General features: G+C 41.5%; 1 pseudogene; it reads left to right on the plus strand.

Moving 5' to 3' along the window:
* The first annotated feature begins 53,244 nt into the window (after nt 1-53,244).
* Nucleotides 53,245-56,988, plus strand: LOC134345968 (alpha-1,4-N-acetylglucosaminyltransferase-like; annotated as a pseudogene).
* Nucleotides 56,989-72,089: the final 15,101 nt, after the last annotated feature.

Here is a 72,089-nt window from a genome sequence, read left to right on the forward strand (position 1 = left end):
TTCTGTTAATGCCCCTCCTCCCCTTCTTACCCCATCCCCAATTTTTTTATTTATTTACCTAACTCTCTTTCCCTTTCACAATTACTGCTTGCCTGTTCTCCATCTTCCTCTGGTGCTCCTCTCTCCCTTTCTTTCTTCCAAGGCCTTCCATCCCATGATACTCTTCCTTCTCCAGCCTTGTATCCCTTTTGCTAATCAACTTCCCAGCTCTTGGCTTCATCCTTCTCCCTCCTGTCTTCTCCTATCATTTCAGTTCTCCCCCTCCCCCTCCCACTTTCAAATCTCTTACTATCTCTTTTTCCTGTTAGTCCTGACGAAGGGTCTTGACCCAAAACGTCGACTGTACTTCTTCCTATAGATGCTGCCTGGCCTGCTGCATTCCACGAGCATTTTGTTTGTGTTGCTTGAATTTCCAGCATCTGCAAATTTTCTCGTGTTTGCATGGACATATGAATGCCCTCTTCTGTTTGTCAGCCTCACTCAAGGGGATCTGGTAATACCCACTCCTCAAGTTCAGCACTCTGAACCACTTTGCACCACTCAAGCTAGCCAGCGCATCTTCGATCTTTGGGACCATTTACTGGTTGAGGACGGTACACCTGTTCAGAGTCCTATAGTTCACACACATCCGTATCTTTTCATTCTTCTTCCTGGACACTACTATTGGGGATGCATAGGGGCTTCTAGACTCAGTGACGATTCCACCTTCCTTCAGTTTACATAAATGCTGCCGAACATCTTCCATGTCTGCAGGGGCCAGTCACTACGACCTTTCTCTGAAAGGGGTGTCCTCGGTCACCCAGATGGTGTGGCGAGTGCTCTGAGAACAACCCACATCAAACCCATCAGTAGAAAAGACACCTTCCAGTTTCAACTACTGTATATTGATTTTAGTAAGGACTTTTCCATGGTAAGCTCATTCATAAAATTCGAAATAACGGATCCAGAGAAACCTAGCTTTGTGGATCGAAATTCACCTTGTGCACAGAATGTGAAGGGCAGTGGTTGACGGAGCACAATCTGCCCAGTGTGTTCCACAGGGATCTTGGTGATTTTTATGAATGACTTGGACAAGGAAGTGAAAATATAGCTTTGTAAGTTTGCAGATGACACCATAAGCCCATCTAGTTTGCTCCTTCATTGGATCATTGCTGATCCATTCTCCTGCCTTCTCCATGTAACATTTGATGCTCTTACTAATCAAGAACCTTTCAATCATCAATTTAAAAATTCCCAGTGACTTGGCCTACACAGCTGTCAGTGGCAATGAATTGCACACATTTACTACCCACTGACTAAAGAAATTCCTCCTCATCTCTGTTCTAAAGGGAAGTCCTTTTATTCAGAGGCTGTGCCCTCTGGTTCTTCACTCTCCCACTATTGGAAATATCCTCTTAAATTTCACTCTTTTTAGACCTTTCAATATTTGATGGATTACAATGAGATCCATTTTTGATCTTCTAAACTCCAGTGAGTGCAGGCCGAAAGCCATCAAACACACCACATTCATTAACCCTTTCATTCCTGGAATCATGCTTGTGAACATCCTCTGAAGTCTCTCCAACGCTAGCACATCCTTTCATAGATATGGGGCCAAATCTGCCCACAGTTCTCCATCTGCAGTCTGACCAATGCCTTAAAAAGACATGGCATTGCATCATTGCTTTTTTATTCTAGTCCTTACCAAATAAATGCTAACATTGCATCTGACTTCATTACAACTGAATCAAACTGCGAGTTAAACTTTGTATGAGAACTCCCAGGTCCCTTTGTACCTCTGATTTCTCGATTAGTTCCCCATTTAGAAAATAATCTATGCCTTTTACCACATACATGACTATACACTTCCCTTCACTGCATTCCATCTACTACTTCCTTGTCCATTCTCCTCAATCTATCTAACTCTTCTGCAGTCTCCCTGCTTCCTCAATACAACCTGTTCCACAAATTTGGCAACAAACCCTTCAATTTCATGAAGCAGATCATTAACATATTATGTGAAAAGTAGGAGATCCAACACAGACTCCTGGCTAATACAGCTCCAACATTATATACAAGATTGCTGATAACACAGTGTAGCCTCATAAGACCATAAGACCATAAGACAAAGGAGCAGAAGTAGGCCATTCGACCCATCGAGTCTGCTCAGCCATTTTTATCATGAGCTGATCCATTTTCTCCTAATTAGTCTCACTCCCCTGCCTTTTCACCATAACCTTTGATGCCCTGGCTACTCAGATACCTATCAATCTCTGCCCTTAAATACATCCAATGACTTGGCCTCCACTGCTGCCCGTGGCAACAAATTCCATAGATTCACCACCCTCTGACTAAAAAAATTTCTTCGCATTTCTATTCTGAAAGGGCGCCCTTCAATCCTCAAGTCATGCCCTCTCGTACTAGACTCCCCCATCATGGGAAACAACTTTGCCACATCCACTCTGTCCATGCCTTTTAACATTCGAAATATTTCTATGAGGTCTCCTCTCATTCTTCTAAACTCCAAGGAATACAGTCCAAGAGTGGACAAACGTTCCTCATATGTTAACCCTCTCATTCCCGGAATCATTCTAGTGAATCTTCTCTGTACCATCTCCAACATCAGCACATCCCTTCTTAAATAAGGAGACCAAAACTGCCCACAGTACTCCAAGTGAGGTCTCACCAGCGCCTTATAGAGCCTCAACATCACATCCCTGCTCCTATACTCTATTCCTCTAGAAATGAATGCCAACATTGCATTTGCCTTCTTAGCTCCTGACTCAACCTGGAGGTTAACTTTAAGGGAATCCTGTACGAGGACTCCCAAGTCCCTTTGCATCTCAGAACTTTGAATTCTTTCCCCATTTAAATAATAGTCTGCCCGTTTATTTTTCCGCCAAAGTTCATAACCATACACTTTCCAACATTACCCCGCTGGTAAACCTCAGGCTCGCTCAACTCGCTTTCGTCTAGGGGGAGCAGCCTTCGGCCCCGCCAAACTGGGTAATCAAGTTTGTGTGGATGCTGTGTGATGTACCCCACCCCGCCAAATAACAGACAATACACCATATGCGATTAAATGATTACAGTTTATAGATCTTACTGGAACTATGTAATTAATAGAGATAAAATATAAAAGGAAAATAAAAGGCGCCAAACTTATCAAAGTTCAACCACTTTGTGCACACAGTTGGAGCTCAATTAACGGAGTCTTCTTTCCACCATTCCATCCCCTCCGACCCCCTCGACCCGCCGCCTGGGACCAACACTGTGGTCGACCAGAGCACGTCCAGCACGTCCAGTGCTCTTCAGTTCTCCTCCCCAAAACTCCCACTCAGGGTCAGTCCCGCCACCCAGCTTACAGCATCGCGTCTCCTCTCTCTGTCCACATCCACTTTCTGCTCCAAAGCCCGCAAAACACAATAGCTTACAGACACACAAGAAAGAATAACATCTATCCCAATTGGTTCGTTCCTTCTCTTATCAATAATATAATCCAAACAAGCAGAGAGAGAGAGAACTCCTTACATCGCAGTTATTATTACAGAAAAGCCATTTTAATTATAACATAACGAAAAGCTATCTTGTTAGCCTTCGCAGTAACATAAAAGAAGAAACCCCTTACAATAAGAATATAAGAACATAGGAAATAGGAGCAGGTGTAGGCCATCTGGCCTGTTGAACCTGCTCCGCCATTCAATAAAATCATCTCTGCCTTTTCCCCATAACTCTTAATTCCCCTACTATGCAAAAATCTATTCAACCTTGTACTTACAGAGGTAGCCTCCACGGCTGCATTGGACAGACAATTCCACAGATTCACTATTCTCTGGGAAAAGCAGTTCTTCCTCATCTTCATCCTAAATCTACTCACCGGAATCTCAAGGCTATGTCCCCTAGTTCTAGTCTCACCTACCAGTGGAAACAACTTTCCTGCCTCTATCTTATCTGTCCCTTTCAAAATTATATACAATCTCCTCTCATTCTCGGGAATTCCAGCAAATTTAGTCCAGCTGACCCAATCTCTCCTCATCTCTGGAATCAACCTGGTGAACCTCCTCTGCACTGTCTCTAAAGCCAGTATATCCTTCCTCAAGTAAGGAGACCAGAACTACACACAGTACTCCAGGTACAGCCCAGATCGGTGTGTTGCACCAGCTCTGATTTTTAATATAAGATATTCACTTACATGGTTTAGAATTAATTTCTTCTGAGATTATATCATCCCTAGATGAATCCTACAATTGTTTCAACTGAGAAGGAAGCCTTTTAGTCAATGAAGCCCTTTTGGGATTCTGCTTTTTTTAAAGAAAAAACACCCTCATTCCATTTCCCCAACTGTTTTCCTATAGTCCTGCAAATCAGTTTTCACAAAAGACCTTGGCCAACTCCTTTTAGAAACAGCATTTCAGACAGTGCATTTCTGATCTTACCAACCTGTTGTCAAATTATTTTTTTTACCTCTTTCCCTTCATTGTTTGGCATATTAAACCATGTCCTCTTTGTCCTCAATCCTTTTACCGATGGAAACTGTCTTTTATTTACTCTGTCCAGAATTTTCATGACTATATTTTTTTATACTTTGCCTCTCATTCTTCATTGTAAGGAGAAATGCCTCAGCTTCTCCAAATGTAGTTACTCTTCATTGATAATACTCAGTCTCATGTTTCTATTCATCTGATAGATTTTTTTTTGCCATTGTGATGACAGACCAAATTATCAGAAGATTGATGCCGATAAGAGGACAATGGGGGAACATTCAGAAATGTTAATGAGAGACAAGAGGGATTAACGAAAAGGAGACACAGTTCCGAGTATTGTCAGAGCCCGGTGGAGACCGGTGGCTTTGAACCCTGAACTGTTTGAAGTTTGATGGACAGGCGATACCCCAGCAGGGGTATAAAAAGGGAAAGGTTCGCTAAGGCAAAAGACACACAATTCCATGAGGTAACGAGACCCTGGAAGCGGTGTGCCCCCACAAGTTGGTGCGAGTTTTGGTGGGTCTGGTCGCGGGTCCAGCCATAGACGCACAGGGTAGAAAGGTACGGGTCGGCGGGAGCCTGGTGTGTGTGTCCACCCTTGCCTGGGTGCCGGGTTCACCGCAGAAGAACGATCTTATCTGGAACGGAGGGGTCACAGTCGGTGACCTCAGAAGACATTACAAAGGGCTTGCACGAAAGCTAACTGCGAGGAATATCGAAGGTCTGTTTTGGAATCCGATTTGCATATTCATTCGTTCTCTCTCTCTCTCTCCAACGGCACGACGGCGGTTACTGTGAACTGAACTCTGTCACTTGTGACTGATCATTTTACCCCTAGACTGCCATAGAGCTTGACTGATCCTATTATCCTAGTTCTGTGTACATGTGTGTTTATTCATTGCTAACCTGTTGCATTTATATCCTTACTATTAGAGTACTGTGTTACTTATTTCTTTAATAAAACTTTCTTAGTTCCAGTAATCCAGACTCCAACTAAGTGGTCCATTTCTGCTGGTTTGGCAACCCAGTTACGGGGTACGTAACACCATCTAAGTCAAATATTCGCCACAGTATCCAGAATTAATATCGCTTCAGCTGTTGTGAATCAGTTTTCTAGTTCTCAACATAATTGTTTAAGCTCTAATTTTAGAATCCTAGATCATAAAAATAAGCCCTTCAACCCAAATGCCAATGTGATATTTATCTGCACTTGCTTATTTGTCTGCATTCAGCCCACACCCTGTACTCGTTTCCGATCAAAGTACCAGAAATTGCATCTAACTCTCTCATTTACTCTGGTAGCTTTCCTTGATCCTTGTATCATCCACTCTCAGTGTGGAGAAAAACCTTGCCCCCAGATCTCTTCTGAATTTTTCTCCTCTCATCGTAAACCTATGGCCTCTAGTTTTAGGTTCCCCAACCCAAGGGTCTAATTGTGTAAACTGCAATAAGATCACCTCCCACGTTCCAATGAGAAAGAACCCAGTCTATTTATTCAATTTCACTTGTAATTGCAGCCCTCCATTCCAGTGTATAACCTGATGAATCTCTTCTGCACTCTCTAATTCTAGAAGATTGCAACAAGAATTATTGCAAACTTCTAATTCATATGTTCATGTATTTATTTTGTCATCTTGTCTGATCATAATTTCTTGGTTTCTGTTGAACATTAAAAGCTATTTATATTTTGTGTGTACTCAGCAACCGCATCATATTTAGAGTAGAGTTTCGCAAATCTCTTAAAACAAAGACCTGTTTTAGTCCAAAATGACAAACATTTACCTTGGTTTAAGGCTCTAGCCCCTTGACATTAATATCAATTTTTCTTCGCATCTGAAACTTTTAATGAATTTAAATAAGAACTGCTTCTTTCATTCTGGTGCTTAAATAAAACGTCGTTTAACAGTTCTTACTTGGTATTTATTAAAATAGTTAACATTTTTTCATAGCCCTGACACCAATCTGAGTTGTTAATACAATGGGTTTTGTTCTGAAAATGTGTGGAATTGTATCTTCAGGAGTCAAGAATATTTGAGATTTCATAATCATTTTACTTGTTAGAAAAGCCATGTCTAATATCCCGTCTAGAAACGAGTGTTTAATTCCCAGTGGGCTGACATATTGGAGCTTGGAATGTGGAACTGGTTGGGAGTAATATTTGTGTGTTAGTAGAAGTATCAAATTTTAAAAAACCATGATGATAACAGGAAATAAGTGAAAAGAAAAAAGTGCTTTCACTGGGTTGTGTAAAAAGGAATGGGTTGGGGGGTGGAAATGAATGAATTACTCTCGGTCCTGCTTTTCCCAGAGAGTAGTGAATCCACGGAATTCTCTGCCCAGAGAAGCAGTAGAAATTGTCTCATTAAATACATTTAAGATACAAATAGATTTTTGTACAGCTGGGAAAATAATAGTTATGCGAGGGAAAAGGAAGGTCAGTGGAGCTGAGCCCGTGGCTGGATCAATCATGATCTTAATGAATGCTGGAACAGGTTCAGCAGAGCAAATGGCTGACTCCTGCTCCTATATTTTTTATGTCCTAAGCTTTGTTAAAGCCACATAGACAACACCCACTGATCACCATCATCAATCACCTTTGTCATCTCAAAAGAATACTCAAGTATGTAAGATGTGACTTCCACCCGAGGGTCATGTTGACTGTTCCTTATGAGGGAATGCATTCCCATATATGTGCCAAAATCATTCAGTACCTTCTCCAATAATTTACCCTCCTCTAATGTAAGGTTCACTAGCCTATATATTTCCTGGTTTGTCACCATCCCTGTATCTGACACTACCGCTTCCTCTGGCAGTGAGCTCCTGCTATCAATTATTCTCAGTTATTGTACCTGGATTATTTCCAAATAGAAGACCAGATAGTACTTTTAGTAGAAACCACAAAGTCATTGTGCTGTTGACTTTAAGTTTCATATGTCAAAGTTGGAAGATGTTGCAAAGAATGAGACTCTTTTTTCAATGGACATTAGCCAGCCAAATCATAAACCAGATTTATTCAAGGAAGTGTAAAGTGAATATTAAAAAAGAACGAGGCAAAGCATCCTAAATGTGGATACTAAGTTTATAGTTCGAAGGTGTTTGCAGGAACCTGGGTCCTTTGTGTATAAATAAAGTGTAGAACATGTTGATTGTGAGTAGTAGACTTTTGCAAGTCAGGAGTTCAAATATCAAGATAAGGAGTTTTTTTAAAGTTGTTATAGTTTTAGAGGAACATGAACCGTCTGGATCCAGGAACAGTAGGTTTTGGAATGATTAAGTTTGGGTTGCATTGAAGTTGGTCAAAAGGATATTTATCAGACTTGACTATTTCAAAAACCAGTCTGATAAATTTAAGGTGATGGGCAAAAGATACCAGGAAATGTAAGAGAAAGCTTTTTTTTTATTACTCATAGGATGGTTAAGGTTTGAAATATGGTTTGTAAGAGACAAAACATTGCTCTCAAGAGGGAAGTCGATAAGCATGAGAGAAAATTGGCTATGCAAACAGGAACGTGAGATAGGAATGAATGGCTTGTTGCAGTGGATGGGTTTGGTTGGTGAAACAACCTCTATCTGTACTGTTACGATTTTTGTATCCCATAAGCCGAGAAACAAAGATCTGACCTTTGTTTATTGGGTAAGTGAAATTATTACAAGATGGGAGAGGAGTGCAATGCTTTGAAAAAGCTGAAGTTTATGCCAGATGAATCCTTTAAGAATGTAATCCTTTTTTTTACTGAAACATGATAAATGGTTAACTATTTCTGGAATGTGGTCTCATTTAAATAAACCACAAGTTATAGAGATTGCCATTTTAATCTACAGTATAAAATTAGCTTTCTGTATGTAGAAAGATTGTTTAGAGTACCAAAAAATATGAAATTCTGAGGGAAAAAGCGCATGAGATATATTTCTGAAATGCAGTGCAAATCATTTACTCCATGGCTTTGCACTGATAGGAGATTAAAGAAATGGGCCATAATTTTCCCAGTTATATATAGGTGAAATGAAGTAGCCAAGCTAAAATAATTTGCTCCGGTTTATGAAGTGAAAAATTAATCCTGCATAATATGTAGAAAAAGAGCTGGATATACAACGTTGTAGATGGAATGTATGCCGGCTATGGGATCCTTCAACCTGCGCTCCTCTCCCCAACCCACCATGCTCATTCCTTCCCACTGATCTCCTTCCTGGCACTTATCCCTGCAAACATGATAAATGCGACATCTGTCCCGATACCTCCTCCCTCACCACCATTCATGGCCCTAAACAGTCCTCTTCAGTGAGGTGACACTGTACCTTTGAGTCTGTTGGGGTTGTCTACTGCTTCTGGTGCAGTCTCCTCTAATCATTGAGACCTGGTGTAGATGGGGTGGGGAGGGGGATCACTTCATCGAGCACCTTTGCTCCATCATCCTCAAGAAGTGGTATTTCTTGGTGGCCACCATTTCAATTTGATTTCACATTCTGATATGTTGTTATGTGGCCTCATCTACTGTTAAGATGAGGCCGCACTCGGGTTGTAGGAGCAACACCCCATATTCTGTCTGGGTAGCCTCTGACCTGATGACATGACCATCAATTTCTTTAACTTCCAGGAATTTCATTCCCCTTTCCTTTTCCATTTCATATTCTGGCTCCACTCTTCGTCCTCATCTTCTCTCTTGCCTATCACTTCCCTCTTGTACCATCCTCCTTCGCTTTCTCCCTGTCCCTCATACCAAGTTCCTCCTTTAGCCCTTTAACTCTTTTACCTTTCTCCTTCCAGCTTCTTGTTTTATAGCTCTCCCGCTCTTTCCATCTGGTTTCCTCTATCACCTTCCTGATTCTACTCCCCCTTCCTTCCACCTTTTTATGTTTGCTCTCCAGTACTGATGAAGGGTCTCAGCCTGAAACATCAACTCTTTATTCCTCTCCATAGATGCTGCTTGATTTGCAGAGTTGCTCCAGCATTTTGTGTCGGTACATCAACAATAACTGTTATTCGGATTTCCTTTGGGATCAATGATGGATAACAATAATAATCGGCTTTCCATTTGTTCATTCATTGACCAGATAACTTTGTTTAGAACTTATTCCTATGGTCACCCTGGCTTTACCCTATCAGTGACATCTTACCCTTTCTGCTCTCTCTCTGTAGCGTATTCTTTACTCTCGTTTCCAGTTCAGACAAAGAATCTTCTACCTGAAACACCAACCCTTATTTCTCTTTCCACTTACATAGCCTAACCTACCAATTATTTTCAACATTTTCTGTTTTAATTTTGGCTTCCTTTGCATCTGCTGTCACTGTCTCCTTAAAAAAGATTTCTTCTTTCCCACCTGAAGAACATCCTTGACATGAATTTTGCAAAACCTTAGTGCTGAGCATACAGATGATGCCTTGTTATTGAGAATAACTACTTTAACTGCCTTCAGTGGAAAATATTGCAGTTGCTGCTGGTAAAGCAATCAAGTGTATGGGCTTAAATCTCACCATGTCAGTTGGAGAATTTGAATGTGGTAAATAAAAGCTGCTTTTAAACACCAACATGGTCAAATTAATACAGACTTCTTTCTGAGACCCCATCACCCCAGCTGGGCCAAAGGCTGCTGACAGTAGCTCATCAGCGTTCTCTGTTCTGGGTGAATCTTTCATATTGTCTCCAGATATAGCCCATCTTCTTGGTGTATTCTTCCTCTCCCAAGGATGAGATCTTTAGGGTTTCTTTGACATTTTTGTAGCACTGGGTTTTTACAGGATGGCATTGCTAGCCCCATGTCTAACCCTTCTCATTTTGCAGCTGGGCTTGGGACCGTCCATGGCAGAGTTAAATTAATACAAAGATTTTTTTCTAGTGGTTGAGAACATATGGAAATTTATTCCTCAAAGGGGGAATGGAAGCAGAGCCCTTAAATGTGTTAATAACTGAGCTAGATAGGTCCCTGATGGACAATGGGGTAGTTGGGAATGTGGAATTGTGATTATCATTTGATCAGTTATGAGCTTAATTGTATGTAGGAACAGCCTCAAAGGGGCCAGATGACCTACTCCTGCTTTGAAGTTGCGCAAGGCAAAATAAAGCATGAGGCAAGAAATTTTATTCAGAATTATTCTGATTTTTTTTAGAATTCTCCATCTCATTCATATGTGGTTTCAATTACAGAAGTTTGGAATGAAACAATTATAACAATTTACAGTAACAATGATCTACAAGTCATTAACAGAGATGGCTTGCCGGCTGAATTGAATGCTATCTGTTCTGTACCCATTTTGACTTTCAAAAACATAGTGGACTAAAGGGAAGTGCTTTGTTCTAATGTTCAATGTTATGGTATTAAATTCATTGTTGTCAAATATATACTTAATGATGTATGGTTATTCTGAGGTTGTACAAAAACTTATGTTTTAGTACATGATTTTAAAAGGTCAGGTTTAATTCTGTTCAGCAGAGTTACAAAGATTGAACAAAATATCACAGCGCCATATGTTGATATCCAAGAACTGAGCGCAGAGTGGACATTTTGTGTGGTTTCAATTGGGGATTAATGGTCTTCAGGAAATTTACTGTTTGCCTTAGCTGGAATAGTTTTGTCTTTCAAGCTGTTTGGTTCAATGTATGAGGTACTACTCGATTGCTGTGTTGTGCCATACATGGTGTGTTGGGGGTGGGGGCGGTGGGTGGCTATGAAACAGATTGTGCATTTTGGACATAACTGGTTGTATATAATTTCACTATTAAATAACTAACTTTGTATTGAGAACCAAACAACATCTGGAAAGACAAGTGTAACAGAATCATTCCATAGTGCACAAGGCAGCACAAATAGTCATTATTCCAAACAATTATTAGATCAAAATAAGTGATGTTTTAGCTGCACCACATGAGTTTCAGATGCTTTGTCTAAATTAAAATCTTTAAAACAATAATCGTGATTTAAATGTCAAATATCTCTGTTGAATTTCATCTTTATGTACCAAAAATAAAACTAGCAGCACATAACGATCCAATTATATATTTGGGTTAATGATAATGTGTGTATTGATTGAGATCAACCAAGATGTAAGTGTTGGGTTTAAACTGGTTCTTCCATAGCTCAGCCCAACACCATGTTAATTAGCTGAACCTCTGAGGGTTTGGATGAGTAGACTTATGACTGATTTAAATTGGAATGAAAGCTAGCTAGATTATAAAAGAAATTAGGTATTAGAATTCTTGAGCTTTTCTGCTGTGGTATCCAATTTAAGTAAACAGTCAGAAACCTATCTTTTTTTCTTTTTTTTTCCAAATTATTTCAAATCAAAATTCTTTGTATTGTGTGGACATTATTTCCAAGATTTCAAATCTCGGTCTTTTTCTCCCCAGCTGTCAGTCATATAACATGGAAACAGACCATTTGTCCAACACATCCGTGCCTACTGACTTGATCACCAAGCAAGACCCATCTGTCTGTGTTTGGCCCACAGCCCTCTAAACCTCTCCAGTTCATACACTTATCTACATGACGTTTAAATATTGCTAATGCACCTCAAGCATTATTTCTGGCAGCTCATTGCAATATGCAACAACGCTCATCCTTTGTGTGAAGAAGTTGTCCTTTGTGTTCCTTTTTCAATCTCTTGCCTCTGATCATAAGCCTATGGCAATCCCTCCTGGCTCTGCCCCTGATGATCATGTATACCTCTCACTTCACCTCTCAAACTCATAGATTCCAAGGATTAAAGTTTCAGTTGATGCAATCTCTCCTTGTAAGTCAGGCCCCAAGACCAGGCAACATCCTGGTAAATCTTTTCTGCACGTTTTCTAGGTTAATATGATTTTTCCTATAATATGACAACCAAAGCTGTCCATAAATGCATATCACCAGCATACTCTATGACTGTTGCATAAATTCCCAATTTATGTACTCAACCAACACTTTGTATTCCATTTGGGTAGCCTCCAACCTGATGGCATGAACATCAATTTCTCGAACCTCTAGTAATTGCCTCCCCCTCCTCCTTCACCATTCCCCATTCCCAATTCCCCCTCTCACCCTGTCTCCTAATCTGCCATCAGCTCCCTCTGGTGCTCCTCCCCCTTCCCTTTTTTCCATGGGCTTCTGTCCTCTCCCATCAGAGTCCCCCTTCTCCAGTCCTTTGTCTCGTTCACCAATCGACTTCCCAGCTCTTTACTTCACCCCTCCTCCTCTCCTAGTTTCACCTATCACCTACTGTCTTGTACTTCTTCCTCTCTTCCCCACCCCCCCATCTTCTTACTCTGATATCTAATCTCTTTTTCACCAGTCCTGTTGAAGGGTCTCAGCCCAAAACGTCATCTGTTTGCTCTTCTCTATAGATGCTGCGTGGCCTGCTGGGTTCCCGCAGCATTTTGTGTGTATTACTCATATGCTCAGTGCCTGTGCTAAACATTGCTTCTATTCCTGAAAGTTCTCATGGTCTGACAGTCTGGGATTGATTGCACTGTATAGTACATGTGCTTTTGAAATCATTTTTATTTTTTCTAATATATAAAAATTTCTTCAGCAGTTTGAACGGGGCACAACTGAGCAAGCGCATGGATGTCAGCCAGTGAGGACAGTGGGAAGAGTTTGAAAAGAAGACAGCTTTACAGAGCAGGCGTCAGAGTAGAGGGAGACAGAGTAGGAAGGCTTTGGCTCAAGGGGCTTTGGCAATAACGGGTTGAGGCGAGGTAGGTTATCTGTTTAGAATACAGACAGCAAGAATGTGAGTGGGGCCGGTTTTCTGTGCTCAGTGTCAGATGTAGGAGGTCCTGGAGACTCCCAGCCTCCCAGACGGCCACATCTGCACAAGGTGTGTCGAGCTGCAGCTCCTTAGGGCCCGGGTTAGGGAACTGGAGATACAGCTCGATGACCTTCGTCTGGTCAGGGAGAGTGAGGAGGCGATAGAGAGGAGCTATAGGCAGGTAGTCACACCGGGGCCTCGGGAGACAGAGAAGTGGGTAACAGTCAGGAGAGGGAAGGACGAGAAGCAGGTGCTAGAGAGTACCCCAGTGGCTGTCCCCCTTTACAATAAGTACTCCTGCTTGAGTACTGTTGCGAGGGGGATGGCCTACATGGGAGAAGCAACAGTGGTTGCACCTCTGGTACAAAGTCTGGCCCTGTGGCTCAGAAGGGTAGGGAAAAGGAGAGGATGGCAGCAGTGATAGGGGACTCTATAGTTGGGGGTCAGACAGGCAATTCTGTGGACGCAAGAAAGAAACACGGATGGTAGTTTGCCTCCCCGGTGCCAGGGTCCGGAATGTTTCTGATCGCATCCACGACATCTTGAAGTGGGAAGGAAAACAGCCAGAGGTTGTGGTACATATTGGTACCAATGACATAGGTGGGAAAAGGGGAGGTCCTGACAACAGACTACAGGGAGTTAGAAATGAAGTTGAGAAGCAGGACCTCAAAGGTAATAATCTCAGGATTACTGCCTTTGACACATGACAGTGAGTATAGGAATAGAATGAGGTGGAGGATAAATGTGTGGCTGAGGTATTGGATTAGAGGGCAGGGATTCAGATTTCTGGATCATTAGGACCTCTTCTGCAGCACGTGTGACCTGTACAAAAAGGATAGGTTGGACTTGAATCTGAGGGGGACCAATATCCTGGTGGGGAGGTTAAACTAGAATTGCTGGGATGTGGGAACCGAACTGAAGTGACGGAGGAAAGGGAGGTTGGCTCACAAACAGAGAAAGCTTGGAGACAGTGCGAGAGGGAGGATAGGCAGGTAATAGAGAAGGGACGCACTCATACCGATGGTTTGAGCTGTGTTTATTTTAATGTGAGGAGTATCATGAATAAAGTGGATGAACTTAGAGCATGGATCAGCACTTGGAGCTATGATGTTGTAGCCATTACAAACACTTGGATAGTGCAGGGGCAGGAATGACTATTTCAAGTGCCAGGCTTTAGTTGTTTCAGAAAGGCTAGGGAGGGAGGCAAAAGAGGTGGGGGTGTGGCACTGCTGATCAGAGATAGTGTCACGGCTGCAGAAAAGGAGAAAGTCATGGAGGGGTTGTCTACGGAGTCTCTGTGGGTGGAAGGTAGGAATAAAATGGGGTCAATAACTCTACTGGGTGCTTTTTATAGACCACCCAATAGTAACAGGGACATCGAGGAGCAGATAAGGAGACAGATACTGGAAAGGAGTAATAATAACAGGGTTGTTGTGGTGGGAGACTTTAAGTTCCCAAATATTGATTGGCATTTCCCTAGAGTGAGGGGTTTAGATGGGGTGGAGTTTGTTAGGTGTGTTCAGGAATGTTTCTTGACACAATATGTAGATAAGCCTACAATAGGAGAGGCTGTCCTTGATCTGCTATTGGGAAATGAACCCGGTCAAGTGTCAGGTCTCTCAGTGGGAGAGCTTTTTGGAGATAGTAATCACAATTCTATCTCCTTTACCATAGCAATGGAAAGGGATAGGAAGAGACAAGTTAGGGAAATGTTTAATTGGTGTAAAGGGAAATATGAGGCTATCAGGTGGGAACTTGGAAGCATAAATTGGAAACAGATATTCTCAGGGAAACGTATGGAAGAAATGTAGAAAATGTTCAGGGGATATTTGCATGGGGTTCTGCATAGATACGTTCCAATGAGACAGGGAAAGGACGGTAGCGTACAGGAACCATGGTGTACAAAGGCTGTTGTAAATCTAGTCAAGAAGAAAACAAGAGCTTACGAAAGACTCAAGAAACTAAGTAATGATAGAGATCTAGAAGATTATAAGGCTAGCAGGATGGAGCTTAAGAATGAAATTAGGAGAGCTAGAAAGGGCTATGAGAAGGCCTTGGTGGACAGGATGAAGGAAAACCCCAAGGCATTCTACAAGGATGTGAAAAGCAAGACGATAACACCTGAGAGAATAGGACCAATCAAGTGTGACAGTGGAAAAGTGTGTATGGAACCAAAGGAAGTGGCAGAAGTATTTAATGATTTCTTTGCTTCAGTATTTTCTGTGGAAAAGGATCTTGGTGATTGTAAGGATGATTTGAAGGACTGAAAAGTTTGGGCATGTAGATATTAAGAAAGAGGATGTGCTGGAGCTTTTGGAAAGCATCAAGATGGATAAGTCACCAGAACCAAATGGGATGTACCCCAGGCTACTGTGGGAAGCGAGAGAAGAGATTGCTGAGCCTCTGGCAATGAGCTTTGCATCATCAATGAGGATGGGAGAGGTTCCGAATGATTGGAGAGTTGCGGATATTGTTACATTATTCAAGAAAGGGAGTAGGGATAACCCAGGAAATTATAGACCAGTGAGTCTTACTTCAGTGGTTGGTAAGTTGATGGAGAAGATCCTGAGAGGCAGTATTTATGAACGTTTGGAGAGGCATAATATGATTAGGAATAGTCAGCATGGCTTTGTCAAAGGCAGGTCATGCCTTACGAGCCTGATTGAATTTTTTGAGAATGTGACTAAACACATCGATGAAGGTAGAGCCGTAGATGTAGTGTATATGGATTTTAGCAAGGCATTTAATAAGGTACCCCATGCAAGGCTTATTTAGAAAGTAAGGAGGCATGGGATACAAGGGGACATTGCTTTGTGGATCCAATACTGATGCCCACAGAAGGCAAAGAGTGGTTGTAGACGGGTCATATTCTGCTTGGAGGCCGGTGACCAGTGGTGTGCCTCAGGGATCTGTTCTGGGACTCCTACTCTTTGTGATTTTTATGAATGACCTGGATGAGGAAGTGGAGGGATGGGTTAGTAAGTTTGCTGATGACACAAAGGTTGGGTGTGTTGTGGATAGTGTGGAGGGCTGTCAGAGGTTGCAGTGGGACATTGATAGGATGCAAAACCTGGCTGAGAAGTGGCAGATGGAGTTCAACCCAGATAAGTGTGAGGTGGTACATTTTGGTAGCTCATACACGATGGCAGAATGTAGCATTAGTGGCAAGACTCTTGGCAGTGTGGAGGATTAGAGGGATCTTGTGGTCCGAGTCCATAGGACACTCAAATCTGCTACGCAGGTTGACTCTGTGGTTGAGAAGGCTTACAGTGCATTGGCCTTCATCAATCGTGGGATTGAGTTTATGAGCCGAGAGGTAACGTTGCAGCTAATAAGGACTCTGATCAGACCCACTTGGAGTATTGTGTTCAATTCTGGTCGCCTCACTGTAGGAAGGATGTAGAAACCATAGAAAGGGTGCAGAGGAGATTTACAAGGATGTTGCTTGATTGGGGAGCATACCTTATGAGAATAGGTTGAGTGAACTCGGTCTTTTCTCCTCGGAGCGACGGAGGATGAGAGGTGACCTGATAGAGGTGTACAAGTTAATGAGAGGCATTGATTATGTGGATAGTCGGAGACTTTTTCTCAGGGCTGAAATGGCCGGCACGAGAGGGCATAGTTTTATGGTGCTTGTCTGTAGGTACAGAGTAGATGTCGTGTAAGTTTTTTACGCAGAGAGTGGTGAGTGCATGGAATGGGCTGCTGGCGGCAGTGGTGGAGGTGGAAACGATAGTGTCTTTTAAGAGACTCCTGGATGGATACATGGAGCTCAGAAAAATAGAGGGCTATGGGTAAGCCTAAGGCAGTTTTAGGGTAAGGACATGTTCAGCATATCTTTGTGGGCCGAAGGACCTGTATCGTTCTGTAGGTTTTCTATGTTTCTATGTTTCTGTAATCTAAGGAAGCAACATTGTTATGCAAATTTTATCAGCACTTCTTTAATGCAAATCGTAAATGGCAAGGTAAACTGTTCCAACTGGTTGCTCTCAGGTTATAGTTGGCAACTCCCACAAAGCTCAGGAAAAATGTTGAGACAGCATTTAGTTGAGGTTTTGTCTAATATAAAAAAAACCTATCTGTGTTTTTCAAACACTGTAGTTCAAGAATTGTACAAGTTCTATTTGGCTATATAAATGTAATCCCTTCTTCTGTAAGCAATGCTCTGTTCCTAACCAGCTGCTCAAAAAGTTCATAATTCTACTCTAGCTTTTAAATATTTCTACCCTATAACAGATGCATAAAAAGATCACATAGCTTTATTCATTTTAATTATTTTAATCATTCCTGGAATTTGAACATTGCTGGCAAGAGTTACTGATTTTTGTCATCATCATTTGCTTTAAGGTGAATTACTGCTTGAGTTACCTGTGACCAATAAGATGAAGAGATTTTAACAAAGCTGTAAAGTGACTTCCAAAATTTTGACATTGTTAGTTGGCAGTGAAGGATAGTGTGACTTACAGATGAATTTGGAAGTGATAGTGTTCCAAAGCACTTGGCATCCTTGCTCAAGGTGATGAGTATCTTGGGTTTACAATGGATTGTGAAACAAATCAATGCAGGTTGCTGCAGTGCACACTACGATGACTGTGTCTGTAGGGAAGGAAGTGGGTGTGTTGGGTGGTGGTACATGGACTGCTTCTGAAGACTGCCTTCTCCTAGGTGGAAGCGAAATTGTATTTCCCGTCACTGAAAGGTGGCATAGGTGGCCCATTTTTAGAGCAACTGACATACTCAGTGGCTATTTGATTAGGTAGAGGAGTGTTCCTAATGAAATGGCCAAAAGAGGATAACCTGGTACGGTCTGCTGCTGCTGTAGCCCATCCACTTCAAGGTTTGACGTGTTATGTGTTCAGAGATACTCTTCTGCATACCACTGTTATAATACGTGCTTATTTGAGTTACTGTTGCCTTCCTGTCAGCCTGAACCAGTCTGGCCATTCCACTCTGATCTCTCTGATTAACAAGGCATTTTCGCCCACAGAACTGCTGTTCTCCATGTTTTATTTTGTTTCTTGCACCATTCTCTGTAACCTCTAGAGACCATTGTGCATGAAAATCCCATGAAATCTGCAGTTTCTGAGATACTCAAACCACCTTCTCTGGCACCGACATTCATTCCACAGTCAAAGCCACTAAGGTCACATTTCTTCTCCATTCTGATGTTTGGTCTAAACAACAACTGAACCTCTTGACTCTGCATGCTTTTATGTATTGTGTTGCAGCCAGATGACTGGCTAATTAGATTTTTGTATTAATGAACAGGTGTACCTAGTTTTAGGGAGGGGATTGGGATGGGGGGCAGTCAGCAAATTTTATGCTCCATCCCTGACTTTATTTAACTGGTGAAGATGTTATTCCATTTGTTTTGTTCCTTGTTAATGTCTGAAACGCTGTGAAGCATTACAACAGAGGATCAGTTGCTGACCACAGACAAAGATTTTTTTTAAAACGACATTAATTTCAGAGGAACTCAGCAGGTCAGGCAGCATCTATAGAAATGCATAAACTGTTGACTTTTCGGGCCGAGACCCTTCTTCAGGACTGGAAAGAAAGGGGCAAGATCCCAGAATAAAAAGGTGGGGGAAGGTGGGATAGCTACAAGGTTATAGGTGAAGCCAGGTGGGTAGAAAAGGTGGGCTGGAGAGGAAGGAATCTAATAAGAGAGGAGAGTGGACCGTAGGAGAAAAGGAAGAAGGAGGGGCACCGGGTGAGGAGATAGGCAGGTGAGAAGAGCTAAGAGCCTATAGTGGGGAATGGAAGAAGAGGGAAGAGGGAGAGAAGAAGAGGGGAGAGGGAAATAATTTTTTTATAACAGGCTACCCACACAGAATATGAGGTGTTTTTTGGACCAAACCTATCTAGTCTGGAAGACAAAAGGTATAATACAATTTTCTGATTTATTTTTGGATAATTGTTTTATGTCTTTTGAACAATTATCTAATAAATATAATTAGATTATTTAGATTATGAAGACACGTAGTCCCCTTTTATTGTCATTTAGTAATGCATGCATTAAAAAATGATACATTATTTCTCCCGGTGTGATATCACAAAACACAGGACAAACCAAGACTGAAAAAACTGACAAAACCACATAATTATACATATAGTTACAAACAGTGTAACAATACCATAACTTGATGAAGAAAGTCTGTGAGCACAGTAAAGTTCAAAGTTTCTCAAATGTCCCACATCTCACGCAGACAGGTGAAGGAAGAAAAACTCTCCCTGCCATGCTGACCACAATCCGACTCTGAGTCATCTGAAAACTTCGAGCTCTGATCAGCTCTCCGACACTGAGTACTGAGCGGCATTTCTGCTGAATGATTCAACCTCCTTCTCGGTCGCCAAAAGAAGGCAAGGCTGGGGATTTTGAGGCCTATCCTCCGAAAGATTCCGGACCACACAGTAACGACAGCAGCAGACGGGCGTTTCAGAAATTTCTCCAGATGTTCCTCTGTACTTTCACGTCCACTCTCCATCAAATCCGAATTGTCCACGGCCCCTATTTAACAGATACGACATCATTTTTCACCGGAGAGCTCAGCACGCGCGGCGCGCTGCCATCTTCTTCTCCCGCAATTTACCTAGATCCCACTTTTTTAGATATCTACAGATCAGAAACTTTTTAAATACTGTTCTTACTATCTTTCCTATTTCATATTCTACTGAAATAATGAAAAAAATTTAGATTTAAATCCCTTTCAGAAAGCTTCAATAGCAATTATTTAGAATATGATAATGAATATAAATCCAGATGTTTCGAATACAATTAAGAACGATTGGGAAAGGGAACTTAAGCTTACTTTACCTACTGAGAAATGGCAAAAAATTTTTCAACTAGTTAATTCTCCCTCTATATGTGCTAAACATGCGTTGATACAGTTTAAAGTTGTACATAGGGCTCATATGTCTGAGGATAAATTAGCTCGTTATTACTCTCATATAAACCCTATATGTGATAGATGTCATTCTGAGATAGCTTCACTAACTCATATGTTTTGGTCATGCCCTTTGTTGAAGAAATATTGGGACAATATCTTTGATATTATTTCAACTGTTTTGAATATTGATCTACAACCTCATCCTATTACTGCCGTCTTTGGTTTACCAATGATAGAACAACGTCATCTGACCTACTCAGCTTGTCGGATGATTGCTTTTGTTACTCTAATGGCTAGAAGATCTATACTATTGAATTAGAAAGAGATTAATCCTCCTACTGCATTTCATTGGTTTTCTCAAACTATGTCTTGTTTAAATTTAGAAAAAACTTAGAAGTGTCATTTATGACCCATCTGTTAAATTTGATGAGATTTGGAGACCATTTATTCAATATTTCCACATGATGTAATTTGACCCTTTCCAATTCTATTTTGTTACTTCAATATTTGGGGAGAGGAGCGGAAGTGGCGACACTGTTGGTTTTATCTGAGATATCATAATAGCCCTTTCTTTTTCTTTTTTTTCCTCTTTCGTTTTTTTTCTAGTTTGGTTAGATTAGTTTTTTTTCTAATGGGATATATATTTTTTTCTTTTCTTGTTTTTTTTAAATTTTTCATTTCATTTTTAAATTGTTTTATTAATTGTTTTATTTATCTTCTACAGCTATAAAATAAAGACATTTAACACATTAGTATGTATATGATTAATAAAGCTGAAAAAAACATATATGCTAATGAAAAGAAAATTATAAGTGGAAAAGAAGGAAAAAAGAGAACCCCAGCTAACTAAAAAAAAACCCCACTAACTATTAAACAAAAAAAGAGAAAAAAAAAGCCCATTAGGAACTAACTCCTGGAGCAATATGTCTTACAATCATTTATATATATAAAAGAGAAAAAGAAAGCAACAACCACCAAATCATATTTATATAACATAAAATTGGAAGGAAACCATGTAAATTGTTTCAAATTAAATGATAATATTTAGCAAAAGAGCTCCACCTTCTCTCAAAATCAAATCAGGGATCAAAAGTTCTACTTCTAATTTTTTCCAAACTAAGAGATAACATCACTTGGGAAAACCATTGAGTTAGTGTCGGAGCAGAGGTATCTTTCCACTTCAATAAAATAGCTCTTCTTGCCAACAATGTAACGAATGCAATTACATGTTGATTTGAAAATAAAACACCCTGAATGTGATGTGGAACTATTCCAAATAGAACAGTCAATGTATTAGGTTGTAAATTAATTTTCACAGCTTTAGAAATTGTAGAAAATAAAGATTTCCGAAAAGATTTCAATGGGGGACATGACCAGAACATATGTGACAAAGTAGCTACTTCATTTTAGCACCTATCACAATAATTATCTGTATTAGGAAACATTTTGGATAGCCTCTCTTTTGTTAAGTAATAACAGTGAACAATTTTAAACTGAATTAAACAATGATTGTCACATATCAAAGAACAATTAACCATTTTTAGAACTCGCAACCGATCTTCATTAACAAAAGTCATATTAAGTTCTCTCTCCCAATCCTGTTTAATCTTTAGTGAGAGGTTATCTAATTGTAGTAAAAATAAATTATAAATTCTACCAATGGAGCCTCTCACTAAGGGATTTATATTCAAAATGGTATCCAACAGATCAGATTCTTGCATATATGGAAACGTAGAAACATATTTTTGCAATATTGCAAGAAATGTGTTGAGAGAGAGAATATTTACTAATTAACTTTTCAAAAGACATCAATCGACCATCACTAAGTAGATCTGCAAAAGAACAAATCCCCTTAATTCTCCACAAAAGAAAGATGGGATCAGTAATTGAAGGTTTAGATAGCAAATTTCAAAATATAGGACGAGACAACTTAAATTGTTTAAAATTAAAAGAGTTGCGAAACTGAAACCAGATCCGTAAGGACTGTTTAATAACAGGATAGAAAATTAAATTGGAAATTTTAGCAAGTTGTAAAGGCAATGGTAGTGAAGTTAAATAAAATTGATTAAAAGTTTTAAATTCCAAATCAATCCAGGCTGGCTTTTGGTTCTTATCAAGCCAATATAACCAAAAACATAATTGTTGAATATTAACAGCCCAACAATACAATCTTAATTTAGGTAACGCGAGTCCACCATCTTTTTTTAGATTTTTGTAAATGAAACTGTTAACTCTTGGTTTTTTATTATTCCAAATAAAGGGCGAAATAGTAGAATCAATTTGATCAAAAAATTTTTGGTTAGAATGATAGGTATATTTTGAAAAATATATAAAAATCTTGGTAAAATCATCATTTGCACAGCATAAATACGACCTATTAAAGAAAGTGTAAGAGGATTCCATCTAGAAAATAATTGTTTCATAGAGTCCAATAAAGGAACTACGTTAGCTTTATAAAGATCCTTATTTTTTTTGTGATGATAATACCCAAATATTTAAAAGAATTCACAATTTTAAATGGAATATCCTTGTGTATAAAAACAGGAACATTTAAAGGGAATAATCCACTTTTATTTAAATTAAGTTTATTTGCTGAAAATTTTCCAAAATCATTTAATAATTCCAAAAGATTAGGAATAGAATCTTCAGGATTCGAGATATAAACCAAAAGATCATCTGCATAAAGAGAAATCTTATGTGTGGTCCCATTTATAGAGATACCATGAATATTTTTAGCTTCACGGATTGTTATAGCCAAAGGCTCCAGTGCGAGATTAAATAATAAAGGACTTAACGGACACCCTTGTCGAGTACCTCATGAAAGTACAAAAAAGGGAGACCTAAGATTATTAGTAACAACAGTAGCGATAGGGTTCTTATAGATCATTTGGATCCACTTATTAAAATTATTACCAAAGCCAAATCTCTCTAACACATTAAGCAAATAAGTCCATTCAACTCTATCAAATGCCTTTTCTACATCCAGAGACATAACACATTGGGGTGTTTTGGATAACGGTGAATATATAATATTCATTAATCTCCGAATATTAGAAAAAGAGTGATGGCCTTTAATGAAGCCTGTTTGATCGATAGAGATAATTTTAGACAAAATGTTTTCCAAACAGTTAGCCATTGTCTTGGAAAGAATTTTAGCATCCACATTTAATAGCTAAATAGGTCTATAAGCTGAAAATTCAGTAGGATCTTTATCTTTCTTAAGGATTAAAGAAACAGAAGCTTCATGAAAAGAGGGTAAATTACCTTTCTCAAAAGACTCATGAAATATTTCCAAAAGGTTTGAAGAAAGTAATTTTTCAAATTTTTTGTAAAATCCTACCGAATAACCATCGAGTCCAGGAGCTTTACCTGATTGCATTGACCATATAGTTTTCTGAATTTCATGCTCAACAATTGGAGCATCGAGGATCTGTTGATCTTCAGCAGTAATTTGAGGAAATTTAATCTTATATAAAACAGCTTTCATTTTAGAGGAATCTGCTGGAAACTGAGATTTATAAAGATCGGAATAAAAATCCTGAAAAATATTAATGTCTTCATAATTACTTACTATATCTCCATTATCTTTATGAATCTTTAAAATTTGTCTTTTAGCTTTAGCAGCCCTTAACTGGGAAGCTAATAGCCTATTATTTTTATCCCCAAAAATATAAAACTGACTTTTTAATTTAAGTAAATATCCTTCAATAGGATAAGTTAATAATAAATTATATTGTGATTGTTGTTCCACTCTTCTCTTAAACAATTCAATGTTTGGAAGGATTGTGTTGATACTATCTAATTCTTTAATTTGTTTAGCAATTTTATCTAATTCTATTCTTGGCTGTTTCTCAAATTTAGCTAAATAAGAAATAATCTGACCACATAAATAAGCTTTTAACGTATCCCAAATTACTAACTTTGAGACATTTCCTGTGTTATTAAAGAGAAAAAACTCTTTTATCTGAGTTTCAATAAACTCAACAAAATCTGAACTTTGTAACAAGTGTTCTGGAAAACGCCAAGGTGGTCTTGTAGAAGTAACATCTTTCCAATCAAATATTAAATTTAAAGGAGCATGATCAGAAATAACAATTACATCATATTCACATTTCTGAACATTAAGTAAAAGTTGAGGGTCGGCTATGAAAGTCGATTCTCGAATATTCTCGAACATGTGAAAAAAAGGAATATTCTCTATCAGTAGGATGCATATGTCTCCAGACTTCAATTAAACCATAATCAATTAAAAAGGAATTAATAAGTGATGCAGAACGATTAGGGAGTTGATGTCTAGATGATGAGTTATCTAACAAGGGATTTAAGCAAATGTAAGGCCGTTTCGTCTCTTATGTTTCTGCGTCAGCTAATTAAAGTGGCTTCTTTGTGATGTTATACTTGGGCATGCTTCTTTGTTATATTAAATGCTGAGAAAGTACTCCCGCTAGCAGCTTGTTGAATCAAGTTACTGATAAGAAGATGTTATGAACCAATTGCGATAGTTGTTATGTTTTTGATGTATCTGTAAGATATTGTATGCGCGGTGTTTTGGGGCAGAAGGCGGCAGAGTGGGACAGAGGATGGACCAGGTGCTGTGATGTCTGCTAACGGGGTCAGACCCTGAGGAGGGCGTTCGGTGAGGAGATGGAGACGGACTCGTGTGGAGCGTCTGTCGACCACCGTTGTTGGTCCCAGGCGGCGGGTCGAGGTGGTCCGAGGGGTCGCAGTGTGAAGAAGAAGGGTCCTGAGCTCCAACTGTTTGTGCACGAAGAGATGGAACTTTGATAAGTGTGGCGCCTTTATTTTCCTTTTATATTTTATTCTCTCTTAATTATTTAGTTCCAGTAATATCTATAAACTGTAAATCATTTAATCGTATCTGGTGTATTGTCTGTTATTTGGGTGGGGTGGGTTACATCACAGAGGATCCACACAAACTATTACCCAGTTTGGCGGGGCTGAGGGCTGTTTCCCTGGATGACAGCGAGCCAAGCGACCCTGAGGTTGGCCGGGGTAGGGGGGTGGGGGGGCTACACAAATATTAAAATTTCCACCCATTAATAACATATATTCATTTAAATCAGGTAATAGAGCAAAAATCTCTCTAAAAAAGGAAGGATCATCAGTATTTGGTCCATATATATTAACCAAAGCCATTTTCTTATTGTAAATTGTTCCTTTAACAATCAAAAATATACCATTAATATTAGATATAATATCCTCAATACTTAACAAATGATATTTTTTCTGTTATGTGCACCAATAGAAGGGGCAGTGAGAGCAAAGGGTTAGTCTATTAAGTGCCGAGACCAATAGTGACTGATGCAAGTGGTGGTGATGCCAGTTAAGAATGGACCTTGGATGTGTATTAATATATTTGGATGAAATGTAACTAACACATGAGGGAAAGAAAGGCACACACAACCATGATTGTCTTCTTTGTGGTGGAGGAAATTAATATTCGAATTGAGTACCAATCACTCATATAGCTGTTCATAACTACAACAGAATTCCGTTGGTCCTAGAAATCTAGAGCAACCCAAAATGCTGAGCTGCTTGAGTTAATAAGCCTTGGTGGTGCAAAGAAAGACTTGTGTGTCAGCTGGCAAGACATTCACCACAAGATACCTACAGTGGTACCAGAAAAATTGTGAGCCCTGTAGAATTTTCTCTATTTCTGCATAAGTGTGACCTTCATGCAAATCCTAAAACTAGTTCAAGAACCCAATTAAATAAATAACACAAAAGACATTATACTTGTTCATTACATGTGTTTGTTGGGAGAAGTATGTAAAGCTCTGGGTATTGCTATCTACACAAGTCAGGTGTTCCAATCAATAAGATGAGATTGGGGGAGTGGATTGTAGAGGTGCAATGCCCAATAAATAAGACACACAAGTCAAGTTACGGACAGCCTGCTTTTCTCAAGAAAGATCTGTTTCTGTGCACCACGCTTCAATCAAAACAACCTTCAGAGGACCCGAGAAGAAGAATTGTAGAGATGCATGAAGCTGGAAAAGGCTACAAAAGCATTTCTAAAGACCTGAGTGTTCATCAGTCCACAGTATGAGAAATTGTCTACAAATGGAGGAAACTCAGTACTGTTGCTACTGTCCTTAGGAGTGGGTATCCTGCAAAGGTCACATCAAGATCACAACTTGCAATGCTGAAGGAGGTGAAAAAGAACCCAAGGTTAACAGCAAAAGACTTGCAGAAAGCTCTAGAACTTGATAAAGCCTCTGTTCAGTGTCCACTATAAGAAAAACACGGAACAGGAATAGTGTTCTTGGAAGGACACCATCAAGGAAACCAGTGCTCTCCAAAAAACACTTTGTTGCATGTCTCAGGTTTGCAAAAGACCACCTGGATGTTCTACAATGTTTCTGAGACAATGTTCTGTGAACAGATGAAACAAAAGTTGAACTTTTAGGCAGAAATGCACATTACTATCTTTGGAGGAAAAAGGGAACTGCACACCAACACCAAAACCTCATTCTAACTGTGAAGCATGATGGAAGGAGCATCATGGTTTGGGGCTACTTTACTGCCGCAGGGCCTGGACAGCTTGCAATTGTTGAGGGAAGAATGAATTCAAGATTGTATCAAGACATTTTACAGGAGAATGTCAGGGTAGCAAGCCATCACCTGAAGCTTAATAGAAGTTGGATAAGACAACAAGCAATGACCTGAAAGACAAGGGTAAATCAACAACAGAATGGTTTAAAAAAGATTATTCGTGTTTTGAAATGGCCGAGTCAAAGTCCTGACCATAATCCTATAGTAATATTGTGGAAGGACCTGAAACAAGCAGTTAATACAAGGAAGCCCACCAACATCCCAGAGCTGAAGCAGTTTTGTAAGGAAGAATGCTCTAAAATTCCTCTAAGCCAATGTGCAGGACTGATCAACAGTCACCGGAAACATTTGGTTGAAGTTATTGCTGTACAAGGGAGTCACACCAGTTACTGAAAGCAAAGGTTCACATATTTTTCCAACAAATACTGTACAAGGAATATTGGATCCTCTTTCTCACTAAATAAGTGGACAAGTATCATGTTTTATTTAATTTGGCTCTCTCTATCTAGTCTTAGGACTTACATGAAGATCTGATCACATTTTAAGTGATATTTATGCAGAAAAAGAAAAAAATTCTACAGGGTTCACAAACTTTCCAGCACCACTGTACACCACATCCACTGCTCTGCCTTCATCAATCTTTTGTCACATCCTCAAATAATTCGATCAAGCTCATGAGGCATAACCTATCCCTCACAAAGCCATACTGACTATCCCTAATCAGATTACATTTCACCAACTGCTCGTAAATTCTGTCTCTATGGATGCTCTCCAATACTTTCCCCACCAATGATGTAAGATTCATTAATGTATAATTGTGAAGGTTATTGCTATTACCTTTCTTGAACAAAGGAATAATATTTGCTACCTTCCAATCCTCTGTCACTAATCCCATGGCCAGTGAGGTCACAAATTTCATTTCCAGAGGTGCAGCAATCTCTTCTCACACTTCCCATAATAACATGAAATTTGACCTGCCAATTTGCATCCTGGTCTGCATTCTCCCATCCAATGACACTTCAGGGCTCTTTTATTCCTGGTATTATCCTTCTATAAAGGCATTTAAAGGTTGCATGGATGAACTACAACAATTGTTCATCCCAGTTTGGCAAAAGAATAAATCAAGGAAGGTAGTGCACCCGTGGCTGACAAGAGAAATAGGGATAGTATCAATTCCAAAGAAGAAGCATACAAATTAGCCAGAAAAAGTGGCTCACCTGAGGACTGGGAGAAATTCAGAGTTCAGCGGAGGAGGACAAAGGGCTTAATTAGGAAGGGGAAAAAAGATTATGAGAGAAAACTGGCAGGGAACATAAAAACTGACTGTAAAAGCTTTTATAGATATGTAAAAAGGAAAAGACTGGTAAAGACAAAAGTAGGTTCCCTACAGACAGAAACAGGTGAATTGATTATGGGGAGCAAGGACATGGCAGACCAATTGAATAATTACTTTGGTTCTGTCTTCACTAAGGAGGACATAAATAATCTTTTGGAAATAGTAGGGGACAGTGGGTGCAGTGAGATGGAGGAGCTGAGCAAAATACATGTTAGTAGGGAAGTGGTGTTAGGTAAATTGAAGGGATTGCAGGCAGATAAATCCCCAGGGCCAGATGGTCTGCATCCCAGAGTGCTTAAGGAAGTAGCCCAAGAAATAGTGGATGCATTAGTGATAATTTTTCAAAACTCTTTACATTCTGGACTAGTTCCTGAGGATTGGAGGGTGGCTAATGTAACCCCACTTTTTAAAAAAGGAGGGAGAGAGAAACTGGGGAATTATAGACCGGTTAGCCTAACGTTGGTGATGGGGAAACTGCCGGAGTCAGTTATCAAAGATGTGATAACAACACATTTGGAAAGCAGTGAAATCATCGGACAAAGTCAGCATGGATTTGTGAAAGGAAAATCATGTCTGACGAATCTCATAGAATTTTTTGAGGATGTAACCAGTAGAGTGGATAGGGGAGAACCAGTGGATGTGGTATATTTGGATTTTCAAAAGGCTTTTGACAAGGTCCCATACAGGAGATTAGTGTGCAAACTTAAAGCACACAGTATTGGGGGTAAGGTATTGATGTGGATAGAGAATTGGTTAGCAGACAGGAAGTAAAGAGTGGGAATAAACGGGACCTTTTCAGAATGGCAGGCGGTGACTAGTGGGGTACCGCAAGGCTCAGTGCTGGGACCCCAGTTGTTTACAATATATATTAATGACTTGGATGAGGGAATTAAATGCAGCATCTCCAAGTTTGCGGATGACATGAAGCTGGGTGGCAGTGTTAGCTGTGAGGAGGATGCTAAGAGGATGCAGAGTGACTTGGATAGGTTGGGTGAGTGGGCAAATTTATGGTAGATGCAATTTAATGTGGATAAGTGTGAAGTTATCCACTTTGGTGGCAAAAATAGGAAAACAGATTATTATCTGAATGGTGGCTGATTAGGAAAAGGGGAGGTGCAACGAAACCCGGGTGTCATTATACACCAGTCATTGAAAGTGGGCATGCAGGTACAGCAGGCGGTGAAAAAGGCGAATGGTATGCTGGCATTTATAGCAAGAGGATTCGAGTACAGGAGCAGGGAGGTACTACTGCAGTTGTACAAGGCCTTGGTGAGACCACACCTGGAGTATTGTGTGCAGTTTTGGTCCCCTAATCTGAGGAAAGACATCCTTGCCATAGAGGGAGTACAAAGAAGGTTCACCAGATTGATTCCTGGGATGGCAGGACTTTCATATGAAGAAAGACTGGATGAACTGGGCTTGTACTCGTTGGAATTTAGAAGATTGAGGGGGGATCTGATTGAAACGTATAAAATCCTAAAGGGATTGGACAAGCTAGATGCAGGAAGATTGTTCCCGATGTTGGGGAAGTCCAGAACGAGGGGTCACAGTCTGAGGATAAAGGGAAAGCCTTTTAGGACCGAGATTAGGAAAAACTTCCTCACACAGAGAGTGGTGAATCTGTGGAATTCACTGCCACAAGAAACAGTTGAGGCCAGTTCATTGGCTATATTTAAGAGGGAGTTAGATATGGCCCTTGTGGCTACGGGGATCAAGGGGTACGAAGGGAAGGCTGGGGCGGGGTTCTGAGTTGGATGATCAGCCATGATCATAATAAATGGCGGTGCAGGCTCGAAGGGCCGAATGGCCTACTCCTGCACCTATTTTCTATGTTTCTATGCTTCTATATTTTGAAGATGAAACAGATTCATATGGAGTCTGTAGTTACCTTTTAAACAAACTTTTTCATTATAGCAAGTTGACACCATCAGGGGATTCACTTGTTCTCGAATGAATTCTCTGCAATTTTAAGCCTTCATTATTCTTACACATTTTTTGTCTGTTTCCTCCTCCCTCAACCACCCCTGCAACACATAGAATCTCTACCCCATATGTGCCATTTATACTGAGAGTGAGATAAGATTTTTAGAATGTAATGCGTTAGTACCTTTGTGCTACATAGGCTGTGTGCAGTCCCACTTTTACCTTTTAATATCAAGGCAACCTTCTGCAATTTTAAGTTTGTTGTTCAGATGGTTTCCAGCACAATTTATTATAGATCACTTTTTTGTGATCACCAATATGTGGTTGAGCGAGTTTGAACCTGTTACAGACTTCCTTTGCCAGATAGCAACCCTGTGGAAAACCTGTTTATCTCTCCGTTACATGATCAGCTGTGTTTATCTCTCTGCTGTGACAGAGCCAAGAATACTCTGTTCCTATTGGATGTTTACTGGCACCCCTAGATTTCATCTTTTGGGTTCTGACTTAGCCAATCTCATCACAATGACTGTTTATTTACACTCATCCTTCTGGATGATCAGGCCTTCGGGAGGGTCTTTCTTCACATCCAATTCTCCCTTAATTTATGTCATCTCCAGGGTGGTTTAGAAAATGTAGAGCACTCACATCTTCCTTGTCACTGTCCCAATTCCATATGTAACCAGGTGACAGTTGAATATCATTTTTTATTGTTAAAGGGCACTTACGTGCTCACCCTCATACTGCTAAAATAGCTGCCTGTGCCTTAAAGAGAAAAAGGAGATGTCATTTTGCATCTGCAAGCAGGAAGAAGAGCGACCGTGTTCCAAAGTGAATTATATTTGAGTGGTTTTCCTAGATTTGGTGAGGAAAGATTTTTGCAAGTAAGGTATTGGTGCTGGATAGCATGGCTGTATAAAGTTCCTTTTCGGCCTGGTAGCGTGAGTGGGGAAAACTCGTTTCAGGGTCTAGCCTACATGTGAATATTAAGCACATATGTGCCAAAAGTTGCCATTACCGTATTGGTTTTGCATAATTTGTTTTATTTATTTTCATACAGCATATAAACGTGTGGACCGAAATTAAGCTGGGATTGTAACAGCAGGAACTGTGTTTCTTTTTAATTCATTTTGTCATTTTTATTTTGATAACCCTCTTTCTGCATTAAAACATCTAAAACAGATAAAGGAATTAAAGACTCAATAAAGTATTTGTTGTCCTGCATGTGTATTTTTCCCCAAGGCTAAAAAACCTGTTTATTTCAACAAGCAATTTTACTTATTTCTTAATTAATAAAGATGACTCTAACCTCTTATACCTATTCCTATAACAACAAAACATAAAAAACAAAGCTACCAATGTCACTAATTGTACGACCAATTATTCCAACCCAAGGGCTGATGTAAGCATTTAATCCCCAATGCCAAGCCTATTCAAGTGCAGGTTTTTCTCGTGATATCTCCTCGCTTCCCTTGCATGGTTCCATCTGTGTTTGTTCTCTTCTGACCACTCCTGTATTAACCCCTCCCTTCATCTACTGGTGTTTATCAGTCAGAGTGGAGGGGTGGAATGGGCGTTAACTCTGTAGCCACAAACTCTCTCAGAACCTCATTGTCGTCACACCTTACATTCATGAAGTTGGTCTTAAATGTTTCTGACCGCGGAACTGTCGATATTCTCGTATTGATTGATATTGGGCGTGTAAGTGTATGGACAATTATATTATGCCTGTTCAGGTATAATTTGTGAACTTGGTGTGAAACAAAGGTCTTAATTCGCAGCTGGTGAGGCATTTGCTGAGTTCTGAACAAGTATTTACCAGGGAATCCCGACAAACCAAGTCTACCTGGCCTGCTCTGGCTAAGGCAATAAGGAGGCAGTCAGATAGTGTGACATCACTCCATTGTCTAAGCTGTTGGGTCAATATCCAGTTAGGGACTTAATGTCCAGCTCATTGTAGCAGACCACCTTTCATTTGGGAAAGTAGCCATACAGCATACACAGAGCACATAATTTCCTTATCTTCTTCTTGAGATGTGTTCCCATCATTTCCTCATAAGGCTCCAGGATTCTTACCTCACTCGGGAACACACCTTTTCTCCTGTTTTGTTCATGTCAGTCATATCTTTCACTCACCTTTACCCTTTACACCCCTGACATTACCCTTTGGCCTCTCAAACTGCTTGTAGTTCTGCTCTATCTGGAATGCTGATTGCAGATCTTCCTGCTATACACCCAGCCCCTAGGAGTTCCTCCAGCCCTCTACAGGTTCTATGGCTTTAAGTCCCTTACTCCTTCAACAAAAGTTGAGGTAATTGTTGTTTGAGAGTAGGACACTAAGTGAGGATAGCAAGACCAATTAATTTTGAGATCACCTGTACATGTTGATTATAGGGACCAATGTTACCTTCTCTCTAGTAGGTTTTGTCACCAGTCCTTGACCAGTCACTCCTGTAATGTCCTCTTCACTTTGCAGTTGTGCTGGGGTGGAAAATACTATTGCCTGTGGAGATGGTGTAGCAGGTGGTATTGTAGTCATATTCGTATAGTCTGTATGAATTATAATTATTAAACAACTTTCCCCATGGCATTGCCACCAGCTGGATACTCCATGTTGGTAGAATCATCTTCTCTTTTCAATATTCCATGTTTGTTCTTCTACCCACTCCCCATCGCACTATAGTCCTGAATTGTATTTCATTTTAATAATCATATATACATGATTAATTCAGTTTTGCTTGGTCCACTGCTAGAGCACAAGCCCTGTCCAGATGATATTATCTGTGGTCTCTCCACTTTTACAAGAAAACACTTCATACTCTTCTCCCATCACTTGGGTGATCAGTAGAATTCCAACCTATAGTGTTGGAGTAAATGTTCATTTCTGGAGTGTTACATCCTGTCAGAGAGAGATGAAAGAAGTGTTTCATATCATGCGCTTTAATCTGCAACCAAGGTCAGCATCAGTTCCCGATGGTTCTTTTAAATGAACATGTTAGAGCTATAAATAAACCCTCATATGTTGTCTCTAAAGGAGTCCTAATCATTTCTGATCAATTCCTTGTCTCCAAAACAAAGAATGTGGCACAATTTCATTCAGAAATTTGTGTTCTCTGTCAGTAATCTGTTGTTCTCAGTATTTTTCAACAATTCTGTTAACTCTCACTTAAATATCTATTCGTTCAAAATTCAAATTTCAAAGTGAATTTATTATTAAACTACATATATGTCACCAACGATAACCCCAATATTTGTTTTTGTTTATTTATTTATTGAGATACAGTGCGGGATAGGGGCTTCAGGTCATTTGAGCCACGCCGCCCAGCAATACCCCAGTTTAATCCTAGCCTACTCACAGGACAATTTACAATGACCAACTAACCTACTAAGTGATACGTCATTGCACTGTGGCAGGAAACCAGAGCACCCAGAGGAAACCCACATGGTCATAGGGAGAAGGTACAAACTCCTTACAGGCAGCGGTGGTTTTCTTGTGGGCATGTACAGCAATAGAATCAATGAAAGGCCACACCCATCGGGATGGACAAGAAACCAGTGTGCAAAAGACAACAAGCCATGCAAATACAAAAGATAAAATAAACAATAAATATCAAGAACATGAGATGAGCAGTCCTTGAATGTGTATCCAAATGATGAGGGAAGAGCTCAGTTATACCCTTTGCATCAAGAACGTGATGGCTGAGGGGTAATAACTGTTCCTAAACCTGATGATGGGAGTACTGAGGCTCCTGTACCTTCTTCCTAATGGCAGCAGCAAGAAAAGAGCAACTTCCTTTAACAATGCTCCATGTAGATGTGTTCTATAGTGCAGAGGGCTTTATCCAAGATGCATGGGACTGTATCCATTACTTTTTGGAGGATTTTCCGTTCTAGGCCATTGGTGCTTCCATACCAGGCTGTAATGTCAATATTCTCTCCACCATACATCAATAGACGTTTGTCAAAGTTTTAGATGTCATGCTGTGTTATTATGTGTGTACATAATAAAGAATTTCAATTCCCAGTGTGCAATGCGGCTGTTCACACTTATAACGGAAGTGACGTTGGTGAGTTGGTCACATGAATCATGTCAGCTGAAACCATGACTGGAGTATCCTGTAAATAAAATATGTGTTGGTGTCTTTACTTATGCTGTTTGTCTTTAATAAGAACAAACATAACTCGAGGTCAGAAGTCAGCATGAGGAGGAAACACCGTGAGCAATTAAGAAACAAACACTATGTTCTGACAGAGAGAAGTTACCTGCTAGAGAGCACATTGTGTCTTGAAATTACTGTTGTTCACTGAATTCACCAAGAGAGATTCAGGTGAGAGCTCGAAAATTCAGTCATGGATAAGCTGAGTTCTCCCGCACCGATGAAGTTTACCGACAATCTAACTGATAATTGGAAACACTTCAAACAGCAATTCAATATATGTTCATCAGTGAGCAGAACCGAGGATGGGGTGGGGGGGGGGCGGCAGATGAAAAATTGAAAGCATCTACCTTTCTACATGTAATCGGCAAAGATGCTTTGGACATCTACAACGGCTTTCAAATTGATGAGATACTTGACATTGGAGACTCTGATGACAAAATTCAAGGAGAATTTTGTCCCAAGTAAAAACATCACATTTAAAAAAACGTAAGTTATTTTCATGTGAACAGAAACAAGGTGTTAGCTTTGACCAATACAGGTGGCCCCTGTTTTCCAAACGTTCGCTTTACAACACCTTGCTGTTACGAAAGACCTATATTAGGTACCTGTTTTCGCTAACAGAAGGTGTTTTCACTGTTATGAAAAGAGGCCTGAACAGCCAAGCTCCTCCCCCAGAACAGCATTCTAACCAGCAATGCTCAAATGCGTGCTTTATCTGGATTTATTTCATGCATCCATTAGCAAGATGAGTTCTAAGGTATTGGAAAAGCCTAAAAGGGCTCGTAAGGGTGTTACACAGTGTAAAACTAGACATAATTAAGCTTTTTGATCGTGGTGAATAAAGTAAGGACATTGTCCGCGCGTTGAACTTGCCTGTGTCCACCATTCGCACTATTTATATGCAGAGAGAAAGAATTTTGAAGCTGCCGATGTTACTGTTGGTTCTGCTCATAGCAAAGTGGTCTCTCTTAGTCGGCATCCAATAATGGATAAAATGGGAAGTCTATTGCTTGAGTGGATTGATGGGTGTACAAAGCATGGTGTTCCGTTAAGTTTTCTTATATTTAAGGAGAAATCAGTCGGTCTTTTTAATAGGCTGAAACAGAAAGCACTGGATGATGGTGATTAAAGTGTTGCGAAAGTGGAATTTAAAGGTAGTCATGGGTGGTTTGATCGGTTTCTGAGGCGAGGGCAGCTTCATAGTTTAAGCAGTGGTCCCCAGCCTCCGGGCCACGGACCGATACATTGCCGCGAAGAATGCAGTGGTGCAGCAGTAGTCGGAATGCACCCAGCACATCTTTAAGAAAAAAGCCGAAATAGTCAAGCTAATTAATTAGGTGCTGCCCGGCACATAAATGTCGGCCCAGATCAGAGGCGATTGCCGATTGAGTCAGGTGGTTAGTCATATAAGCAAATGTTTAACTGTGACGAAACTGCAATTTATTGGAGTCTTCCTGATTCCGGTAAGTGAAACTACACTGTACATACATTATTTCTACTTTATATAGGCTGTGTATTTTTCTGTGTTATTTGGGATGATTTGGCAGCTTCATAGCTTAAAGGTTACTGGAGAGAGTGTTTCTGCCGAGAGCGCTTCCATGACATTTTCGCTGCGCTAGACAGTACTGCTCAAAAGTATTTCTACTTTATATAGGCTGTGTATTTATCATATCGTTCCTGCTTTTACTATATGTTACTGTTATTTGGCATGATTTTGTAGGTTATTTTTTGGGTCTGGGAACGCTCAAAAATTTTTCCCATATTAATAAATAGTAATTGCTTATTCACTTGACGACATTCCAGCTTATGAACCATTTCATAGGAATGCTCTACCTTCGGACAGCAGGGGAAACCTGTACTTAGCTGAGCTTCACACACTTCTTACAGCTTCACGTGACCAGCAACAATGAATATAGAATTGAGTCAGGTTTTATAAAAACAAACAAACAAACCCTGCTCAAAAATAGCGAAATGTATTTAAACGACTAACTTAACCGGAAGTTAACTGCTATACGGCAACTCTGGACCCGTTCTTAAAAGGGTAAATGCAAAAACAGTTCTTAAAGTGGTAAATTTGAACACAGTTCTTAGAATGGTAAATTCAAAAATCCAAGAGATTTATACAGTCAACAACAAACAACAGGAATTCTGCAGATGCTGGAAATTCAAGCAACACACATCAAAGTTGCTGGTGAACGCAGCAGGCCAGGCAGCATCTATAGGAAGAGGCGCAGTCGACGTTTCAGGCCGAGACCCTTCGTCAGGATTTATACAGTCAATGAGGAGAGACTTTCCTGAAGTAAAGAATTCCTCTAAGACGTGACGTTACTGCTGATCCCAGCCGGAAACTGCCTTGTCCGCAGGATTCACAATGACGGAAATAAACCAGTTTAGAGGAACTGACTTTTTCCTCTGGAGAATAGACACTGCACAACCCTTCCTGCTTTAGCAGTGGTTATCTCATGCAGGTCACTATTTCTTGAACGAAGATTCAATAAAGGTCGATCCTCTCCAAAACCACCGAACGATATCAGCTTTACTCAACTTGGTGAATTCCTGTACTTTGGTAAGGTCTTCACTCTCCAATACTACTTACAATAAAAAGTAGAACTCCACTTTAAAACGAAACTGCATCATGAGACTAATACGCAGCATAACGGAGTATCTGACGAATTAAATAACGAACTAAACTTAAAAACTAACTGCGTCACCCCAGGGGTTTCCCTTTTATACCCATGGTGAACATGTCATCACGTGACCTCACACTGGCGGGAAAATTATATCACCCCACCATCACATGTCCATTACCTCATGCTCATAAAATACTCAATTACATCATGGTCATAAGACAGTCACAAGATATCTATGAGGTATGTAACAGTAAGTCCTGTGAGTTCGGAGATTTGAGAGATTCACCAGATAGAGACAAAATAGTTGGTGGAATCCCAAATGATGTTCTCAGAGAAAGATTGCTCTGTGAAGATTTAATGCTGGAAAAGGCTGTGAATTTGTGTAGGGCAGTGGAGAAAACACAATCTCAAACTAAGGAGATGTACAGGACAGAAATAATAGGGCACGCTGTGAAAACAGAAGGACAGATCACAAGGTATTTCCCAGAAGCAACCACATAGAAGAGAGGTAGATTCAAATAGCAAATGCAGTGAATGTGGAGGGAGGCACATCCCAAAGATGTGTCCGGCTTATGGAAAGTTTTGCAATAATTGTGGGAGGAAGAATTATCTTTGCAAAGTGCTGGCTACCAAGAGAAAGTTGCACACTGTTGCTGAAGAAATGGAGGAAGTCTTTGTAGGTTCTTCACAGACTGGCTGCTGGTAAAACAGAATGGATTGTTCCAGTGTCTGTAAATGAGACAGTAATTCCATTCAAGTTTGACACTGGAGCTCAGGTGAATCTGTTATTGAGTGATGATTGCAAGACTCTAAGTTAAGAGCAAGAATTACCCAGTGAAAATAAAAAGTGACAGGACACACTGGAGAGAACGTTGCGGTAAAAGGGAGTTGTCTAGTGACTTTTAAGCACAGGGAACAGCACCTAAAGGCACAGTTACTGATTGTAGAAGAAAGGAATATTGCCAACATTAGTTCTGAGTGCATGTAAAAAGCTCAACCTGGTGAAAAAGGTTTTTGTGGTGGCTTCACAGACCAAAGTTGCCACAATTCACACATGAACCAGTACGCAGATGTCTTTGAGGGGCTCAGAAGCTGACCTGATTCAACTTGCGAAACTTGTAACAGCATCCATGAGAGCTCCAGAGAGTTTATGCCAGAGAAACACAAGAAGTCCATCTTCCATAGACATCAATACCAGCTACACCGGCATGACAATCAGGATGCCAGTGCTAAACAGAGCGATCATGATGAAGCTGTTGCCAGTCCTGCTTACACATCATGCACCTTTGGTTCAAAATCTGTCCCTCATCGACCTCCAGTTAAAGACTAGAAATCAAAAATATCTCCATGATTCTCTTCAAAGTTGAAGAAGAAAATAAAACGGAGGATGGGGAGAGCGCATAAACCCCAAGGTCAGAACAACAAGAACAATTCAACACAAACCAAAAGGAGGAGTTGCTATTGCCGAGATCTTTGAGTTGAAGAGCTGAGAGGTAATGTTACAGCTATATAGAACCCTGGTCAGAGCCCACTTGGAGTACTGTGCTCATTTCTGGTCACATCACTACAGGGAGGATGTTGAAACCATAAGAAAGGGTGCAGAGGAGATTTACAAGGATGTTGCCTGAATTGGGGAGCATGCCTTATGAGAATAGGTTGAGTGAACTTGGCCGTCTCTCCTTGGAGCGATGGAAGATGAGAGGTGACCCGATAGAGGTGTATAAGATGATGAGAGGCATTGCTCATGTGGATAACCAGACGCTTTGTCCCAGGGCTGAAATGGCTAACACGAGAGGACACAACTTTAAGGTGCTTGGAAGTAGGTACAGAGGAGATGTCAGGGGTAAGTTTTTTTACCTAGAGAGTGGTGATTGCGTGGATTGGGCTGCTGGCAACGGTGGTGGAGGCAGACACAATAGAGAGGCTGATAGGTACTTGGAACTTAGAAAAATAGTGGGCTATGGGTAACCTTAGGTAATTTCTAAGGTAAGTACATGTTCAGCACAGCATTGCGTGCCAAAGGGCCTGTATTGTGATATAGGTTTTCTATGTTCTATGTTTCTATGCTCTACGCTATCTACGATATGCAGTAAACAGAAGGAGCTCTGTGAATTGAGACAGAATCACTTGGAACTTACGAAAGACTCACTGATCACATGGATGTAGTCCAGGACTCCATTATGAGGCACATGGGACAAATTATGGTCACAGAGCAAGGACAAGGACGGAGATCAACAAATAAGATCTTGGCAGATGGATGTGAAAGGAATGAACATGTTGATCAGAGTTCTCAGAAAGACAGTACTATTGCACTACATCTGTGGAAATAAATAGCAGACCAAAAAGCATCATCAAACAACCTCAGACACTGATTGAGAGTTGATAAGTGAATAAGGGACTGTATTTGCTTATCACAATTGAAGATAATGTAAATACCTTTGTTGGAAAGCATTACTGATTCTTTCAAGTTTATGAGGGTATAGTATTATGTTTGTTTTCTTTAAGGAGGAAGATATGCATGTACATAATAAAGAACTTCAGTTCTGGTTCACTCCGTGACATTGGTGAGCTGGTCGCATGTACTTGAGCTGAACTGAAGCCATGAGCTGTTCAGATGTCGCCGATCCTCCTTCGATTTCCCAGGGCTTCAAACTATTCTCATAAGGTATGCTCCCCAATGCAGGCAACAACCTTGTAAATCTCCTCTGCACCCTTTCTATGGCTTCCACATCCTTCCTGTAGTGAGGCGACCAGAACTGAACACAGTACTCCAAGTGGGGTCTGACCAGGGTCCTATATAACTGCAACATTGCCTCTCGGCTCCTAAGTTCAATTCCACGATTGACAAAGGCTAATACACCATACGCCTTCTTAACCACAGGGTCAACCTGCGAAGCTGCTTTGAGCATCCTATGAATTCGGACCTCAAGATCCCTCTGATCCTATTTGACCTACCAAAATGAACCACTTCACACTTACCTGGGTTGAACTCCATCTGCCACTTCTCAGCCCGGTTTTGCACCCTATCAATGTCCCGCTGTAACCTCTGACAGCCCTCCACACTATCCACAACACCTCCAACCATTGTGTCATCAGCAAACTTATTAACCCATCCCTCCACTTCCTCATTCAGGTCATTTATAAAAATGACAAAGAGTAAGGGTCCCAGAACAGATCCCTGAGGCACTCCACTGGCAATCGACCTCCATGCAGTATTTGACCCATCTACAACTACTCATTGCCTTCTGTGGGCAAGCCAGTTCTGGATCCACAAATCAATGTCCCCTTGGATCCCATGCCTCCTTACTTTCTCAATAAGCCTCACATGGGGTACCTTATCAGATGCCTTGCTGAAATCCATATACACTACATCTACTGCTCTTCCTTCATCAATGTGTTTAGTCACATCCTCAAAAAAATGCAATCAGGCTCATAAATCATGACCTGCCCTTGCCAAAGCCATGCTGACTACTCCTAATCATATTATACCTCACCAAATGTTCATAAATCCTGCCTCTCAGGATCTTCTCCATCAACTTCCCAACCACTGAGGTAAGATCACTGGTCCATAGTTTCCTGGGCTATCCCTACTCCCTTTCTTGAATAAGGTAACAACATCCACAACCCTCCAATCCTCCGGAACCTCTCCTGTCCCCATTGATGATGCAAAGATCATCGCCAGAGGCTCAGCAATCTCCTCCCTCGCCTCCCACAGTAGCCTGGGGTACATCTCATTCGGTCCCGTCGACTTGTCCAACTTGATGCTTTCCAAAAGTTCCAGCACATCCTCTTTCTTAATATCTACATGTTCAAGCTTTTCAGTCTGCTGCAAGTCATCAATACAATCACCAAGATCCTTTTCCATAGCGAATACTGAAGTAAAGTATTCGTTAAGTACCTCTGCTATTTCCTCTAGTTCCATACTAACTTTCCCACTGTCACACTTGATATGTCCTATTCTTTTACATCTTATCCTCTTGCTCTTCACACCCCTGTAGAATGCCTTGGGGTTTTCCTTAATCCTGCCCACCAAGGCCTTCTGATGGCCCCTTCTGGCTCTCCTAATTTCCTTCTTAAGCTCCATCCTATTAGCCTTATAATCTTCTAGATCCCTAACATTACCTAGCTCTCTGAACCTTTTGTAAGCTTTTCTTTTCTTCTTGACTAGATTTATTACAGCCTTTGTACACCACGGCTCCTTTACCCAACCATAACTTCCCCGTCTCATTGGAACGTACCTATGCAGACCTCCACAAATATCCCCTGAACATTTGCCACATTTCTTCCGGACTTTTCCCTGAGAACATCTGTTTCAGATTTAAGCTTCCAATTTCCTGCCTGATAGCCTCATAATTCCCCTTCCTCCAATTAAATGCTTTTCTAACTTCTCTGTTCCTATCTCTCTCCAATGCTATTGTATATAAAATATAGAATGCATCTCAATGATACATACATATCGTTGACATGCATTCAATTGCTGCCCTATGGTGGAGAAGACTCGATGGACTGAATGGCCTAATTATGCTCCTATATCTTATGGTCTTATGGACTATAGCACTCAATCTACTATAATGATGGCATCAAGAGGTTGGTGATCGAATAAATTTCTGCCTGAGTAAGGATCTGGATCTGCTGCAATTCACTTACTGCCATAGCAGGTCTGTAATGGCCTCAGACACGTTGGTTCAACTCAGCTTTGGAGAATCCAGACAAAGGTGAAACATACATTATGCTGCTGTTTATTGAGTAGAGGTTGGAATTCATAACCCTTCAGAATTAGTCACCAAGCTTTTAAACATGGGCTGCTGTGCCTCTCAGCAAATGGATCATCAAGCAGTTTGGGGGCTCTTATCTAAGAAAAGATGTGCTGGCATTGGAGAAGGTCCGAAGGAGGTTCATAAGAATATTTTTGGAATTAACGGGTTAACATATGAAGACTGTTTGATGATTTTGGGCCTATATTTGCTGAAGTTTAGAAGAATGAAGGGATGCAATTGAAGCCTATAAAATACTGAAAGCGCTAAACAGAGTTTCTTTTTATTTATTCATTTGTAGGATATGGGCATCACCAGCTAAGCCAGCATTTATTGCCCATCCCTAGATGCCCTTGAGAAGGTCGTGATGAGCTGCCTTCCTGAACTGCTGCAGTCCCTGAGGTGTAGATACACCCACAGTGCCGTTAGGGAGGGAATTCCATGATCTTTATCCAGTGACAATGAAGGATGGTCAGGATGGTGAGTGACTTGGAGGGGGATTTCCAAGTGGTGGTGTTTCCAGGTACCTGCTGTTCTCATCCTTCTAGATGGTAGTGATCGTGGGTCTGGAAGGTGGAGCGTGGATGTGGAGAGGAAGTTTCCGATAGTGGGATAGTCTCAGACTAGAGGGCATGTGTATGACTATGTGTCTGCTTAAACTCCATCGATAAATTGATAATCAGTAAAGTCATCACTGACGTGTACTGACTGTGGTTTCTTGATAAGGAAGGTTCTTTAAACCTTTCTCTCAGGATATTGGTTCCACTCCAATTTAGGCATGAAAGGTCTTGTTTGAGTCAGGTATGAAAAGTCTTGTTTGAACACGTCCCACCTCTCAGGTGGAGAGCCCAATGATTCATAAATGTCCTTCCTCTTACACCACTCCTTTGTGATGTATCTACTGGCCTAATATATGTACTTCTCACTACACTAACATATTACATTGTAGTAATCCTGAGATTATAACTCTGTTATTTATCTTTTTACCTAGCTCCCAAAAATCATCTTGCAGAACCTCGTCCATACCCCTGTCTATGTCATTAGTACCAATAGGGATAACAGCTTCCAGATGATCACACTCCTCTCTCCGAATGTCCTCTACCCACTGTGTTCCTGGCACCAGGGAGACAACACAACATCCTCGTGTTCCAACTTTAGCCACAGAAACACTCATCTGTGCTCCTTACTATCATATTCCCATCAGTATTGCTCTGATTGACAACACCCTTCCCTTCTTGGATCAGAGACAGGTATGGTGCCACAGACCTATATCTGGCGCTGGCCTTTGAAAGGCCATTTCCCCCACAACAGTATCTAAAGCTGCATATGTGTTAGTGAGGGCAGTGATCACAGGGTAAACCTGCTCTTTCTGCCTATTTCCCTTACTGCTTATTAGAGAATAGCAATTTAATACTTAGAGGAAATAAAACAGATGACAACTAATTAAATAAAGTAGATTTGCAGGACCAGGTGGTGTGTTGTAGTTGCATAATGTGAGAGCAGGTGGAGCCCATCATGGATTCTGGTGATCACATCTGCAGCAAGTGTTGGATGCCTGGCTCAAATATGATCAAGAACTGTTTTCTAAGCTTTAAACACTGCAACAGGGAGGGGAAGCTTAGCTGCACTGTAATTCAGAGTGCAATCACACCCTTTATATTAACGATAAGGTTCACCATCACCAGTGAAATTAATTCAATAGCAAGAAGCAATCATAGTACCCATAAAGATTCTGCATAGTCTGAGCTTGTGATAGGTTCTTGCTATTGATGTAATTTTAATTGTAAGTTCCAGTGGCCGTGTTTCCTGCCTGGTGCCTGGGTTCAGGGCATCTCTTTTGCTCTCTGGAGGAATTTTGAACAGCGGGGAAATATCCAATTGTCGTGAGCCATGGGGGTACCAATCATATAGGCAGAAAAGGAGGTTCTACTGAGGGAATATGGGTGTGGCACAAAGAATGAAGTGCGTTTGAATTCGTAGGACACCAGTACCAGTGCAGGGGGAGGAAAGAACTTTTTTATTTGGTTTTTATTCTTTTTATTTGACAGAGAACCAGTATCTGTTCCTGTGATTATACCATATCCAGTTACAATATATTTCTCTACTCTGTCTCTTCTTGAATTGCTCCATGAATCACCATGCTAGGGTTAGGTTGCATATCCTTCCAGTTGTGTGATCAGCTGGAATCTGTGGTCCCTAATGACAACACATACTCAAAATGACAGAGGTGGCAGTATGGATGGGGCCCTGCAAAATGATTTTAGGGGACTAGGTAAAAAGATACAGTAAATAGCAGCGTTGTAATCTCAGGGTTACTATCATGCAATGTGCTAGTGAAGTGAGAAAGAGATACCCACTGCCTGCAAGGAGTTTGTACGTTCTCCCTGTGACCATGTGGGTTTCCTCCGGGTGCTCTGGTTTCCTCTCACAGAACAAAGATGTACCGGTTGGAAAGTGATTGTAAATTGTGCCATCATGAGGCATGGATTAAATTGAGGTGTTACTGGGCGGCATAGCCCAAAGGGCCTACTCTGTGCTGTATCTCAATAAAATAATTGGCCTCCCATTGGTCACTGTGAGGTCGAGGAACAACAGCTTTGTCATAGTGGGGACTAACTTTCCCAGTGTTGATTTGAACCTCCGTTATCTGAGAGGCACAGATGGAGCAGGTTTCTTCAGTGCATCCGGGAGGGTTCTTGATAAAGTATGTGGAGGGTCCAAATACATGGGAGATTGTACTCAACCTAGATTTTAGAAAACGATTTGGACCAGGTGACAGTGGGTGAACATTTTAGATATATTGACCATGACTCATGTTTTAAGGCAGTTATGAGTAAGGATAAAAATGGACCTTGCTGGAAGAAGTTAAATTGGAGGAGGGCTAATTATGACAGGATATTAAAGAACTAAGCAGTGTTGACTTGGAGTAGCTGCTGTCAATAAATCCACATCTGTCATGTGGGTATTCTGCAGAGACCAGCTGTTAGAATTCAGGATTGGCATGTTCCAGTAGAAGGTAAGGATAAGGATGCAAAGGTAAGAGAAACATTGTTGGCCTGAGATGCCCTAAATTTAGTCAGAAAGCAAAAGGGAAAGGTATGGGAAGTTCAGAATCAGTTTTACCATCACAGACGTATCTTGTGAAATTTGTTGTTTCGTAGCAGCAGTACAATGCAAGACATAACAGAATTATGCTTAAGTTATAACAAGAAATAAAATAAATAAATAGTGTAAAAGAGGTAGTCTTTGTGGGTTCATGGACTTTCCAGCAATCTGACAGCATTGGGGATAGGTTGTTTTATGCTGGTCTTACGTCAGTCAAAGTGTTTCCCCTTGGTGAGCACTGAAGCAATGTATTCTTTTAGGGAACACACATCAAAGTTGCTGGTGAACGCAGCAGGCCAGGCAGCATCTATAGGAAGAGGCGCAGTCGACGTTTCAGGCCGAGACCCTTCGTCAGGACTAACTGAAGGAAGAGTGAGTAAGGGATTTGAAAGCTGGAGGGACTTTTAGGGCCTTCACCACCTCCTCCAGCACCAGGCACATTTTCCCCATTCATCCCTGAGAAGCTCTACACTCACACTGGCCATCCTCCTGTCTTTCACACACATGTGGAATGCCGTGGGTGGGGTGCTTACCCGGCACTGACTGCCCGTTTCCTTTCCCTCATCTGATGGTCACCCAGCCAAACGTCGGTGTGACTGCCACTCTGTGTCTCCTGTCTATCAAACTCTTAGCCTCCTGAAGGATCTGTAGTTCATCCAGCTCCAACTCCAATTCCCTAACGTGGTCCATAAGGAGCTTAAAATTTTCAATGCATTTAGGCTTTAAGAAAATGGAAGTATTAAATTTGTTATGAAACTGCATTAGAAAATATACATAGCCAATTTACTGAGAATCAAGCATCGAGCAAGTTCTGTCATCTCTGGGGGCTCTCCATGTGGACCTGCCATCCTCATTCTCACAGTTAGTTCATTCACTCCACCAGTGGATCTGAAAAATTGTGCATAGGTGTTGTTTCCCTATCTCTGTATATATCTGTGATTAATGGAGCAAGTTTACCCAAATTGATTCCAACATGGAGAGCTTGTTGCAGAATTGACTGGGCCTAAACTCATCTGAGTTTAGAAAACCCAGAGGTGATCTTCCTGACATGTCCAGGATTAATGCGGTGCTTGACAGGGTAGATGTGAAGATGACTTGTGTATCTAGAACAAGGTGATCGCTACCTCAAGATAATAGATTGGGACAGAACTGAGGTGAAATCTCTCCATTGAGAGGATGCTGAATCCTTGGGATTTTCTGCCAAGTATGGCTGTGAAGACTCTGCTGTAACATAATTCAGGATGAATCAATAGAAATGTAAATAGTGAATGAAGGAAGACACGGTTTCCTGGTGCAGGCGAGGGAGACTATAATCTCAACCATTAGTTTATGGATTGGCAGTACAAGTGGAAGGCCCATTCCTTTTGTTCTGTTTGCCCCCTCATTCCCCTCTCCACCTTCTCTACAACTGTTTCAATTCTAATTTATCCCAGTTCAGGCAGAAGTTCATCAACATGAAACATAGTAAACCATTTCCCTTTGCACACAGATGCTACCTAACCTACTGGTTATTTCCCACACTTACTGTTTTTGTATCAGATTTCTCCTAGGTGCACAAAGTGTATTCCTTTCAGAAAATAATTCATTCAACATAAGATCATAACAATTACAGGAAAAGGCCACTCAGCCCCTCATTCTCAAAGGTATCATGGCATCACTCCCCATGCTACATTGACGACTGCATTGATGCTGCTTCCTGCACCCACGCGGAACTCGTTGACTTCATCAACTTTGCCTCCAACTTCCACCCTGCCCTCAAGTTTACCTAGTCTATTTCTATTTCTGACACCTCCCTCTCCTTTCTCGATCTCTCTATCTCTGTCTCTGAAGACAGCTTATCTACTGACGTTTATTATAAACTCACTAACTCTCAGAGCTACCTTGACTATACCTCTTCCCACTCAGTTACTGGTAAAAATGCCATCACCTTTTTTCAATTCCTCCATCTCCACCGCATCTACATCAGTTCTTACCGATGTACGGGAGGTCATACCGGGAGCACCCGATACAGTAGATGATCCCAACAGACTCACAGGTGAAGTGGTGAAGTGTCGCCTCACCTGGAAGGACTGTTTGGGGCCCTGAATGGTAGTGAAGGAGGTGGTGCAGAGGCATGTGTAGAACCTGTTCCGATGCCAGGATAAGTGCCGGGGGGAGATCAGTGAGGAGGGACGAACGGACAAGGGAATCACATAGGGAGTGATCCCTACAGAAACTAGAAAGTGGGGGGAGGTGGGAAGGGAAGGATGTGCTTGGCAGTGGGATCCCGTTGGAGATGGCAGAAGTTACAGAGATATTTGTGCTGGAAGCAGAGGCTGGTGGGGTGGTAGACAACATCCACTGACCACTCTCATTAATCTAACTTGTCACCTGGACAAAAATCTCAATCAAGTTAGTAAGACATGACCTTCCCTGCACCAAGCTCTCTCTAATTAGGCCATGTGTATCCAAATGCTCACATTTCCTCTCCCTGAGAATTTTCTCCAGCAATTTCTCTACAACTGACTGGAGACTCACCGGCTCATAGTTCCCAGGATTTTCCTTTGATCCCCTCTTAATTAGAAGCACAAAATTAGCCACTTACCAGTCCTCTGGGACTTTGCCTGTGGATAGAGAGAACACGAAGATACCAGTCAAGACCCCAGTAATTTCATCTCTTGCCTCCTTCAATAAACTGGGGTAATCTCATCAGGTCCTTGGGAGGAAAACAGGAAATGTACACAGCATTAAATAAAAGAATAGAAAGTACTGGAAAACTCAGCAGGTCAAGCATCAGCTTTGGAAAGAGAAACAGATAACATTTCAGGCCTAGCATCCTCCATTAAAACTGCTGAAGAGAAATAGTTCAGTGAAAGTACCAAAAAGGGTTGGAAAGTGCAAGTGCTTGAAAAAAATAAATGTCTTTCGTAGAGTGAAATAAAATGATTGTTTAGGGGTATTTGAACTCCTTTGTCTCTGTAATGTTGAAGCTTGGAGACTGGAGGCAGGAGGTTTGTCTTAGAGTTGCAAGGGCCGTCCGTATATGTGGTTGGCTGAGAGGGAGAAAATGGGCTTGTTTTCTCTGCTGTTGCTTTATTGCTTAGTATGTTCTGTTTTGTTGTGCTCTGTGTTGTTCTGCCAAACATTGTGGCCATGTTATGTTGTTGCTGGAATTTAAAATAAATCAAAGAAGCAGTTCACACTCTCACCTGAGCTTCAGGTTGAACTGCAAGCAACCAAGGAAGACAGTTGAGAAGAGAGGAGTTTCACTGGAGAATTTATTTGTGATGTGCATGCCAATAGCTGGAGATAGTAAGATAACGTAATCTATACTTCTCCACTTCCAGAAATGAGAACATCATTGGCATCACTGCTAAAGCAGACCCTTACCTGAAATTGTTGAGTTCACTTCTGAGTCACAAAGGCTGAAATGTGCCTTGTCGGAAAATGAGACCATGCATTCCCTGGACCCCTTTTTTCCTACCGTGTTTCCTTCATAGTTATTTGATGGTTTTCTTGTCATTTCAGGAAAATGTATTTTATTTGTCACATCTGAGCTTTCTTTAAAATCTGTAGAAAAGTACAACTCGTCCGACCTGACTTCTCAGTGCTACAGTACATGCCAAAAATATTAAAGAAATTTGAATGTTCAAGAGTCCTGAAATAAAGCTGTTATGTGTTGAAAAAGAGTAGTTTATAAAAAAAAGCATGTAGTTAAAAAGGTTCACAGCACATTGTTGTGATTTACATTAAACTAGAATGAAAAGTGAATTTGACTCTGACAACGGACTTTGCTTGAAACTACTGAACATTGTTTTCACTGTTGTACTGCCCAGTTTGAGCCACTGATAGATCTTGTGGCAAATTCCATGAGGGATCCATTTTTTTCTCTGTTCTTAGTCACACCCGGATCACAGAAGAAGCCAGCGTTGATATGTCAGTTAAACCTGGTGCCTGGTTTATTAGCATTTCATCTGTGGAGAGATCACAAACTGCTGATTCCAGGAGGGAACCATCATTAGAAGAGAGAAGTGTGGGAACTTGAGCAATGTTTGAAATTGTAGAGAATAAGGAGGACTGTAAGAATGTGTTCTGGTGGAGACTGAGAATGGAACGACATAGATGGTACCAGTGGTGAGGGCTTGTTATTTGCAACTGTTCAGGCTGGACGAGGGCAAAAATGATGAGATGATTGGGGACGGGAAAGGGAAACACAACACTGGACTGATAAGACGAAATTCATAATTATAAACACGAGAAAGTCTGCAGATGCTGGAAATCCAAAGCAACACACACAAAATGCTGAGAAAGTAGGTCAGGCAATAACTACGGAAATGAATAAACTGTTGACGTTTCAGGCCGAGACCCTTTTACAGGACTGAAAAGGAAGGGGGAAGATGCCAGAATAAAAAGGGTCGGGAAGGGGAAGGTTACAGGTAAAGCCAGTGGGTAGGAAAGGTAAACGGCTGGAGAAAAAGGAATCTAATAGGAGAGGAGAGTGGACAATTGGAAAAAGGAAAGGAAGAGCAGACCCAAAAGGAAGTGACAGGAGGTGAGAAGAGGAAAGAGGCTAGAGTGGGGAACAGAAGACGAAGGGAAAGGGAGGGAATTTTTTGTTACCGGAAGGAGAAATCAAAAGTCACGCCATTAGGCTGGAGGCTACTCTCCTGTGGGGGCGTGGCTTATTCTCTTTGTCGGAAGCTGCTTCCGCCATGATTGGATGGTTTGGAAACAGCAGATGCTTTTCCCATTGGTTGGCCACCTGGTGTCAAGTTTCAAATATCCCGGGTATAAATTAGCACGTGGAGGAGGCTTGCTGTCTCCTCCTTTGTTTAAGGCAAGAGGTGCACATAACCGTTGGGTAGATATGCTCTGCGTGCACTTTTAACTAAATATGTTTGTTGAATATTCAGCTTTGTAGTCTCTGTAACTTGGGGGAACATTGCTGTTTCGTCGAAGTTTTACTGTTTAGAAATAAATGATTAATATACTTATTCACAGTCAGTGTTTTCTGTCTTGCCAGACCCGCAGACCTGATTCAACATTACATTTTGGGGTCTCATTATTTGAGCAGCAACGCACTTCTTTAAAAGGCTATCCAAAAGAGAACACCCTCCCATAAGAGAGACGCAGAGTCCCAGGGTGGACAGGCTATGGATATCTTGCTAACTTACTGATGGGTTATGAAATGCCGGTGGATTGGTCAGACCAGTTAGATTTTGCCAGGGTTGAAATGGGACATCACATTGTTTCCATATTTTAATCATTGGATTTTCTCAGGAGAAAGGATAGCAGCAGGATGCTCTCTGGCTCCTTGCAGGGATTGTAAGGCATCAGTATAAAATGAGAACATCAGATTATTAGATTAGATTATGAGGACACACAGTCCTCTTTTATTGTCATTTAGTAATGCATGCATTAAGAAATGATACAATGTTCCTCCAGTATGATATCACAGAAACACAAGACAAACCAAGACTGAAAAACTGACAAAACCACATAATTATAACATACAGTTAGAACAGTGCAAAGCAATACCGTAATTTGATAAAGAACAGACCATGGGCACGTTAAAAAAAAGTCTCAAAGTCTCTCGAAAGTCCCATCATCTCACACGGATGGTAGAAGGAAGAAAAACTCTCCCCGCCATGAACCTCCAGCACCACAAACTGGCTGATGCAGCATCCTGGAAGCACCCAACCACAACCAACTCTTGAGTCCATCTGAAAACTTCGAGCCTCCAACACCAAGCACCAAGCACCATCTCTGCCGAGCGCTTTGAGCCCGGCCCCGGCCACTAAGCAATAAACAAAGCCAAGGATTTGAGGCCTTCCCCTCCGGAAATTCTCAATTGCACAGTAGCAGCGGCAGCGAAGCGGGCATTTCAGAAGTTTCTCCAGATGTTCCTCCGTGCTTCTCACGTCTGTCTCCATCAAATCAGAATTGTGCACAGTACCTACTTAACAAATACCGATATCTTTCCAGAGCGGCCACGCACGCTGTGTCACGCTGCCATCTTCTCCTCTGTAAAGAATGAGGTTGAAGACCTAAGTCAATGCTGTATTATGCTGAGGGAATCATTATTGATGGCCCAGACTTAAGCTGCAAGTTAGAGGCTAAGAATATAGAGCTGGCTTGTCAACTATTGAAGCTACAACACTTAGACACTGCATGCCAAGCTGGTTGGCAGCCCGACCTTGTTAAGTTTTGATCTTTAATGAGGCAGGGTGATGATCCTACTCTGGGGCTGGGGATGAAGATTTCACTCTCTCTCTCCCCACCTCACCCCAGCATTTCTTCCTTCAATTTGAACTTCTAAACTCACACCAGTTTATCAATCTTAATAACCTTCTGGAAATTGGTTCCCTTGTGTATACATTGACTCCTCTACGGGCTCATCTTGGCTTCCAGTGTCACTGCTTTTCATGTCTTCACTACACAACTGGGTAGTTTGTTCCATGTGTCCACAATTCGCTGTGTAAAGAACTGCTTCCTGATGCTGGTCTGAAATCTCCCTTTAACCAGTCTCCACCTTGGGCCCCATGTCCTTGATGATGGATTAATTTTGAAGTAGTGGCTGGCATCCACCTTTCTTATACCCTTAATAATTTTGAACACTTCTATTATTCTATGTCTACTTAAGGCTAAAAATATTTAATTCTTTCAATCTTTCTTCACAGCTCTTACCCGCAGACCTGGAATGAGACTAGTCAGCCCTCTCTGGACTTTCACCAGTGTCTTTACATCCCTCACACAATTGGAGTCCAAAGATGTACACAGTACTCAAGATGTGGCCTCACAAGCACATTAAACAGCTTAAGGAGAAAAACTCTAGACTTGAACTTCACTGAGTGCATTATATAGCCCAACATTCTACTAGCCTTCCTAATCACTTCTGTGCATTGTCTAGATGTTGATATTGATGAGTCTACCAGGATGCCTCTCACTTTTGAACACAAGATCCCCCCTTATATACTTATATCTTATATTTCTACTTCCTATATGTAATAATTTATATTCACTTACATTAAATTTCATCAGCCATTTATCTGCCCACATCTGGATTTTGTTTGGATCTAACTCTGTTGACTCTGCTGCCCAAATGATATCAGCCTGTCCCCCTAATTTTGTGAGATCAGAAAACTTTACTACCGTTTGTAGTTTATTTATTATGTGCTTATCCAAATCATACCGGAAGGTCAAAAATTCTCCTTAATTCAGCAACAAAATATTGAAATGACGGGGCTGTGGGGACTTTGCTCTCATAGAGTATTGAACTGGCTGCGTGGAGGTCCATTCAGGAGATTTACCATGTGCATCAGTTTACCTGCATCATCACCAACGCAACCTTACTGGGCTTGGAAAGTCAGCTCACACTGGATTTTGATATTTCTATAGCTGCTGAGGTCACCAGAGTATCTGCCTGGTGGAGGAATACTTTGTTCTGGTATTGACATGGGACATGGGAATTGGTTCTGGTCCAGATGTGGGAAAGGCAGCATTAGTGGCTGAGGTTGCCAGGGCAGCAAGAAAGGGGGATTGTGAGATTCTGGGAGTGGGACTGACATAACCGGAGGTTGCAGAATTGTGTTGGTGAGAACGCTAATGGCTGTCTGCTGACACTGGCTGTCCAAAATAAGTTTGTGGATAGCCACCATAAGAAGGTGAATTGCAGATATCTGACTCATTTTGTCTGTGGTGAGCTGCTGAACTAATTGCTGCGAGCAGTTATATCTTTCTTTTCAAAATCTTTTCATTTTTTTTTCAAAATAAACACGAGTACATCTAAGTAAACAACACTTACAATGTCTCAAAAAAAAATTATATAAAGATTGAAAAAATTTTGTGATATAAAACCCTACTAAGCAAGAAAAGTGGGAAAAAAGAAAAATCCCACTAGGTGTTCAACCCCAGGGCCATACATAAAGCTTCTAAAGATAAACATCAAACCGCCAGCAAAAAAAAGTACCAAAAAATTTACAATTAGATCGTGGAGAATCCATTAATTAACTCAAATGATAATAACAAGCAAATGAACTCCATATTTTCTCAAAATCAAACATAGGTTCAACGGTTCGACTTCTAATTTTCTCCAAACTAAGACATAACATCACTTGAGAGAACCATTGTGACAAAGTGGGAGCCGTTGTATCCCTCCACTTCAACAAAATGGCCCTCCTAGCTATCAATGTAACAAATGCAATAAAGTGTTGGTCAGACACAGAGATACCATGGATATTTTGAGGAAATATTCCAAGTGAGCAGTTACATCTGTTCCTTCAGCTGAGATGGCTCATTGAAATGAGATTATCTGCTTATTATTATTATTATTGCTTCAGTATCTTTTCCCAGAACTGATTCAATTGCCTGTAACTTATCCACTACCTGGCCAATGAATCTCAGGGCCACCTTCAGCTGTCCTCTGTATGCTGGGTTCATTTTGTCTGGTTGTGACCTGCTGTCAGAGTGTTTACATATGGCCCAAGTGCAGAGAAAGAGACACTGAACTGGGTCAACAGTTCACTGACTTGAATGAGAATTGTAAAATTTTAAAGAAAAGGAAAATAATAAATGTTAGGCCAACACGGTTGCTAATTAAAACTCTGAAACTGAAAGTAAAATATCAACACCACAGCTGAAAGCAATATTAAATGAATACCACTCCTTTCCAGTATCATTTGAAACAGTAGTTCTCTTTCGCAGGCAAGAATGATGGTAAGCAATGAGCATAACATTGCCGTGCTTTTGCTTGTCTTGACAAGACTACAATGAAAAGAAGGGAGATAAATATCACTGCAAACTGGGATCACCTGCCAAAGGAATTTTAGTTTCAGGAAGAACATAAGGACTGGAGAGGCAGAAACAAGAGAAAATCAGCAGATGTTGGAAATTGAAGTAATACACACAAAATGCTGGATGAACCCAGCATCTATGGAAAAGAGTAAACAGTTGATGTTTCAGGCCGAAATCCAAAACATCGACTGTTTACTCCTTTCATGGATGTTGCCTGGCCTGCTGAGTTCCTCCAGCATTTTGTGTGTAGGACTGGAGAAAAGATGCTTTGAAAAAATGGAAATTAATATAATGAATTAAAGTTTTCTTTGCTCTTTATGACAGATAAATCCAGAAAAGGAGATTTATTCGACCCATGTGCTTGCTGATGGCTGCAGGTTAACTGGAAATACAAGGGCATCTACCTGGATACAGACATTATCACTGAAGGCAATGCTATTTGATAGCTTCACCTGTCCACAGAGCATAAAATTTGTCAGTAAAGGGGCAATGGATTTCCAGAACACGCATAATCTTTTTTTGTGAAATTGCATGGAAGATTTTGTCGCCAGCTACATTGAATATCTTTGGGGTCAAAACTGTTCATCTGTGTGCTGAAAAAGTGTGCAGCACTGAGAAACCAAACTCCTTCACTGGGAGGAAGTGCAGCAGCGTCCCTTAATAGATCACAAATCAATTCTACCCAATCACCTTCCGAAAATGAGAAATGCACTTTGCTCCCTGGAGAAAGGAGGATATAGAACTATGTATGGAGCCCGTGTCTGGAACTTAATGAATATCAGCAATAAAAAATGTTGTTAGCTGGAAGTGCATCATTAATGGAACGAGTTTTCAGTTGCATTGTCCAAATACAAACAAAAAATAATTCAATCCAGCAATAGCACTTCATGATTAGGATCTGATACTATACAATGAGGGACAAAATCAAATCGACAGATTTTCCAAAATTATAGTCTAAAGATAGATAAAACTCTTTCGACCATATTGCAATACACAATGCTTTTATTTTGAAAAAATTTGAAATGCTGGCAACTGTTTAGATCTGGATGCCGTCCTATTCGATGTAATTACTATCAGAATCAAAAACTAATTTCTGACCCCATGTTTGTGTGATGTACATTGGTGGTGAGGACAACAGACAGAGACAAGGCAGTAGCTATTCCACAGTCAACTCACCATTAAACTGAAAAGCAACAGCATTTCAAGTGATAAAATATTGTATGAGAAAATCTTTGGGATAATCAGGGACTTTGCATTGCCTCATTTAGAATTATCAATATGTAATTTTTTTTGAATTTGGAAGAATATATTCGTGACAATAGCAGAACCAAGTGCATCTGATTTCTAGTCCAACACAGCTCAGTTTATGCTTGACAATTAAAAGTCAGCTACTGTAAGTTAAACAATCATGCTTTGCTAATTCCTTTCTTACAGTCAGAGTTCATTGAATTGCGACAAATCTGAAATTCACAAGTATTATGGCACCTGGAAATTTATAATGGAAAATGTCAAATCTACAAGGCACTCTCAAATGGATGTCATATTGAAGTTTGTACATTCAGTTATCAGTTTGTTGACTGCCCTTTTCTTTCCAGGAAGTCTTTTTGTGATCACACCAATAACGAGTGGAGTTGATATTTCCTTCCATGAGGTGTTGCACCACAGAAGCAGGTCAAAGCGTTCGCCTTATTGAAGGATGCTCTGTTATCAGCCACTGGTTACAACCGAAATGTTGACTGTACTTTTTTCCATAGATGCTGCCTGGCCTTCTGAGATCATCCAGCGTTTTGTAGGTGTTGCTCGGATTCCCAGCATCTACAGATTTTCTCTTGTTCGTGGTGTGACAAGAATACACATAGATTAAGATGTTAGCTGTCCTGCGCTGGCACCAGTGGGATCAGCAGTTGGTCTGCCACCTGTCTTCAGGAGAAAGAGAGATAAGGAAAACAATGGAGCAGCATTTGGAGATGTTAATTAAGGGACGGAAGGAGAGCTGTCAAGATCAGCCCCCCTTTGAACCCTGAACTGCTTGAAGTGATGGACAGGCGATACCCCAGCAGGGGGATAAAAAGGGACAGGTTCGCTAAGGCAAGGCACACACGACACCCCGAGGTAACGAGACCCTGGAAGCGGTGCGTCTCCCACAAATCGGTGGGAGGTTTTGAAGGGCTGGTCGCGGGACCAAGCCATAGACGCACAGGGTAGAAAGGTACGATCGGCGGGAACCTGGTGTGTGTCCGCCCTTGCCTGGGTGCCAGGTTCACCGCAGAGAAACGATCGTATCTGGAAACGGAGGGGTCACGGTCGGTGACTTCAGAAGACATCACAAAGGGCTCGCCCAAAAGCTGACTGCGAAGAATATCGAAGGTCTGTGTGGAAGCCGTTTGAATATTCATTCGTTTTTGCTCTCTCTCTCCTTCCCCCCACTGTCCATCTCCCACGGCAGTGATTACTGTGAACTGAACTGAACTCAATTGAACTGAACTTTGCGTCACTTTGAAACTGGTCATTTACCCCTAGACGACGATAGAGCTTGATTGATCCTGTTATCCTAATTCTGTGTACATGTGTGTTTATCATTGCTGAACTGTTGCATTTATTATCCTTTTGATTAGAGTACTGTGTTGCTTGTTTCTTTAATAAAACTTTCTTAGTTCTAGTAATCCAGACTCCAACTGAGTGATCCATTTCTGCTGGTTTGGCAACCCAGTTACGGGGTACGTAACCATGGCATAACATGTGCAACCTGGTTTCACCTTGTAAGAAGTGATGGTATGCAAGTCCTGCCACAGCAGTCATTTTCCCATCTGTGAACCTAGATTTGTCAGGAAATGTCTCTTTGTACAGGTGATGACCCTCTGAAATAAGCACCTGGACTTCTTGTTCACCACTGGATCACTTGTTACACAGATATGGCCTTCAGCTGATTATGAATCTTGTACGTGAGACAATAAAGACCAAAATCAATTTTCCTGTCATACGCCAAATGATGTTTCACATGACATACCATTGCTGCCATTCATTATTGAGCATGAATTGCAGCTAACATCTGAGGCTTAGCACAGCTGAAACATGTGCAACCCCCTCCCCAGGCTCGTATGCAAACGAGGCTCGTTAGCCGGCTCTGCTAACAGCCACAGGACTTAGTGGTGAGAAGGCCATCTTTCATAAATAATATACATCCAGGGTCGATACGATTTGGGGTTCAGTCAAACGGAAACATCGTGATGTTCTGATTAAAGAAACCTCGATTTGAGCTAATGCTGTGTAAATACTGCCCATACACAACTGTCAATCAGCACAAAATAGCAGAACGTATACAGTATAAAATTTTAAAGATAGTATATTTACAAATTTAAGCTTTATGGAACAGTTAGTAGGAGAAAGAAAAGAAATAGCAAAGGGCCTATTACAGTTAACTGAGTCCAAATGTGCACATCAAGTTGGAGCTCATCCTGAAGTTGTCCTTTTCACTCACATGCTGGACCCACAGTCTGCAGGAAAGCACACACCGCATTCCGAACTTCGCTGGAAATCCATCTCGAACCAACGAGAGCATTGGCCCTTTCTCCTTGTAGCTATTCATATGCACAAAGCACTTGGTGAAATGGGGACTCTCCTTCTAATGGCATTCTCAGCTATCTTCCCTCCTGTACTTCGCAGCTCCTGCCAAAAAAAAATCCGTCCGTCACAAATCTCTCTCCGCTCCACTCTCTCGAACTTCCTCCTGATTGGCTGACACAACATTCTTAAGTTGAAGATCATAGCCCCTTATCTTTTAGCCAGAGCCAATACATCCTAAAAGGAGAACATAGTGCTTTTACAGAGTTGCTAAAATGAAATACCTATTGCATAGCAGTAAAAATCTTAACCAGGGGATTCCAGATGTTCTCTCTACTTTTTCTCAAGCTTGTTCTTCCATATTTTCCAGTGCAAAGTGTTTTCAGCAGATGTCAAATAAAATCAGGTTTATTTTCTACAATTTAATGAAGAGCAACGTCTGAGGTTTAAGAAATCCTAATGGTTCATTGCTGAGGTTAAAACATAGAACATACACAGAACACGGAAGTGTGCTGTACAGGAATAGCCCACAATGTCTGCAATGACCTGTAATGTAAAGGATTAGTGCATCTTTGTGCTTATCAAATGCCTCACCACTGCTGTGGCCTTGAACGTAAAAGAACTTTGATTACTACTATGGGTGTACAACCATGGAAATGTATTACTACCATGGGAACATGAAAGTTCGATCAACATAGGGGTGGGACTCATGACGAGTGGCGACAAGTCATAAATGGTTCTGATTCAATTGCTTCAGCTGGTGCCTTGTATTGGTTCACTTACTGCAGCATTGCATATTATTGGAAAGGGTATAAAATGTGAGCAGTCTCGGGGTTTGGGGGTAGTTCTGCAAGGCGTTTGTCATGAACAGCACCGCGAATCAAGTGGGAGGTGTACTGCAGTGAGAGGGGCCCACACCTACCCAGATAAGTATCTTTATACTTGCCCTGCTCTGTCCTAATAAACATCAATTTGTCATTCTAAGTAGTTAATAGGGATTTGTGTAGTTCTGCCTCTCTAAGTGGATCTGAGAACCTTTTGTTGTAAAATATGTCCATGATGCCAATTGAAATAGTCCTGTCTGTCTGCATTCTGTCTATATCATTTCATTCCCTCTGTTCCTGTATCTGTCTCAATGCTTCTGACTCACTGCTGTCATATCTGCATCCACCACTTCCACAGGCAGTGCTTCCCTAGAACCTACCACTCTCTGTGTAAAGTCCTTCCCTTGTAAATCTCCTTTCTGTTTTGCTCCTCACCTTAAAGATATTCTCACATGAGTTTGGCATTTCTACCCTGGGAAAAAAAACTCTGACAACCCACCCTATTTATGACTGTTTAGTTTCTGTAGTCAGAAACTTCCAGCCCAGACAGAGCACCTCGCTGAGTGCTGAAGATCTGTGCAGACCAATGGGCTGGTGTTTCCAAAAGCTTCTCACACTTCTCACATCTGTGGTCTGATTTTCTCACCTGTTCAAAAGGGTAGTGAATCTATCAGTGTCCAAGAGGAGCACGGTGGTCTTCCTCAATGACTACCATCTCTCACCACTTAGATCCACCGTAACCAAGAGGTTCAAGAGGATCGTTATGGCACAAGTCAATTCCAGCCTCAGAAATGACCTGGATCCACTTCATCTGCCTATCACTGCAACAGATCAGCAGCAGATGCCTTTTCACTGACTCCCTACACAGTTCAGGACTACCGGTATAGCAGTGCATCAGGCTGCTTTTCAGTGGTAATACCTCAGCATTGACCACAATCATCGGCAGACCTCAGTCAGAACAGATCTGTAACAACATCTCCTCCTCACTGATAATCAACACAGATGTACCTCAGTGCTACATGCTATCTTTACACCCACAACTGTGATAACATAGATAAATTTGCTGACAATACTGTGAACCATGGCTGATATTGAGTCAGTATAAGGAGAGAGAAAGAAGACCTGGTTAGATGTTGCTGCAATAGCAGCCTCACACACAGTGTCAATGAAACCAAGGATCTCATCATTGACTTCAGAAAGAGGAATTCTAGAGACCATGTGCTAAATCTCACTGGTAAGCCAGAGATGGGGACAGTTTGTAGCTTCAAGTTCCTGTCCATTAACAATTCTTCTGGTTTTTACTTCCGGGGCACCTCGAGGTGACTCATGTGGTGGCAGAACTCTCAATGGATGCGATCAAATATCTTCGTTTCAGCCTGATACAGCTAAAAAACTCAACTGCTTCCAAGGTTAGTAAAGTCATCAAAGATGTCTTAATGCGCTCAAACAAACAATCATTGCTTAGAACTGACAGAAACAATGCCAATTGGAGACAGGTTCATCGTAGGTTTCCACGCAGGAAAAGTGGCTGCACGTCAGGGTTACAAGTGTGTTTAAGTAAAACGGGGTTTTAAACTCCCAATACGAACTATTTTGCTGGCAAACGTGCAGTCTCTGGTGAATAAAATTGATGATCTCCGAGCCAGGGTGCTGAATCAGAGGGACATTAGGACAGCGTGTGTCCTTTGCTTCACATAATCCTGGTTAACTCCTTCCGTACCAGAGGGTGCGATTCAAATCAACGGGTTTACTATACACTGTCAGATCTATAGAGTCTCGCAAAAGCAGATGTGGAGGAGTATGCCTCATGATCAACTCTTCCTGGTGCACAAATATATCAGTGCTATCCCAATTCTGCTCACCAGACCTGGAATATCTAGCAGTTAAGTGCCATCCTTTTTACCTACCACGGGAGATTTCCAGGATCATTTTGATAGCAGTTTAAATTCCACCTCAGGCCAATATCAAGCAGGCTTTAGATGATCTGAGCCATGGGATCAACGTGCATAAAACAGCACACCGTAATGCCTTCACCATCATTTTGGGGGATTTTAACCAGGCCACTCTGAAAAAAATCACTAAGCAATTACTATCAACAGACAACTTGCAATACCAGAGGAAACAACACATTGGATCATTGTTACGCCACCATCAAGAATGCCTACCATGCTATTCCACGCCCTCACTTCAGGAAGTCTGATCACCTGCCTGTACTTCTCCTCCCTGAGTATAGGCAGAGACCGAAGACTGCAGCACTAGTGGTGAGGACCAAGAAGGTATGGACAAGGGAAGCACAGGAGCGATTACAGGACTGCTTTGAATCGGTGGACTGGACTGTATTCAGGGATTCACCGTCGAACCTGGATGAGTATGCTGCAGTTGTTACTGACTTCATTAAAACCTAAATGGATGAGTGCGTGCCTACATAGACTTGTTGTACATTCCCAAACCAAAAGCTATGGATGAACCAGGAGGTACATCATCTGCTGAAGGTTAGATCTGTGGCATTCAAGTCTAGCGACCCAGACCTGTACCAGAAAACAAGGTATGATTTGCGGAGGGCTATTTCAAGGGCAGTGACAACTTTGAACGAGACTGGAGGCAACATCGGATGTATGACAACTCTGGCAGGATTTGCAAAATATTACTTCCTACAAAGTGAAACCCAATAGCACGAATGGCAACAATGCTTCACTACCAGCTGAACTCAACGTCTTCTATGCCCGTTTTGAAAGGCAGGATATAACTACAGCTGTGAAGATCCCTACTGCACCTGGTGACCCTGTGATCTCTGTCTCAGAGGTGGATGTTGGACTGTCTTTAAAGAGAGTGAACCCTCACAAGGCAGAAGGTCCAGATGGAGTACCTGGTAAGGCTCTGAAAACCTGTGCCAACCAACTGGCAGGAGTATTCAAGGACATTTTCAAACTCTCACTGCTACGGGCGGAAGATCCCACTTACTTCAAAAAAGGCAATAATTATACCAGTGCCTAAGAAGAATAATGTGAGCTGCCTTAATGACTAATGCCCAATAGCACTCATATCTACAGTGATAAAATACTTTGAGAGATTGGTCATGACTAGACTCGATTCCTGCCTCAGCAATAATCTGGACCCATTGCAATTTGCCTATCGCCACAACAGGTCAACGGCAGATGCAATCTCAATGGTTCTTCACACAGCTTTAAACCACCTGGACAACACAAACACCTATATCAGGATGCTGTTCATCGACTATAGCTCAGCATTTAATACCATCATTCCCACAATCCTGATTGAGAAGTTACAGAACCTGGATCTCTGTACCTCCCTCTGCAATTGAATCCTCAACTTCCTAACAAGAAGACAACAGATTGGTGATAACATCTCCTCCTTGCTGACGATCAACACTGGTGCACCTCAGGGGTGTGTACTTAGCCCACTGCTCTACTCCCTATATACCCATGACTGTGTGGCTAGGCATAGCTCAAGTACCATCTATAAATTTGCTGATGATACAACCATTGTTGGAAGAATCTTAGACAGAGACGAGAGGCGTACAGGAGAGAGATATGCCAACTAGTGGAGTGATGTCACACCAACAATCTTGCACTCAACAGCAGTAAGACGAAAAAGCTGATTGTGGACTTCAGGAAGGGTAAGATGAAGGAGCACATACCAATCTTCATAGAGGGATCAGAAGTGGAGAGAGTGAGCAGTTTCAGGTTCCTGGGTGTCAAGATCTCTGAGGAGCTAAACTGGTCCCAACATATCAATGTAGTTATAAAGAAAGCAAGACAGTGGCTATACGAGGGGTGATAAATTCGTGGCCTAAGGTAGAAGGAGTCAATTTTAGAAAACCTAGTGCATTTATTTTTCAACATAGTCCACTCCTACACTTATACACTTAGTCCAGCAGTCATGGAGCATATGGATCTTGGACCTCCAGAAAGTGTCCACAGCAGGGGTGGTTGATAAGTTCGTGGCCTAAGGTAGAAGGAGATGAGTTATACAGCTCTCGTTACATACACATGCAGTTCAACTCTTTGAGTGATTACGCAGAAAGTTTGAAGTTAATAACTCATCAGGAGTGATTGATAAGTTCGTGGCCTAAGGCGGGGGGGGGTGGGGGGGCGCTACTGCACAAGACCAGAAGAAGCTTCAGAGGGTTGTGAATTTAGTCGGCTCTATCTTGGACCCTAACTTATAAAGTACCTAGGACATCTTCAAGGACTGGTGTCTCAGAAAGGCAGCATCTATTGCTAAGGACCTCCAGCCCCAGAGCATGCCCTTTTCTGATTGTTATCATCAGGTAGGAGGTACAGAAGCCTGAAGGCACACACTCAGTGATTCAGGAACAGCTTCTTCCCCTCTGCCATCTGTTTCCTAAATGGACATTGAACCCGTGAACACTGTCTTAAAACTTTTTTAATATACATTATTTCTGTCTTTTGCACAATTTGAAACTACTCAAAACATGTATACTGTTAATTTATTTATTCATTTATTTATTTCTTCTTCTTCTATATTATGTATTGCATTGAACTGCTGCTGCTAAGTTAACAAATTTCACAACACATGCAAGTGAAAATAAACCCGATTCTGATTCTGTGATTTGTTCTGCCTTCCGCACATAAACGGAATCTTGAAGAAAACATTGCAGAAACTCTGATTTCTTGGAAGCTTACAGAAATCTGGCATGTCACCATAACTCCAACAAACCTCTGCAGCTGCACATGGCTGGAATGGCAATTCCAACGTTCTGAAATACAGAATGTGGACACAGTCCTATCTATTACAAGCACAGCCACAGCTCTTCCCACCATTGCCAGCATCTAAATGTTGCACTGTCTCAAGAAAGCTGCAAGTATCATCAGAGACCTCCACCAGCCAGGCTATGCATATGCATGCTTGTCCAATGAGTCCAGACTTTACACTTTACACGTACACACGTTATATTGTAGCTACATATATAAAACTTCAGTTGGACTGCATTTGGAGTATTGTGTGCGTTCTGATTGCCCCATTACAGAAAGTTGTAGAGACTTTGGAAAATCTGTAGATGTTTACCAGGTTGCTACATGGATTTGAAGGCATGTGCTATAAGGAGGGGTTCAACAAACTTGGCGTTATTTCTCTAGAGCTGAATGAGGCCTGACAGAGGTTTATAAGATGAGGAGAGGCATAATGTACACTGGGTAGACAGTCAGAATCTTTATTCGGAGGGCAAATGTCAAATAGCAGAAAGCCAGGATTTAAGGTGAAAAGGGAAATTTTTTAAAAGAGAAGTGTGCACCAATTTTTTTTTTCCACAGAGGTTGATAGGTGCCTGGAAATGGCCTGTTAGGGGACTGCTGGAAGCAGATATGAGAGTCATCCTTAAGAGTCTCTTAGACATATGAACATACAGGTATTGAAATTGGATGCATCATGTGCAGGCAGAGATTTGATTTAATTCAGTCTTCTGAACTGAAGGGGCTGTTCCTGAGCTGTACTGTTCTATATTCTATCCTTCTTACAGGAAACAATAAAAAAGAGACTCTAGTTAAGTCTACAGCCATTGTCCATCGCCTAAAGTGGGAACATCGAAACTGATAATTAAAATATATTAGTAATGGCAGAGCCAGCAAAACTGCAGCATGTAAAGGTCAGGCCTGATCAGACCTACTCAGTAGTGCTTTGGAGAAAAGTCATTGCAACAGTAGCAGGACAATTGTTATGGCTCAGGCTTTTAATAACAACAGCATACTGGGTACCTTATCAAAGAAAGGATGTGCTGGCATTGGAGAGGATCCAAAGAAGGTTCATGAAAATGATTCTCGAAATGTCAAGGTTGATATATGAGGAACTTTTGATAGCTATGTGACTCTACTCCTGTGGTTTAGAAGGATGAGTGGCGGGGGGGGGGGGATTGCATTGAAACTTATTAAATATTAAACGGTCTAGCTTGACTGGGCACGGAGAGAATGTTTTCAATAGTGGGGGAGTCTAGGACCGGAGGGCACATTTTCAGAATAGAAGGACGTCCCTTTAAAACAGAGATGAGGAGGAACTTCTTTAGCCAGAGGGTAGTGCATCTATGGAATTCATTGCCACAGATAGCTGTTTAAGCCAAATAATTGGGTATATTTAAAGCAGAGGTTGATAGGTTTTTGATTAGTAAAGGCATCAAAGGTTACAAGGAGGAGGCGGGACAATGGGGTTGTGAGGCATAATAAATTATCCGTGATGGAATGGTGGAGCAGATTCAATGGTCTAAGCTGCAACTATGTCTTATGGTTTTATAGTCTTATATCTGAATGCAACCTTAGTTAATAATTTTTCATGGAATTACTGTAGCGTTTATCCACTGTCTGAAAGCCTGAGAAAATTCCTATTGCTCTATCCATCCTCCCTCCTCTGTCTGTATAACTTGAGAGTAATCTCTTTTCTCTTTCCTAATTCTGACAAAATCTTCTCAACTGGAAAAAATTACTTTGTTTCTTTTTCAATGGATGTTGTCTGGCCTGTTGATTGGTTCCAGCATTTTATGTTTTATTTCAGTTTTCCAGCATCTTCAAGTTTTAATTTTCATTTTTTTAATACTTCACGCCTGATGACCAATTCCATAAGACACAGAAGCAGAATTAGGCCATTCAGTCTACTGAGTCTGCTCTGCTATTTTATCACGGCTGATCCATTTTCCCTCACGGCCCCATTCTCCTGCCTTTTTTTTTCGTAAACTTTCATACCTTGAGTAATCAAGAAACTATCAACCTCTGTTTTAAATACATCTTATCACTTGGCCTTTATAGACATCTGTGGCAATGAATTTCACAGATTCACCATCCTCTGGCCAAAGAAATTCCACCTCATCTCAGTTCTAATGGTCCAACTTTCTATTTTATGGCTGTATCCTCTGGTCCTAGATTTCTCCACTACTGAAAGCATCTTCTCCATTTCCAGTCTATTTCTTTCACTTTGAGCCCTCTCTTTTAACACTGAATCAATCCTGTTTCTATGGGATCCACTCCTTTTGCCTTTTACTGTCCCTGGCCTTTGCTCCCCACCATTTGTGTCCACTTTGAAGTTGTTGTGTCTTCATCTGCTGAAAAGCAATACAAAATGCTGACACTAGAAGTGCAAATTTAAAAATGAAAAATGCTGGAAGCCCTCAACGAGTCAGACAACTTCGGTGGAGAAATAAAAAAGAGTGAATATTTGAATCTTTCAAGAGTATTTTATCTTTTCACATTACCAATTCTCATGGAACCTTATTGAATGGAAATGTTTCTTGATCTGCTAATTATATCCTATGTGTTTTTTTAAATTTCGTATATTTAGTTTCTTATGATTGTCACTTTATGTGACTGCTCAATTTTCACCCCTTTATTACAGCTAGGTGTTTTGCAAATAAATTCAAGTTTCAGAATATAAAATTAATAAACTCTAACTCCCCATTTCCGGTGATCATCATGTGATCGTCGGGCAGTAGATATTGTCTACATGTGGGAGCTTTGCTGGCATCTTCAGAAACAGCTCTATTTCTATCTTTAATATCTCTGTTTTTCCCTTTCAGGGTTCTTTTGAAGACCCTGACCTGGAGTTACACACTGACTTTGGTTCTTCGTGGAAATGAGACCCGCTCTCGGTGTCTCACAACTGGCCGTTTTTTCACATGCCAAGGATGCCGCCTAGAAGAACAGTGCGCCTTTAGGGTGCCGATTCTCATGGCTCTGGAGGCAAGCGGATTCGAGGTCGGTGCCGCCGCAGAAACTGGTGTGTCGTGGGAGACAGAATATCAAAAGCAGTGAGCTGGCTGCTGGCTGTGTGCCCAGAGACCCAAGTTCTTTGGGCACAGAGCTCGGAAGAAGCGATGCAACAGACTTCTAACATCATAAATCGGTGAGTTGTTCTGTTATGTCTCCCCTCTCATTGTGAAATGGGAACACCTTTTTCCCTTATTAGGGAGAGAGAGAGCCTATGGTATGTCAAATTACTGGGTGAACAAGTAGTCTTTGGGGTACTGCAAGTCTGTGTCTTTATTAATGCTTTGCTGCATGCTTGAGTGCTCTGTAAGGGGTGCCGATGCTTTTTTTGCTGGTGGGGGAAGGGGGTTAATTGCTTTGCTGCTGCTTATGCATGGGTGGAGGGAGCTGGGGGGGCGCGGCTTTGGGGTTTTAACATTAAACTGTCTTTCATTCTTTGGGGCACTCCTCTGTTTTTGTGGATGTTTGCGAAGAAAAAGAATTTCAGGATGTATAATGTATACATTTCTCTGACATTAAATGTATCTATTGAAACCTATTGAAACTATAACATCCTATCAGACTGCTGGCAAGAAAGACTTAGAGTAAAATCCGCAAATTAGTAAACAGGGAATAGTAAGGGACAGTGGATTTCATGTTCATGCAATGTGGTTAAAGGAATGGAAACTGCCATTTTGTGAGACTGTGGTGACAACCATTATTTTGTGAACTGTTTCGTGAACTAGTTTTTGTTCAGGGATTTTGCTAAATTGGTGCAAATGAAAGCGACCACAATGAGGTTTCTGTCAATAAACTTGAGACAATTTCCAAATTTGCATTTGGTTATGTGGATATGGTGGGCTTGTAGAATAAACAGCCTGAGGCCTAAAGTAGCCTTAGCTAAGTGGTAGGCTGAACACGAGAAAATCTGCGGATGCTGGAAATCCAAGCAACACACACAAAATGCTGGAGGAACTTGGCAGGCCAGGCAGCACCTATGCAAAAAAAGTTAACAATCGGCTTTTCAGGCTGAGACCCTTCATCAGGACCTGACCTGGGTTGAATTGCTCTGATTTGGCTGATGCAGATGGTTCTGAGTCAACAAAATTGAAACACAACAGATTGATCTCGAAGTCAGAGGATAAGAATGGAGGATTTTGGTAGTAAAGGCTGTGACAACTCTGGAGACCAACTATCACAGAAGCAGACAATCCCACATCGGAAATGTGGACAGTGGATTAAGAGCAACAACTCTTCCTGGGTATTACCATTTGATTTATTTGACTGTCCAGGGAAGGTCAGAGAAACCTAGTGAGTATGCAGACAGGTATCTAGTTTTGTATAATTTGCATGCTTATTGTTAATTGAACCAATAAAAATATTTGTCACTTCATACAGTTCCTCTCTCTGCTGAACTGCTCATTACTATTGAGGGTGAATACCTTCAGCATAGATTGGCATCCCTGGGCGGACTCAAGGATAAAACTCTCCATTGAGTCAATGGGAGACGTGAGCCAGACAAGAATAATGAATTATGGAGAGAACTGAAGTTAGTTACTTACACACTCAGATGAAGAATTCAGGGAGTTTTGCAAATCAGGATTACTTGGATTATTTTGATTGGACAGTGTCAGAAAATGTAGCATAGGGTTGACCAACAGCAGAGCAGTGAAGACAATTTAGAAGTAAACAGTACTTTACCTATAGACAGCAAAATAATAAACCATGAAGAGCCCCAAAACAAGAGAGAACAGAATCTAAACCTTACTAACACAACAGGCAACAAGGTAAACCTTAGGCAGGGAGAGTGAAGGTAGGAGCAACTGGTTGAAGCTGACTGGTTTGATGAGTGAACAAGGACTGTGGATGGGAACCAGGGTTAAGTAGGCTGCAAGTGATGAGTCTGGAATGAGCAGCAGGTGCATCCCACAGCCAGTCCCCGAGGACCCGGGATGATCTGGATGGGTCCAGTGGAACTCATCCCTGACCTTGACCATAAACTCTGATGGTTCCTCAGCCATTCTCCTTCAGCTAACATTGATACACTGTTTCCAATTAAATCTCACCGTAAACTTGGGGAATTCCAGTTGCAGCACTCCAAACACCAGTGATGCCAAGGAATTTGGTTCCGTTTCGCGGAAATCATTTGCAAAAGTAGTAAAGTAGATTAACAAGGGTACCAGGTGTTGGAACTGAAAAACAAGGCTGTCAGCCAAGAATAAACAAATTGTGCTCTCAGCATTAAATTTCTGACTCATCACCCACACCTCGTCTCAGTCTATCCTAGCTCAATAATATTTAAAGTGTGAGCTCTTTTATTCACTCTCCCTCTGCTCCTTATCACCATGATAGGTGTGTCTCATTCATTAACTGGCTTAGAAATGGGTAGTAGTCATGCATTTTAATGTCTAATCATATTATTAACAGGAACCATCAGCATCTGGCTCTGCCCAAATTTCACTTGTGATAGGGTGTGCTGAAACTTCCCCTCAAGTTTTCAAAAGTGTTTGGTAAAAGAACTATTAGAATGGAAAAAGAGAACAGAACTGAGGTCTTACTAAAGAAAGTACAACTTGGGCATGTATCATTTGAGACTTATACTGGTTACAGAGGGAAATGGAGACAGAGGGAGGGTTCAGTTGACCAGAAAGATCTAAAATGTAAAAATGTGTGAACAGGGCAATGGAAACAGACAAAGTAAAAGGCTTTGCTTTTGTGATGTGGTGGCAGGAAGGGAGGAGGATATTTTGTGAGACTGCCTTTGCAGCTGCCATTTTGTGAACTGTTTGGCGAACTGATTCTTGCTCAGGGATAACTTAATCAAAGCAATTGAACATAATCACAGAAAGTTTCTGCGAATGACCTGCTAAACCTGACACCAGACTTGGAAGTAACACTGTTTATTATGTAAAATGCAGACTTGCAGAAGGAACAGCCTGTGGTCAGGCAATCTGGACCCTTCTTTTGGCTGACCTGGTTTGATGGGTTTGAACAAGTCCGTACCAATGACCCCTTCTCCTGTTTTCAACCCTCTTTCTCTTCCTGGACATTCCACTCTAGTCTTCTACCTGCTCTGGATATTTTTACTGCTAACTGCTGATGAGACAACAACCATCTCAGCTTCACAACTCCTGTCCAATTCTAACCGCACTCCTTCTGAACGCACTGCTCTCCACTCTCTCCGCACTAATCCTAACCTCACTGCAGTTAAGGGGGGTGCGGTAGCAGTCGGATGGACTGTCCTCTACCTTGTTGAGGTCAGGCATCAACTCTCAGACACCTCCTCTTCCGTACCCCTAGAGCAGGACCCCATGAAGGAACACCAGGCTGCCATCTCCCACCCCATCACCAACCTTATTAACTCCGGGGATTTCCCCTCCACTGCCACAAACTTCATAGTTCTCTTACCCTGCACTTCTTGTTTCTACTTCCTACTCAAGATCCATAAATCAGCCTGAACAGATAGACTCATTGCTTGATTGTCCTGCCCCACTGAAGTCACATCTGCACACCTTGACTCAGTTTTATCACCCCTTGCTCAGTCCGTTCCTACCTACATCCATAATACTTAACATAATCTTGATACTTGCAATAATTTCAAGTTCCCTGGCTTCAATCGTCTCATTTTCATTATGAATGTCCAGTCTCTATATACCTGTACACCCCATCAGGAGGGCCTTAAAGCTCTCTGCTTTTTTCTGGACACCAGATCCAACCAGTTTCCTTCCACCACCAGTCTCCTCCATCTAGTGGAACTGGTTCTTACTCTCAATAATTTCTCCTTCGGCTCTTCCCACTCCCTTCAGACAAAAGGCGTAGCCATGGGCACTCACATGGGTCCCAGCCGTGCCTGCCTTTTTGTCAGCTACGTGGAACTGTCTTCCAAGCTTATACTGGCATTGCCCCTCAACTTTTCCTAATGCTACTTCGACAACCACATTGGTGCTGCTTCCTGCACCCAGGATGGACTCATCGACTTCCTCAACTTTGCCAACTTTCACCCTGCCCTCAGATTTACTTGGTTCATTTCCAACACCTCCCTCCTTTTTCTTGATCTCTCTGTCTCCATCTCTGGAGACAGTCTATTTACTTTTATAAACCTACTGATACTCACAGCTACCTGGACTATACCTCTTCCCACCCTGTCACTTGTAGAAATGCCATTTCCTTCTCTCAATTCTTCCATCTCTGCTGCATCTGCTCTCAGGATGAGACTTTTCATCCCAGAAATAAGGAGATGTCCTTCTTCTTCAAAGAAAGGAGCTTCTCTTCCTCTGCCATCAACTCTGTGCTCACCTATATCTCTTCCGTTTTGTGTATGTCAGCCCTCACCCCATCCTCCCACCACACTACCAGGGATAGGGTTCCTCTTGTCCTCACCTACCACCCCACTAGCCTCTGTGACAATTCTCTAGATTCTTTCAAGAAAGAGTTAGATAGAGCTCTTAAAGATAGTGGAGTGAAGGGATATGGGGAGAAGGCAGGAAAAGGGTACTGATTGTGGATGATCAGCCACGATCACAGTGAATGGTGGTGCTGGCTCGAAGCGCTGAATGGTCTACTCCTGCACCTATTGTCTATTGTGTCCAGCACACAATTCTCTGTAACTTTTTCCATCTCCAACGGGATCCCACTACCAAGCACACCTTTCCCTCTCCTCCCCTTTCCAGTTTCTGCAGGGATCTCTCCCTACACAACTTCCTCGTCCATTCATCCCTCCCGATCTTCATACCAGTACTTATACTTGCAAGCGGAACAAGTGCCACACCTGCCCCTACACCTCCTGCCTCAATACCATTCAGGTCTCCAAACAGTCCTTCCAGGTGAGGTGACACTTCACCTGTGTCTATCTGTGTCTACTGAACTCGGTGCTCCTGCTGCAGCCTCCTGTATATCGATGAAACCCGAAGTAAATCAGGAGACTGCTTCGCTGAGCACCTGCGCACCATCTGCCAGAAAAAGCATGATCTCCCAGTAGCCACCCATTTCAATTCCACTTTCCATTCCCATTCCAACATGTCAGTCCATAGCCTCTCTACTGCCACGATGAGGCCACACTCAGACTGGAGGAGCAACACCTCATATTCCAACTGGTAGCCTCCAATCTGATGGCATGAATATTGATTTTTCGAACTTCCAATAATTGCCCACTCCTCACCATTCCCCATTCCTGTTTCCCTCTCTCTCCTTATCTCCTTGCCTGCCCATTACTTCCCTCCTCCTTCTTCCTTTTCTTCCATGATCTTCTACCCTCTCCTATAAGATTCCCCTGTCTCCAGCCCTCTATCTCTTCTACCAGTCAACTTCCCAGCTCTTTACTGCACTCTCTCCCCCTCTCCGGGTTTCACCTATCCCCAACCACCATTTACTTCTTCCTCCGCTCCCCCTCTTCTCCTCTTCCTTTCCAGTCCTCATGAAGGATCTTGACCCAATGTGTTTTCTCTTTTCCATATATACCGCCAGATCTACTGAGTTCCTCCAGCATTTTGCGTGCTTTGTTGTTGGATTTCCACCATCTGCAGGTTTTCTCATGGTTGTTGAACCAGTCTGAGTTGGACTGATCAAAAGAAATCACCTGAGGCAGAAAGGAGAGCCATAGAGCAATCCTGCTTGTAGCCCTGGGGCCACATCCAATGAGAAGCTGACACAGGTCAGTCAGATGGCCTTGACCCAACGAAATTGAAACATCATAGATTGACCTGATAGGAAAAAGAATAAGAATGGAGGATTTTGGGAGTACAGACAGCGATAACGCTCCAGAGACTAATCATCACGGATAGGATGTGGAGGACCTCATGTTGGAAATGTGGGGATCTTATCAAGACTATGAGGAACACCAGGCTAGCATGGACTCTTTCCCGGGTATTAACTTTTCTCTTCTTTAACAGTTTTTGGAGGGTCAAGGAAACCTTGTGGGTGAGCACACAGCGATTTATTTGTGTAAATTCATGTATTTGTCAGAAATTTTATATTCTCTCTGTGTCTAACTGATCATTATTACTGAGGGGTAATCTAATCTTTGCACTAGTCATGAATTGAAGTTGTTCAATCAATAGCCAGAGAGAACAACAACAATATGGTTAAGAACTGACAAGGTGCTTTAGTGGGCACATTCAAGTAGTGATGGTTGAGGATTCCAAGCAGAGAAGCTTCATCCTCATGTGAACCATGAAACTGTGTGTGATAAAATCAGCTTTGCATCTTTGAACACATAAAAAGGTCGTTCTCCATCTTGCATCAACACTATTGGGGCTTGTATGGTACTCAGGGAGGGGATAATGGAGTCTAGTGGCTTCAATGTTAGGTTGTGAGCTGGAGTTTGATAAGGGTTACTGATTAGGTGGGTGGTGGGGTGGAGATACGTCTCTGCCAAAGGAGGTGTAAGACATTGCTAGCCTGCAGATCACACTTGGGCAAGGTGTAGTACCTGCTTTCCCCCCGCCCCAGTCTGGGTCATATGAAACCATGGGAGTAGGTGGTAGATGTCATATGGACACCTGGTGCAAATTTCAAGCCCTGTTTATGCGATATCTGACACCAGGCAGACAGTCTCTGAAGAGTATTGATAATGGTTGGGGTCACTGTCTTGTAAAGACACTGCTCTGAAGAAGGCAATGGCAAACCACTTCTATAGAAAAAATTGCGAGGGATAATCATGGTCGTGGATAGA

The sequence above is a fragment of the Mobula hypostoma genome, chromosome 4, assembly GCF_963921235.1.
Source record: "Mobula hypostoma chromosome 4, sMobHyp1.1, whole genome shotgun sequence".
NCBI lineage: Eukaryota > Metazoa > Chordata > Chondrichthyes > Myliobatiformes > Myliobatidae > Mobula > Mobula hypostoma.